This window comes from Lutra lutra, chromosome 13, assembly GCF_902655055.1.
Source record: "Lutra lutra chromosome 13, mLutLut1.2, whole genome shotgun sequence".
NCBI classification, from domain to species: Eukaryota; Metazoa; Chordata; class Mammalia; order Carnivora; family Mustelidae; genus Lutra; species Lutra lutra.
In genome coordinates, this window is record NC_062290.1 from 63528891 (window position 1) to 63600979 (window position 72089).

Genomic DNA, 72089 nt, shown 5'->3' on the forward strand with positions numbered 1-72089 from the left:
CCTTGGATCCTGATCGCCAGCCCCATTGGATGGCTCCTGCTTAGGAAAGTCAAACAGGAGAGACCCAAAGAAAGCAGACACTGTAGGGAAAAGGAGATAGGGGGAGGGGAGGGAGGGAGGCTGAGAGCGGCTCTTGCTGTGTCCTTCCAATATGTTTCCGTTATCGAAGATTTCCTGAACATGTATCTGTGTCTCGAGGTCAATGAATATAGTGTTTGGCCTGTTTCACGGAGGAAACCTGAGGCCTCACCAAACCGCTGAGTCTGTTGTGCCTGCAGGTTATTTTGGTTATTATGATTTCCAAATTGATTTGATTATTTGTGAGTTAAGGACAGTCCTTTGGGGAGCCAAGTGCTTCTCTTTTACCCCTTATCACAGGGAGCTCTTATTTACTGACTTTCAGAAAATCACCCATAGAATTTTTTTCTTCCAAGTCCTGGATACTCTGTATCATATCACCATATCCTATCCTATCCTATCATATCATAACATGTCATGTCACTTTATTGGTCTTGATTCACAAGGGTGAGGATAGTGCTGAAAGCCCTGATCTAAAATCCAGAAAACATAGGGCCTCCTGGATGGTGGCATTGCCATGGCCTCAGCCTCAGTTATCAGCTCTCTATGGCAAAAATGGAAAGAAATGGTTAGAATGAATTACAAGCCTCTGCATTCACATTTGTCGGTTTTTTTTTTCCTTTCCAAAAATAGAACGCTATTAAAATTCAAAGCAGAGGAGGAGTCATGAGGGTCGCTGAGTTACAAGGCAGGCAAACCCCTTAAGAAAGAAAATAGTAGACTAGTTAATAAATTAATTCAGGAAAGAAAAAAAAAAGGTAACTAAATGAAAGAAGACACCTCCAGATGGTATTATTAGTAATCACTATGATAAGATGGAATAAAATAGAAGCGGACAGGAAGGCTAGAGAAAAGAAATGGTTTCCAAAGAGTGTCTCAGAAATTTAGAAACAGAAAGATTTGTGGATCAACCCCTTTTTATAATCACAAGCTTCAAGGAATTATAAAAAGGACATTAGAAACAATAACCAGCAAACTAGAAATTATTACCAGCCAACAGGAAGAAAAATTAAGTTCACAGAAAAGAGGGAAAAGGCAGCTAGAGCCAAGGAATTCCGTAAGCTGGGCTTTCACACAAGAGAGAGCCCTGAGGGGGCGCCTGGGTGGCTCAGTGGGTTAAAGCCTCTGCTTTCGGCTCAGGTCATGATCCCAGTATCCTGGAATGGAGCCCCGCATGGGGGGGGGGGGGGGTCTCTGCTCAGCAGGGAGCCCGCTTTCCTTCCTCTCTCTCTGCCTGCCTCTCTGCCTACTTGTGATCTCTGTCTACCAAATAAATTAAAAAAAAAATTAAAAAAAAAAAAAGAGAGAGCCCTGAGGACTGGTAGAGGAGGGATGTTCCCCAGGGTACAGGTAAACTTGAAGGAAGTGAAAGAGGAAATAGGAAGAACACAAAGAAAAATTCTTGTAATACGATTCCCAAAGAACTACAGTAGAAACAAGGACGTCCACAAAAAGTAACCCTAGATAATTAGTGGCTGAAAATTCCTGAAGTCCGCGTGGAAAGAAAAGATCTTAACAACATATGGAAGAAGACAAATGCCATCCTGTACAGCTCAATAGAAACAAAATACGCCATAGTTAGCAAAAGCCACTCCTGGAGAAAGCAAGACGTATGGTTCCTGAGTACGTACACACTGGTAATACACCAACCCAAACAAGAACCCAGCCCCAGGGCAGGTTCCCAGCCAAAATACATTGTTGCATTCAGAGATTTTCACACAGCCAGAAAGTCCACAAAAAATAATCAGTCTTGGTGCTGAAAGAAAACGTTCAGAGCTCAGAAAAACTCGTTATTCTCTTATTCCAGGTGGGGTTAAGACGAGGACTGTGCTAGGGAGGGTCATCAACCATTCTGGGTTGGCTGGGATGGGAAAGTTTCTTGAGATGTGGGACTTGGTGTGCTCCAGCCAGGTAGCCAGGAGTAAACCGGGACGGTGGGTTACACCAGCACTAGTTTCTTCCACGTGACCACACAGGGAAGCTGGTTGGGTTCACATCGTCAGTAAAATTAAGACAGAGAATTCTCTAAGCTCTTCCAGTACTGCAGTTTCAAATTTGTTGTTTTCTCCTGCCTTCTAGGAAAATGTTCCTAAAATATTCAGCATTTGGTGGTTCATTCACTCATCCGGTTAAATATTGACTGTGTGCTTTTTCATGCCTTGGGATGGGTGTGTAGTTACAATGACAAACACACCCCTGCCTTCATGGGGCTCGGAGGCAGAGTGGAGGGCAGGGTATGAGAGAAACAAACACAACTATGCATATAATTGGAAATGTGATAGGTGGTCTAAAGGAGACCAACAGAGTGGTATGCTTGAGAATGCCATAGAACATGTAATTTCCACCAAAGGAGGGGAGTTCAAATCAGAAAAGCCAGTCGGAGGAAGTGGTCTGAAAGCACAGACCTGCAGGATGGGAGAAGAGAGGAGCCAGAGGAGGAGTGGGGGGAAATGAGTGTGTGGAGATGGAGGGCAGGATGTTCCAGGCAGAACGTGCAAAGGTCCTGAGGCAGGAAGGAGCCTGGTGGGTTGAAGGACTTGAGAGAAGGCTAATGTCTCTCTTCCATTAAGGGAAAAGAGAAACGCTTTACCCTTCAGCTGGAAGAGCCAGGAGTCCCCAGAGTGATGGTGTTCAGAGTGGTCTAGCAGAGTTGGTGAGAGAGAGAGACAGAGACAGAGACAGAGAGAAAAGGTGGGGGGAGAGATCCAAGAAACAAAGGCTAAAGATCAGTAGATAGTGACTCTTTTTGCCCGAACTCTTCTTATAACATCTAAAGAAATCAATATAACTGCCCCGGGGTCTCTCTGATGAACACACAGTATAAAAAGCTTTGGGACACAGATGCAAGAAGCTCTGAAACAGAGCTGAAAATAAAAAATGACAGAGACTTAGGAGGATGAGTCGTGGAGGATAAAACCCTACTTAATCTGAGATTTGCAAAAACGAGGAGAAAAAAAAATACAAAGGTCGTTTTTAGCTAAGCACCAGAAGAAGGGGGGGGGGGTGTCTTTAAATATGAGCAACATTTTGGCTAGCAGATGGTCTCATGCCAAGACGACCCAGAAATACCTAAATATTGCTTCACGGTCACCTTAAAAGGCCCCCAAAGGAGAGACACCTGAGGGATTGTGACAGAGGAAAGCAGTTTATTCTTTAGCTAATCTTTTTTTTTTTTTTTTAAAGCATAAATGAATCCATAACCTGTTAATTGCTCAGGATAAACCTGTAGGGAGGATTTTTCTATGCTTCTAAACAACATCTTTGGACCTATTGAAGGTTCTAAGTAAAATCCCTGTGAAAATGTTGAAATATGTTTTACAGTTTTGAAGATGAAACAAAAATGGGAGTCCTGTCTGAAACCCTGAATTCCAGAAATTCATGATTACACTGACACGCTGGGAGGATGACCTACCAGAAGGATGGGATTCAGCGATGATGGGAGAAGCCAGCGGACGGAAAAGGGGCCGGAAAAGGCTTCCCTGTGCAAGAGTGTAGGCTGGGGTTGGCGGGGGGGCTGCCCTGGTCTAGAGGGGCACCTAGGGATGGGCGTAGAGGGCGGTGTGGCCTCAGCCTGGGGGACTTCCTCCGCGCAGTCCTCCAGCAACGCTCCTCTCCGCGGGGCTCCTTTGAGCGCTCTCTGCTGGTTCAGGTCCAGGGCTGCGGAGCATGCGCTGCGCCAGGCGCTTGTCCTGTTCCCTTTTGCTTGCGGAAAGTGCCAACAAGGTTCCATAACACAATGATGAGAAGCTTTCTTCCTATGGTCAAGCGAATCTTTGGGCGCGTACATGCCAAGCAGCACAGGGAAACATAGAAAGGAAATGCAAATTCCTAACAGGAAAATTTCAGAAATGATTTTAAGCCCGAGGAAGTCAACACATGGTTTGGACTTTCAAATATATTTGAATGGTGATGTGACCTGAATTTTTATCCTAGTTCTTGCCATAAAATTCCCACTGGGTTTTTGTTTTACACGCTTGGAAGAAATGCCGAAAAGTTTTATATGGCAAGACAGAATAAACAGAAAGCCACTAATGAAGTCAAAGATCAGAGAGGGTGAGTTCAGGCAAATTGTCAGCGTTGATTGAAAAGCAGTGCGGGGGGACGCCTGGGTGGCTCAGTTGGTTGGACGACTGTCTTCGGCTCAGGTCATGATCCCGGGGTTCTGGGATCGAGTCCCACATCGGGCTCCCAGCTCCATGGGGAGTCTGCTTCTCCCTCTGACCTTCTCCTCACTCATGCTCTCTCTCACTGTCTCTCTCTCAAATAAATAAATAAAATCTTAAAAAAAAAAAAAAAAGAAAAGCAGTGCGGGTCACATGGTGCTAACATGAAATAGAGCAGACCACACAGCCTTTGGAGTTAGAAAGACCTGAGTTTGAATCACACGCTGTCCCTTAGTGTCCGGGCTGGGGTTGTCATATGATAAAGGGGTTGCCGATAGTTATTTGAGCAGGATTAAATGAGATGATGAAAGCAAAACATTTAGCACAAGGTCAAGCATATAATAAATACTCAAATTTATTATTATTGCTGTTATTATTATTGCCATAATTTTAGGATGTATGAAATCATGTTGAGAATCCTAGCTATCAACTGATTAAAAAAATCACTTTAATAATAGACCCAACAAGCAACCAGGCCGTTAAATTCACAGGCCTGGTAAATATCTTGAGAAGCCAGCCAATGAAGTCTCATCTAGTCAAATCACCTTTGTAAGCCAAGGGACTATGTCAACATCAAGCCAAAGTGTTAGGGACTGAATGTTTGTGTCCACCCCCCCACCCCATGCATATGTTGAAATCCTAACTCTCTGTGTGATAGTATTGGGAGAAGTTCCACCCTCATGAATGGGAATAGCGCCCTAACAAGAAGAGATGGGGCACAGCTTGCCTCTCTCTCTGCTCCCTGTCAGGTGAGGCTACAATGAGAAGACAGCCATCTACAAACCAGGAAGCGGGTCCTCACCAGATGCCAGATCTGCCGGCACCCTGACGTTGGACTTCCCAGCCTCCAGAACTGTGAGAAGTAAATGCTGTTGAAGCCACCAGGGCTGTGGTAATTTCTTATAGTAGCCTGAACTGACGAAGATACTAAGACAGTGGGAGTCTAAAAAAAATAAGAAGACAACAATACTGGCCCAGTTGCTTAGAGGTGATAAATTTATGCGGTATTTAAGTATGTAAGAAACAGCACTAGATAATATCACCTACTTAGAATATGCAAAGCTAGAATGTCTCTGCCAAAAGGCAGGCAACGACGAGGTTTTAATGAAAAGAACAAATGGGATAAGATGACAACAAGGAAAAAGAAAAAGCTAATAATAGATTAAGAATTAATCTCAAAAAAGATGATGTTCACATAAAAATAAGTTAAAAAATGCACACTATTTTCACAACCAGAGAAATTAAAATAATTTATTAAAAATATTGATAGCATCTAAAAATCCCCCATGCCGGTAGAAGACATGCGTGGAAGTATTGACAAGATTATACTATGTGGAAAGATTTGTTTTAAAGCAATTAAAAAGTAGTAGTAATAAACATGAAAACAATATAGCCAATGAGAACAGCAATCTTGAACATGTGGAAATAGGTCAGAAAGGAACACAGATATACAGAGAGCAGATATAATACAGCACATATACCCATTTCTTTTTCTATTTTGTTTTTTTACACGTGCCCATTTCCTAAGAGGTACTTTGGTTTTGTAGGAATTATGAATCCAGAAATTCAAGACAGAAATATGAAACCAAGAAAATGCATAACATTTGCACCAAGTTGGGTGATGGTCTCTTTAGATACATGACTTAATAAATTGCAAACATTTTGTTTTTTTGTTTGTTTTCTTTTGTTTTGAAGACTATAAGACAATGATGTGGAAATCTCAATATAAAATCTATGTTGAGAGATTCATCTAAAATCTATATTGAGAGATTAAGTCACATTTCCATCTGAAATCGGAAAGCTGTCCAGTGAATGTGGAACAAAGTTTAAACTCCGAAGTTCACTGCTCTTCTCTGGTTAAGAGCAGATGCCCTGAATCAGGCTTGCTGGATTGAAATCTGGCTCTATCACTGATGGGTGCTAGCTGTGAGAACTGGAAAAAGCTACTCTTTAGTCCTTAGTTGATTTCATCTGTGACATGAGGACCATCTTGTGTGATCACAGTGCCTGGTGCATGGTGAGTGCAGAGAACAACCGGTTCACCTGGTTGTTATCACCCGGTCCTCTCCCTGCATGTTCAGTCTTCTCTTCTTGCACCCTTCTTTTATTTTTTTTTTAAAGGTTTTATTTATTTATTTGAGAGGATTGGGGGGGCAGAGGGAGGGAGAGAATCTCAAGGAGACTCCATGCTGAGCACAGAGCCAGACACAGGGCTCAATCCCACAACTGTGAGATCATGACCTGAGCCAAAATCAAGTGTGAGACACTCAACTGACTTAGCCACCCAGGTGCCCCTCTTCCTGTATCCTTCTTCTGGAAGAAGAGCCGTTTCCTGAATACACCCCATCATCTCCTGCCTCTGTCTTTAATCTGATGTTTTTAAAGGAAACACAGGCTTATTAGAATCCCAAATACAGTTAAGCATCAAAACCTGGACTTGAACTCAACTTTGTTGAATAGCTGACTCCTGCTTTATGCCACTTCTACTTCCCATCTTATGCTTACTTCCACTTTGATGGACAAGATTGTATCAGAACAATCCCCATCCAAGAAAAGCTAGGGGAAAATATCTGTTTAAAGTTGTCGATGAACTACCAAGAAACCAGGATTTAAAGTGTCAAGATCCTTGAAAGAAAGAAGACTCATTGAGACGAGCCTGCTATTCTGCATTGCTTTTTCTCTTGAAGCATTTGCTGTTTCATCAGAGGAAGTAGGCTAGCGGACGCCTCGTCCACATTCATGGATTAGGAGACTCAGTATTATCACTTCTCCCCAAATTAGTTTATAGATTATTATAAGCCTAATCAAAATGTCAGCAGATGTGTGTGTGTATGGAAATTAACAAGCTGCTTCCAAAACTTATATGGTGATACAGAGCACAGAAAATACCTAAGAATACCTAAGGCAATCTTGAAGAATGAAATGGGAAGATTTACATTTCCAGCTGAAGCTATGCAATTACAAGAGTGTAATATTGGTAAAAGATATATAAACAAACCAGGGGTATAGAATAGGAAGTCCAGATACAGACCAACACTTTGTCACCTAATTGGTGACAAAGGGGACGCTGGGTACAATAAGAAAAAAAATTATCTTCAATAAATGGCTCTGGGTCAACAGACTATTCATATGAAAAAAATCTGAATCTTGTCACCATGTCACACCTTATGCAAAAATCACCTCCAAGTGGATTATAGCTACAAATGTGATAGTTAAAATTATAAAGGTTCTAGAAGTATGACATAGAAGATTATATTAATGACTTTGGAGTAGACAAAGAGTTCTTTCTTAAAAAAAAGACTTTTATTTATTTATTTGAGAGAGAGCAACAAAGAGCATGAGTGGGGGGAAGGGCAAAGGGAGAAGCAGACTCTCTCCTGAGTAGGGAGCCTGATGTGGAAGTGGGACTCCATCCCAGGACCCTGGGATCATGACCTGAGCCAAAGGCAGCCACTTAACCAACTGAACCACCCAGAGTTCTTAAACATTAGGGTGGAAGCAGCACTAAACAAAAAAGGGAAACATTAGAAAACTGGACTATATGAAAAATAAGAACTTCTGTTCATCCAATATACTATTATGAAAGTGCAAAGCAAACCACCCAATGGGAGAAGACATTTGCAATCCATGTATCGACAAGAAACTCATGTCCATGACATAAAAGCAACACGCATGGGCGGTCAGAAAAACAGACAACCCAATGTTTTAAAAATGCAAGAAACCTTGAACAGAACTTCAAAAAGGAAGATAGGCAAATGGCCCAAAAAGAATATGAAGAAGGGCTCAGCATTGTTAGTCATCATGAAAGCAGAAATTAAAATTGAAGAGAGCTAACACTACACGCTTGGTAGAATGGCTAAATCTAAAAGGCTGATAATATCACATGTTGGAGAGGATGTGGAGCAACTGGACCTCAAACATTGCTCGTAGAGGTGTAAATTGGAGGCTGAGCCATTAAAATTACTAACATTCAGCTCTGACCTGCAAAAACCGTAATTTCTGAGGGTTCAAGCAAATGCAACCATCTCAGAAAACTGCTTATCAGCAATTACTAAAACTGAATATACACATAGCTTGTGACTCCGTGGCAGTTTCCCTCTTAGGTGTAAATCCAACGGAAATGTGTATATGCAGATATCAGAAAACACGATCAGGAATGCTCACAGCAGCATTGTCTGTAGTAGCCAAAACCTGTAAACCACTCTAATATCCATTGTCAGTTGAATAACAACAACAACAGCAACAAAATAGGGAGATTGTGACATTGATTCACTGGACCACTCTTCAACAATGAAAATGAATAAAGTGTAGGTATGGGTGACAACAGAGATGAAGAAAACATACATAATAGTGAGTGAAAGAAACCAGACACAAACGAATGCATATTGTATAAAGTTCAAAAACAGGCAAAACTAATCTATGGTGATGGAAGACAGAATAGTGGTTACCTTTGGGACAGGGGCATTAATTACTGGGAGGGGGAACAGGGAGAGGTTCTGGGGTGCTGGTCATGGTCCACTTCCTGACCTGTGTAGATGTGAAAATTCATCCAACTGTATACACGCTTATGCTTTGTGGCATTTAAAAAATGTGTATATATTTAAATTAGTTAATTACTATTATTTAATTACAAATCAGGGCTGCAGAGAGCCTTGATAAGTCTGTAACCCCAGAACAGTGGGGTGGGGAAGGATGCTGCAGTTGTTGTCAGGGACTCTGGGAGAAAACGGTCCTGTAAGTATCCTGAGCCCCACAGGTCCACTGTAGTAGAGTCAATGTGAAGGTGTGGCGTGTTTAGGCAGAGAGGACTGGAGGAAGCAGTCACTGCCCCTTCCAGCTCCCAATACCTATATTTCCTTTGGAGGGAAGGACCATGTTTCCCTGGCTCCAGTGGGGGACTCACAGCTGCCTGAAAGGCCATGTTATTTCCTAATCTTACTCATGTCCTGCATTCTACCTGCTCATGACAGACACTAAAAACTGAGAACTCTAAAAACGACAGCAACAACAGCAACAACAAAATTGAATACTCTTAAGTTTTGATGCTTTTGAACCCATACATTTTTCTTCTTCACCCAAAACTTTGCTTTTGAAAATGATATTCCTGATTCTCACAGTTTCAAGACCCTAACTTGGAAGTTAACATTTAAACCAACATCTTTGTTCGTACTCCAGTTCTAACAATCCTTGTTCTTCTCAGGGTAATGGCTCTCCGGTTGAAAAGGACAAATCTGATGGACAAGGATGTGGGGGAAATCAAAGCACATAAAGATGTTTTAAAATGTTGTGTTGGGGGGCTCCTGGGTGGCTCAGTGGGTTAAGCCTCTGCCTTCAGCTCAGTTATGGTTTCAGTGTCCTGGGATCAAGCCCTGCATTGGGCTCTCTGCTTGGTGGGGTGCCTGGTTCCTCCTCTCTCTCTGCTTGCCTCTCTACCTACTTGTGATATCTCTCCCTCTGTCAAATAAATAAAATAAAATAAAACAAAAATGTTGTGTTGGCACATTAACTTTCATTTTCATTCAATAATAAGCAATGATAAGATAAAATAAAAAAGAAATCTTTTAAACAGTTAGTTTGGAATGCCAGCAAGGCAACATCAATGGTGACATCGAGGTGCATGGAGTCCACAACAAGGAGGATGATTCTCTGGTTTGCTGTTGTTCTGTGGACAGATTTTGGGCTCACACTTTAAGTGGGTCATTTGTAATCTGGAGCATGTTCAGGTACAGAGACAGAATAGATGGTTACTATGATAGTCTGTTCAGGCTGCTGTAATAAAAATACCATTGCCTGGGTGACTTAAACAACAAATATTTATTTCCCATAGTTCTGGAAGCTGGGAAGTCCAAGATCAAGATCCTGGCATATTTGGCGTCTGGTGAGGACCAGTTTCCTACTTTGTACATGGCCATCTTCTCATATGGTGGAAGGGGCAGGGAGCTCTCTGGGGTCTCTTTAATTGTGACAGCAATCCTACTCATGAGCATCCATTCTCATGACCTAATCACCTCCTAGACCACATTTCCAAATACCATTGCATTGGAAGTTATGATTTCAACATATGAATTTTCGTGGGACACAAACTTTCAGTCCATGACAGGTGTTGACACCACTATGTGGGGGGTATGGTTGAAAAAGCTGTGTATTTTAGCAAAACAAACAACCCAAACCCAACACAATCCAAAACCTCAGGGGAGCAAATCCTATGACTTCAAATATCTAAAAAGTTTCCCCTTCTCAATATTTTTAATTACACTTGCACATGTGTTTTAGGTTATATTATCTCATGTACATTTTTGCGTAAGGATGGATGGTAATACATTTCCAAGCAAATACAATTCAGTTCTTAATGTTGATTAGATTGACCTGTTCAACATACTCCTTTAAGTTAAAAATATGTATTTTTCATTTTCAAATAAAATTTCAAATCAAGTAAAAGCAGAGGCTCATTTTATGAAGGTGACTATACGTGTATTGCCGAAGAACAGATTACAAAAGCTTGTTTGCTTCTTTAAATGACTTTCCATAATAGCTGTCTTCTGCCCAGCACAGCATAGAAAACACATCCTTAAAATTTAATATATAGAACTGGAGACCATTTACTGTTTGTATTTGCTTCAATCAACTTTGGAAAATAAAATACCCACTCTGAATTTTTTTTTTTTATGAAGTTGCAAAGTGAATTGAGATAAACAAAATAACAATAAAAGTCCATGAAAATGTGCATTTATATAATAAAAATAAAACCTTTATCTAACTGAATCATGGAAAAAACGATTATGGTTCTTTTGTATGGAATCATCTCCCTTTTACAGAAAGAGATGTGTATTGGCTACTTGCATGTTTCTGGCTACTGTTTTCGCTCATGAAATTGGGTATAGATCAAATTCTCTGAGTGAGCACATATTCAAGGATCAAAGAATACTAGGAGTGGTACCAACTTTGACGTATGCTCAGTTGAAGTGATTAAAGCTTAAAACGTCTTTGGCTTCACAGGCTTTGCACAAGAATGTTACATGGGTCTCCATTTAACTACTTAAATAGCATCCACCCTGATGCCCAATTATTTGAGGCAGAATTTCTGATCAGTACTTTAGTAGATCACTCAAAAATACCCATAACCCTTATTTAGAAAATTCTCATGTTGGAGAGAAGGAAGACACACAATGCTTTTAAGACGTCATCTGAACATAAATAAAATCTTGGCATTTGACATTTTTATCATTATTCAATACAGATGTCCCAGTTCCATCCTGCCTGTCCCATTTGGTCTCATCCCATCCCAACCCCCTCCACTTTGTTCCGTTTATTGTATTAATGATCCCTGGCCTTCTACCTCGAACGTCAACATTTCATCATGGAGTGTCCTTTTTTGATAGGGAGTTATGGTCAGGGTGGTAGCGGTGGTGGCAGCCAATGTTTCTGACACTATTTCATCATAAGTAGTGTTCCTTCTTCTGGAAACAGTTACATGGCTTTTCATTCAAACTTCGGTCTATTTTACCTATTTCATCTCAGGTAAGAAGGAGAGTCTCATTTAGGGAAGACACATTTTTTCTTGTCAAAACTCATTCACTCTCACAGCCACACATTTTAAAGCTTAGTCTTTTATTTTAGAGACATACAATTCTGAGATCGGAGAATCTCTGGTATCTTGTAGCAGTGGCTTGAGAAAGAGGCCTTGAGTGTGATGTTCTTTCCTTCATTCATCTATACATCAGTATACAAGTATTTATTGTGTATCAGACACAGTGCTTAGATGTGGGGGAAATGGTGGTAGGACATAAGACCTCTGACCTCTTCACCATCCTTCGGGTGCTGATAGCATTTCCTTCCCTTTCATCCTTTTTTGTTTTATTTTCAGCTCATTTGTAGTTTCCCACAATTATCAGCTCTTAACAAATGAGTAGTGGCCCAGATTCCAACTCTGTGCAAAGCACATACATTGGGTGAGACTAGCCATATGCCTCAATTGGCACATGCTCCCCCCCCTTTTTTTTAAAGAAAGGATTTGTTATGTCTTTAATAAAGATTTAAAAAATAGATGCAGTTTTTATTCTACCACACAATGGAAATACTTCTACAGTTCATTAGGGAAAATTAACACAGGCCATTTGACACTGAGTACGGGCATAGGGATGCCAGATGAAATATAGTATTTGGGACATGTTTATTTTATTGATTGATTGATTGATTGATTTTATTCATTTATCTGACAGACAGAGATCACAAGTAGGCAGAGAAGCAGGCGGAGGTGCGGGGGAGGGAAGCAGGCTCCCCACTGAGCAGGGAGCCCTACGTGGGGTTAGATCCCGGGACCCTGGGATCATGACCTGAGTCGAAGGCAGAGGCTTTAACCTACTGAGCCACCCAGGTGCCCCTGGGACATGTTTATTAAAAATGTGTTCCTTATTTGAAATTTACATTTAACTGGGATTTTCTTTTTTTCTAAATCTGGCTATCTTATTTGGGCATCATAATTTTTATAAGGCGAATGAGTTCCTTAGTTCGACTTTCAGTATAATCCAGTCCAAACACTGTCAAATAGAATTGCACTTAAGAAAGGGTTGGAAATCATTTAGTATCTAAGAGAATTCTGTTCTGACCTTACCAAAAAGTCACCAAGATTATGTCAAGATTAGCAAACTCTAACAAGAGTCCTTAAATGGAGAGTAACACAAGCATTAGAGATGAAGCAAAATGTCCAAGAACCAGGGGGCATTCTGAGGTCCTTCCTACACGTGATGCTAGAACGAAATGCAGAGACGTGACGCTACTCTACGAAGGGCATGATAGTGCTTCAGGTGAATCACTGGGTTCACAGCATAAACACTCCTTTACATAATGTTTATCTCAGAGACTAGAACAGTTCCAAAAGAACTTCTCTCACTTGCCAAGAAAGATCTATTTTTAAAAACCCTTATTATAAAAAAAAACCCCTATTTAAATATCATGGCAATAATCCCTGAGGAAAGGTGTAGTATTATAAAGAAAATTATAAGATAAAAAGGTTTAGGAAGGAACTCTTAGGGAAAATTCTCTCTTCCCAGCAGAGACTTTCTGAACTCACATACCCAAATAACTCCAAATAGATTTGCTACTCTGTATTTTTAAGTCATTTGTACATGAATATTTTATAGTGATTTTAAAGAACAGATGTTCTCGTATTTTCCCCTCTTGCAAATTTTGAAAATAATCTTTTAAAATGTCTTCAATATTCCAAAGTGCTTAACCTTTGCTCTGAGGTAATTATAGGTAAACATCTTGTTACCCAGTAGGTGGGTTTTTCAAGGATTTCCTAAATCACCTAGGAGTTGTGTTCGAATGTTTCTGGCACCTGGTAGAGTCTACCAAAGAGGGAGGATGAGGATCAACACAAATGCCCAGTAATGTCACAGACAATAGTTGATTTTCCTTTCATAACTTCCTCACGACCCAGCTGCTCACCAGAAATAAAAGGGAGAGGAATTGAAATCAGTCATTGAGGAAATAGTTGAAGAATCCGGGGGTGACTAGGTTGCAAAAGACAGAAGACACGGGAGATTCTGTCCAAGCTCTAAAATGCGATCAAGAGGAAGAAGGGATTGGTTTGGCTGCGTGTGGCCCTGGAGGCCATAGCCAGGAGACTTGTGAGAAACGGGGAAGGTAGATTTTTATCTCTGCTGTTGAAGACCTTCCAGTGATGAAAGCTTCCACTTCTCTGCTCTAGTATGAAATGTTAGCAGGACGTCTTGATGAATGTTGTCTTTTCAACTCTATGATTTGGGGATTCAAAAAAGTTAGTAATAATGAAGCCAGAATGTGCTATTTCAGATCTGTACATTGGGGAATCCTACCGGAATCGGAATCTTAACTCGAGCTAAGGGACCCTGGTAAGTAAGTAAGCAGCAGTAAGCTGTTTAGAATCTCTGTCTACTGCAAAGCATGGTGAGACGAACAGTGTATGAATAATGCCTGGCATATACCAGGCACTCGCCCAGGCGTGCCTGGGTGGCTCAGTCGGTTAAGTGCCTGCCTTCAGCTTGGGTCATGAGCTCAGGGTCCTGGGATGGAGCCCCGAATCGGGATCTCTGCTCAGCAGGAAGCCTGCTTCTCCCTCTCCCTCTGCCTGCTGCTCTGCCTACTTGTGCTCTCTCTCCACCTCTCTTAAATAAATAAAGTCTAAAAAAAAAAAAAAAAAGGCCAACCCCCTAAATAGCTACATAAATAACATGGTGTCCCCTGGGCGGGCTTTTTCTGAGGTCTGGCCTTTTTTGATGAACTCACAAGCACCTGTGGGAGAAATGAGTGGATGATTCCCAAAGGTTAGTGGGGGATGAAGAGGTAAGGATTCTGACTCCTGGTGGAGTCCTCAAAAGGAGCTTTCAGATTTCATCACCTTTCACACCCTGGGTGGATGTCTGAAGCATCATGACCTCCTTTTGAAGGGCCATTATGGCCTGCAGGGCACTGGGCAAGTAAGACTTTTCTGCAGGAAAAAGCCACACTAGACAGATGGTGGGGGACACTGGATGGATGGTGGGGGGCACTGGATGGATGGTGGGGAATTAGTTCCAGTGTCCAAGCAAGAGAGCCTAGGGTGGGTCTTATGGGTTCAACAAGAGTATCTAAATGTATAAACCCCTGGAGATTTCATACAATCTAGGGGAGGGAGGTATCCATGAAGGTAAGATCCTGGACCTTCTGCTTTTGGTGGAATGGGCCATGAAACAGATCTAATTTAATCGGCAGAATAAATAAACGTGCCCTTCCTTGCGTCCCTAGTGAGTGGATCGTCCCTGCTTCTCCCTGGCACTTTCCCACGTCCTCCATGCCTTCTCCACTCAGGCTGGGGTCTCTCAGAACACCCTCGTCAGACTGCAGGCGTCTACCTTGGGGCTACATTGGTGCACTATTTTTCCCGTTGTGTTCTCAGTATTAGAGAGGGTTAGGAAAACATCAGGGAGGAAATGTCTTGGTTATAATACCAACCATTTATCCTTACATCGTTTAAAAATGTAAACTGAATAAAGCACTTTGCCTGCTGTCTTTTTGAAATGCAGGGGTCAGAATCTGTAAGGTTCTTTCTCGTTCAAAAGTCCTGCATTCTTTCATTGAGTTGGGGAGTTCTCTTTGGTCATATTCACGGTCACAGTGATAAAAACAGAACCGCTGTGATATATTGGGGTTTTTCCATTTGTGTGGCTGCCATTCCCATGTCAACACTGACTGTGGGGAAGAGGGCATGTTGGCCTGGGAGAGACACAGGCTCCACTCTCATACTCAGAAGCACCTCTGGAGAGGTTGGTTTCTAACCTCAAAGTGCTTTAAGATGTAAGTTCAAGGTTACCCCTTACCTCTCAATTTGCCCCTTCTTGGAAGATTTATTCAAAGCCAAACATTAAAACATTTTGATTTAAGAAGTAATTATCAACAACGTAATCACTCTAAAAATACTCCTTTGGTCCCTTCCATTTTCTACTGAGATCCTTAGTGTCTTTCTGCATCAAACAGAGATATTTGCTTGTGAGATTAATCGAGACAAGGTGTAAATGGTGCCCCTCGCCCTTGCTGTGAATAGAGGTTCTTGAATACAGTCAATGGTGGTCTTAGTAGAAACTATTGGTCTTCTATTTGGGATCCTACAACTGCTTTTGTTTTGTTTACACCAGTGAGAGGTCAGGACTCCATTCTCGCTCCTATTGCTCTGCAAGGATCCTGAAAGCATAATTTGGGGGAACCCGATTTCCCAGCTGTGAACACAATGAATCCAGGGAAATTGTCAACCCAGTGATCCATTTCTTTGGAACGCTACTTGCCTGATTTTCCATATTGAATGACATTGCATCAGCAGGATAAACATCCAGGCAAGGTTGAATCTTCTTTTCTTTCTCCTTGGATCAGGACTCCGGGAGAACAGGTGTAGGAAGCAGGTGGGAACTCTGGTGAGCAGGCTGCTTCCTCCATGCTTACGCTGCTCAGCAGCTCCTCGGGGATGTGGGTGGAAGGAGTGACCGGGCTCTTCGGCTGACGAGGGGTTCACCTCTGTAATACATAGCGGATCTGCACAGAAGGGGCCTGGTGTGGGGTGCCCCAGAGTGGTTCTCCCAGGAGCCCTTTCCCTCAAGACCAGGAAGAGGTGGTTTCCATGGCAGTGGTTATGAGAGTTTTGAGGGAGAATCCCATCACTCTGGAGGTTTGTTTAGAGATTTGGGGCACAAGGCTTGGCCGCGAAGGAAGAGAACTAATTACATCTCTGACAAGTGCCGTTTGCTCTCCTGGCTGGAGGGAAAGCGGAGAGGCCTCAAAGAATATCTCTTTGACCTGTTTTAGAGAACTGAAGAGTTTCCAGGTTGTCTGAGAAAAATGACAGAAAAGAAAGTAAAAAATGAAGATACTTCCAAAGAGAGGACCAGACATCAAAGTTGAGAGGGAGGCAAGTGGAAGCAGGTGGCATTTTAAAATTGACGTATGTATTCTTCACCTTACCCCATAGTAGGCTTGAAGGCATTTGCAATACATACAATACAGAAGGATAAGAACTCGATGAAGGGATTTGGGCTTAAAAAGACCTTTTGGTTTTGATTTGTATTTCCCTGATGCCGAGTGATGTGGAGCATTTTTTCATGTGTCTGTTGGCCATCTGGATGTCTTCTTTGCAGAAATGTCTGTTCATGTCCTCTGCCCATTTCTTGATTGGGTTATTTGTTCTTTGGGTGTTGAGTTTATTAAGCTCTTTATAGATTTTGGATACTAGTCCTTTATCTGATATGTCGTTTGCAATATACCCTAAAGATACAAATGTGGTGCTCCGAAGGGGCACGTGCACCCGAATGTTTATAGCAGCAATGTCTACAATAGCCAAACTATGGAAAGAACCTAGATGTCCACCAACAGATGAATGGATAAGGAAGATGTGGTATATATATATATATATATATATATATATATATATATATACTATGCAGCCATCAAAAGAAATGAAATCTTGCCAATTGTGATGTCATGGATGGAACTAGAGGGTATTATGCTTAGTGAAATAAGTCAATCAGAGGAAGACAACTATCATATGATCTCTGATATCAACTATCATATGAGGAAGTGGAGATGCAACATGGGGGCGCTGGGGGTAGGAAAAGAAAAAATGAAAGAAGATGGGATTGGGAGGGAGACAAACCATAAAAGACCCAATCTCAAAAAACAGACTGAGGGTTGCTGGGGGGAAGGGGGGTCAGGAGAGGGTGGTGGGGTTATGGACATTGGGGAGTGTATGTGCTATGGTGAGTGCTGTGAAATGTGTAAACCTGGCGATTCATAGACCTGTACCCCTGGGGATAAAAATACACTATATGTTTATAAAAAAAAAAAAAAAGACCTTTTGGAATTCTAGTTAAAGTGGAAGACACTTTAGCATTTTTAGTTCCCCTCCCTGACTAGACACCCACAGAAAATGAGTTGTTTTTTTTTTTTTTAAAAAAAGGAAGGAGGAAAAAAACCATCATCTTATACAAAAAACAAGGAAAGAGCCACAAATTGTGAAGTCTAACTACCAAATACTGTGAAATCTGGAGGAAAAACGAGAAAGGATTAGAGACCACCTCAGGGCTTGACCAAGAAAGAGACTTCCTAAATGTGAAGATTCCCACCCTGAAAGGAGGCTTTGATTAGAATGGCACGGCCTAGACTGGGTGGGTCACCAGATTAATAGGAACGTCTCTGTCAAGGACCATCTGCCTCCCTGAGAACAACAGCAAAATTTGGGGCCAAAGGCGGAAATCACAGGCTCCATTATATCCATGGTCCGAGACTCACTGCTGGTCTGGGGCAACTCGCTGACGTGCCGGGGTGGGGAAGAGGTTGAGGAGACCGCGTTTGCTATTTGCCAGAGAGCCTAGGACTTAAAGGGCTTTGCTGGGAATAGCATGGACCAAAAATCCGAAGGGAGAGAAGCATCCAAGTGCAAAGAGAATCCTAGATTTGTTGAAGGGGCGGGGGGGGGGGGTTTAAGACAAGAAACGAAACCAGGTTTCAGACCTCCCCTGCTCATTTCCCTGGGCCTTCCCGGAAGGGAACTCCAATAAACAGCCAATCTCAAGAAAAGTCAGAAAGGAACGCAAAAGAATCTGCAGATAACTTACATATAGATCCTGCAAAGAAAGAAGACATATGACTAATAAGAAAGGCAATAGCATAAGAGACATCTTCTGTTGGAAATATCCAAGATTATTCACTCTGGTGTGTCTGGTGATGCCAAATTAAAGTATTATTTCTGTTGTGAAAAAAATAGACTTGGTCGTGGACTTGAGTTAGCCAAGTAAATATTTTCTTGGCAGTGTACAACATCAGTGCAAAATGCCTATTTATGCATAGACTATAATTATAGCATTCAATTAACATTCTTAAGTGATTCTTATTTCTGGCCTGGTGGTGGTTGGGACTCGGGAGATAGGAGTTCTGCCTGGCATCTTTGCCTGGAAACCACTGACTGATACTTGAGTTTGGAGATTTGATGTGGACATGGTAGCAGAGAAGATAGAGTGGAAGTATGAGCTATGCCAAGTTCACATCTCAACGTGTTGCTACTTGTCCAATCTTTGGAGTGAAATATGTCTTACTAAGGTTAAAAAAAAAAAAGAAGAGGCCCAGTTTCCAATCCAATAGACACTTTTAAATATTAGTTTACTTGACTTATTTCTGGGGTATGAAGGGTTTTGACCATCCTTTTCTTTTCCAGAGGGTTAGAAAGGCAAGCATAGAAGGAAAGGTATACGCAGAGACTATAGTACGTTTTTCCTATACGCAGGAGGGCAGTGAGTATAAAGTGCTTGTTATGAGCAAGAAGGCTACCCTGCCTCTCTCAAACTTTGTGGTGACACGGCAAGGCGAGGATCCTATTTTTCACCAGCTTCTGGCCCCAGGAAGTGGCAGAGTGAAAGCTTGAATCTTCTTTGGGATTCAGCGCATTTACAACTTGGAATGGTGTTTGCCCAGTGGGTGCTCAGGACAGTGAGATGAATTCAGTAGGTCCCTATCTTCCACGAGTCACAATCTTTTGTGGGATGCAGAGTAAACTGAGCTATGCTATGACAAATGGCAGGACAGCTCCTAAAGGCAGAGAAGGGGGGAAGTCTGTGTGTGACCCGGGAAGGGGCCTCCTTGGGAAAGGTGACACTGAGCTAGACTTCAGGGTTAATGAGGTCATTGTTAATCGAAGGGGAAGGCAGTTCTGAATGAAGGGAAGTATATGAGGAGGAGACGAGTGCATGGAGCAGTGAGAGGAAATCCTGGGAGAATGGAAGAGACTGGGCAAAACACCTACAGTCCCGCACACCTCTAAGGGGCACACTTCCAGGTCTGTAAGGAAAGTTTGCTGAGAGGTGCCTGAGGTCCCTGAGCAGAAGAGTGGGCAGGACTTTGAAAGGTTCTACAGTTTTCCTGTGTGCTCTGGCAGGGATCCCCATGGGGGTGGTTCAGAGAAGAGGTAGGGATTGCTACTCTTAATGGTGGAAGAAACTCCTTACTGAGGGAGGCATGGCATGGCTTTGTGCTTGAATCCAAGGTAGCACATTGATGATGGGACTTTCCTGGTCTCCACAAACAGGACTGAGAAGCAGAAGTCACACTAGTATTGATACTCACTGAGTCTCAGTTTCACCACCTGTATCCAGGGACATGTAATAATTCCTCCATCATTCTTATCTGTGTAACCGAGTCTGCCACATACAGTATACGCTTTGCAAGTTTAAAGGCAGTCATTATTTTTCAGACTGATTTCTGTTCCAAATCCAACACTTCTTCCCCTAGTCAACAATGGCCTCTTGTGGAAAAGCAAACAAGCAGAGAAGGACACAGATTTACACTTCGCTTGTAGAACATCTTGAAATTGCCAATTTCATTCTTTCTCATGCCATCTCATTCCAAGGTTTTACACACGTTCCTTCAGTCTGAAACATTCTTTCTTGTTATTTCTCCAACTGACTTATTCTTCAACACTCAGCTCGGCTGTCACCTCTGCCCCTGCCTCTGGTCTACGTGTCCCTCCTATGACACCCTTCTCTCATGGTGTACCTTCAACCCAGATTACAACCATCTGGACATCTGTCTTCCTCGACGGACTATGAGCCTTGGCGGACAGGAGTTGTTTTATTTCTCATTACCTAGCCCCTAGTTACATAGTAATCCTGACTAAATGTTTGTTGAAAGATTGTCTTGAAGTAGCATCCATAAAATACTGGAGGAAAAAGTATTTTTTAACCACTTGGCATTGAGTTATTGCATACGAGAGAGAGAGAGAAGTTCTAAAATTAGATAAACCCTCATGATTCATTAATTTAAACAATTTTTCCCTTGAGGACTCCTCTGTCTGGCATTGTTCCAGGCTCTGGGATACAAAGGTGAGGAAGAGAGTCAGTTTCAGCCCCCACACCGACTGAATCTGCTGTCAGATCTCTACATCAGGTGTTCAGAGGGTGAAGATGCGGATGTTTCATGGGGACTGTACGGTGCTGGGATTGTCTTCTCATACCTGACACCTACCTGTAGCAGTCCTCTGATGCTGGTATTATAAACAGCTGGTCTAGTGGTCAGATAAGGAAGCTTGCGCTATTGGATTTGGGGCCCCCACAGTAGGTGTAGAAATAGATGTAGACAAAGCAACAGCCATCCAGGAAGCAAGAGACCAGGTTCTTGTGTGAAGTTCGCCATCAAAGGTTGCGTGACCTTGGGCAACTTGCTCCCTCTCCTTTGAGAGAGAGCTTCCAAATTTTTGTTAGGTTTCTGCTTACACACAAAAAAGAGTGGGATGAGATAATCTCTAAGGTTCCTTTCAGAAAGCTTGGATCTCTGACAGCTTGAAGCAGGCTCTGAAATCCATCAGCAGGAGCACTTTGATTGGGAAGATACCCCACAGCCCACAAATTGGGTCTTCCCTCTTCCCAGCTGTGTGACTGGCGTCTCACCAATGTGGTTGCAGCATCTGGTTTGGAGAACCAGCACACTGACTCCCAACAGTCAGAACCTTACTGCCCATGGGTTAAAGACATCTTAATGTCTAAATGAAAGTCTGTGAACTAGATCAACCAAGTGACCTCAGAATGGAGGTAGTGGAATTTTGAGCACAGGGAGGTGAGTCTGTTTGTTTTTCTAATTCTAATTAGAGAAAGGAAAAGAGTCAGGAGTCTTTAGTGATTCACATCTTAATAGCCTGGTTATAATTTATTAATCCCTTTCATCAAATTTTCAGCATTCTTTCCCCAGGAGTCTAAGACTGACTCAAATGTATTTATTGTTTCTAGGTGGGGTGTCATTAAATATTTGGCATCTCTTAAAGCAGGTTGGGAAACTGGATTATATATTATGTGAAGGCACAATTTCTGAAGGGAAAGGCATGAACTGATGAAACATTTTTTAGGCAGAATGAGTGATATATGCAGATACACACATGTTTATTTTTTAAAATATTAATGACTTCATATTTATCTCCACTACTTACAATGCAGGTTTGGCATTTCACTTTTTTCTCTGTACTTTCCTTTCACCAACAAATTCAGTGGTTTTCCTTAAAGTGAAATATCAGCTGAATAGTAAATGTGTCGTGCTTTTAAAAAAATTGATAAATGTGTATGTTGTAAAACGATTACCATGATAAAGTTAGTTAATAAGTCCATCATCTTGGGTAGTTACGATTTGTGTGTGTGTGTGCATGTATGTGTGTGTGTGTGTGTGTGTGTGTGGTGAGAACTAACACTCACCAAATTTAATACTCAGTAAATTTCAAGTATGCCATACAGTGTTGCTACCTCTAGTCACCATGCTGTATATTAGGTCCTCAGAACTTGTTTGTCTTTTAACTGAAAGTTTGTACCTGTTGACCAACACTTGCCAATTTCCCACACCCCCCAGCCCCTGGTGTTTACCATTCTACTTTCTGATTCTATGAGTTCACCTTTTTTAGATTCCACATATAAGTGAGGTCATACAGTATTTGTCTTTGTCTGACTTATCTCACTTAGCATAATGCCCTCAGGTATCATCCACATTGTCACAAATGGTAGGATTTCCTTGTTTTTTAGTGAATGAATAGTATTCCATTATATGTGCATATGTATACTGACACATAGATACAACATATATACCACATATATGCATATCTGCATATCTATGCATGCATACACACGTCCCTATGTATCATATATACATCTATCTCTCTACATACCTACATCTACATTTGTATGTATATCTATGTCCGTCTATAGACCTATACATCTCTATGTACATTATCTATCTAGATGTGTGTGTACGTGTGTGTATGTGTATATCTCACATCTCCTTTATCCATTCCTCTGCTAATAGACACTTAGGTTGTTTCCACATTTTGGCTATTGTAAATGATGCTGTGATGAACATGAGAGTGTAGCTAATCTCTTCAAGATAGTGAGTTTTGTTTCTTTTCTATATATTCCCAGAAGTGGGATTACTGGATCATGATAGTTCTATTTTTAATTTCTACAGGAATCTCCATACTGTTTCCCACAGTGGCCATTCCAGTTCACGTAACCACCAACAGTATAAAAGGGCTCTCTCTTCTTCACTTTCTTGTTAACACTTATCTCTTATCTTTTCGATAATAGCCATTCTATCAGGTCTGAGGTGATGTCTCATTGTGGTTTTGATGTTCATTTCTCTGATGGTTAGCGATATTGAACATCTTCTTGTACCTGTTGCCATTTGGATGTCTTTTTGGAGAAATATCCCTTCAGTTCCTTTGCCCACTAAAAAAATAGGATTATTTGGGTTTTTGTCTTGTTTTGTTTTGCTATTGAGTTGTATGAATTCCTTATATATTTTGGAAATTAACCTCTTATCAGATATAGGATTTAGAAATCTTTTCTCCCATTCTGTGGGGTTACCCTTTCATTCTGTTGATTTTTCCATTGCTCTGCAGAAGCTTTTTAGTTTCATGTAGTCTCACTTGTTTTTGTTGCTTTTGTTGCTTGTCCTTTGGGGATCACATCTTAAAAAATCTTTGCCAAGACCATTGTCAAGGAATTTTTTCCATTTGCTTTTTTTCTAAGAGGGTTTTTTTTTTTTAAGATTTTATTTATTTATTTGACAGACAGAGATCACAAGTAGGCAGAGAGGCAGGCAGAGAAAGAGGAGGAAGCAGGCTCCCTGCTGAGCAGAGAGCTGGATGCGGGGCTCTATCCCAGGACCCTGGGATCACGACCTGAGCTGAAGGTAGAGGCTTTAACCCACTGAGCCACCCCGGCGCCCCTTTTTCTAAGAGTTTTATGGTTTCTTACATTTAAGTCTTTAATTCATTTTGAGTTGAATTTTGTGAGTGGTCTAAGAAAGGGATCCAATTTCATTCCTTTGCATGTGAATACCCAGTTAGACCAATAGCATTTACGGAAGAGAGTATTCTTTCCCTACTGTGTATTTTTGGTGCTCTTGTCAAATATTAATTGGCCATATATGTGTGGGTTTACTTCAGGTCATACAGTATTGGTGTGTGTCTGCTTTTAGGCCGGTACCATACTATTTTGATTACTGTAGCTTTGTAATGTAATTAAAATCAGAAAATGTGATACCTCCAGTTTTATTTTTCTTTCTTAAGATTATTTTAGCTATTTTGGGCCTTTTGTTGTTCCACATGAATTTTAGGATTACTTTTTCTGTTTCTATGAAAAATGCCATTGAAATATTGATAGGCATTGCTTTGAATCTATAGATCACTTTGGGTAGTATGGACATTTTAGCAATGTTAATTCTCCCAATCCATGAGCATGGCATATCTTTCCATTCGTTTGTGTCTTTTTCACTTATTTTTTCCATAATTGTCTAATAGATTTCAGTTTATAGATCATTTACTTCTGTGGCTTAGTTTATTCATAAGTATTTACCTACTACAAATTTCTCCTTTGTGGTTACCATGAGACTTACATAAAATATCTTACAGTTGTAACATCCTGTTTTAACTTAATAACAACTTAATTTCAATTGCATACAAAAGCTATACTTCTATTTCTCTTGGTCTTCAGTTACTCCTCTGTCTCCCTTACATTTTAGGTTCTTGGTGTTACAATTTACCTCTTATTTACATTGTGTATCCAATAACAAATTATTGTAGTTGTACTTATTTTTAATACATTTACATTGTGGTTTGAAAGTCTGAAAGTGATTTATGTATCTCCATTACAATATTAGAGAATTCTGACTTCATTTATATATTTACCTTCACTGATAAAAATATTAAAAAATGAAAATAAAAAGGGGGGGGCACCTGGGTAGCTCAGTCGGTTAGGCAGCCTGCCTTTGGCTCAGGTCATGATCCCACGGTCCTGGGATCGAGTCCTGCATCAGGCTCCCAGCTCAGCAGGGAGTCTGCTTCTCTCTCCTCCCCTCTCTCCACTCATGCTTTATCTCTCTCTCTCTCTAATAAATAAATAAAACCTTTAAAAATATTAAAAAATGCATTCATATATTGTGTCTTTTCATTTTCCAACCTGAAGAATTCCCTTTTGCTTGTCTTATAAGACTGGTCTGGTGATGATGAACTCCCTTAGCTTCTGTTTGTCATATTTTTCTCATTCCGTTCTTTTCATTTCCAATGCACCAAGATATGTGGCAACATTATTAAGGGTCTATCATTACCACCAACCACAGAAAAGGACCTCAGGAGTCAATTTAAAAATCTGTAAATTGGAGCCTGGCTTGGTGAAATGACTCAAAACCATAATTCTAAAGATGGAAAGGGACCTAACAGATATATCTGCTTTTGAGACTGTAAACTCTTCTATAACATTTCCACTAAAGGTTGACTGTTCTTGCTAGTTGCCCTCCAGAGACAGAGAGCTGACAATCTCCAGAGGTAACCTTTCTGTCATGGAGAGCTTGACCATTTGGAAGTTCCTCTTCAGTCAGCTGAAATATTCCTCCCTCTATCTTCTCTGTGGTCTTCAGTCTGTCCTGAAAACATACCTTGCCCTTAGTGAACAATGACAGAGCTGGATGCTGGGTGAATCTAGAGTTGGAAGAATCCTAAGACTGGGCAGCCAAGCCTGACACAAATTCTAGCAACCCCAGGCACATATACCCCATTTGGGATAGTTCTCTGGAAAGAGTGAAACACGAACTATTCATGTGGCTTGTCCTGACTAGGAAAAAGAATCCTTTCACATGGTCTAATTTGGCTTATTAGAATTCTATAACAGGTTTTAGTACTGAAGTCTTAGCCAATGATGTCTTATTTTGGTAATTTTGAGCATATATGTCTCCTTTAGATTCCTTGTGAGGAAGAAAGCGATTGAGAATTTAGACAGAATCTAGAGTGTATCTGGTTCTACTGAAAATCCCATTTCATATCATTTCTCAAATTTATGATTTCTGATAAGGTGAATATTGACACTGTGTACCCATTGGCTCACATAAATTAGTCTTTTAATTCACACAATGTATCCGTAGGCTCACACTACACATTCTCAGACTCCTTTTCTGGCTGCCTGATGCCTCATTGACCCCTCTCCTGGAGTCATCGATGCCTTTGGGCCTTCCACTTTTGAGTTTCTCCCTTTCTTATAAAAATAGGCACCCTTTAAAATCTTTGAGCCAGGGGACGCCGGGGTGGCTCAGTTGGCTAAGCAGCTGCCTTTGGCTCAGGTCATGATCCCAGCGTCCTGGGATCGAGTCCCACATCGGGCTCCTTGCTTGGCGGGGAGCCTGCTTCTCCCTCTGCCTCTGCCTGCTATTCTGTCTGCCTGTGCTCGCTCGCTCTCCTCTCTCTCTCTGACAAATAAATAAAATCTTAAAAAAAAATAAAATAAAATCTTTGAGCCAACATTTATTTACACAGTTTAGGGCCTGACCAGCACCCCCAGATTTCTTGTCTATCAGAGTTATCCATAGAGAATAGGGGCTTCAGCATCTTTATTGGCATATCTTGAAAGTATACACAGTCATAACATGGCCTTTTTACTTTCCTACCAAAAGGCAACTTTTAAACCTAACTGATCCAAATCTATAAATCCCATATGTACAGTTGTTCTTAATAATGTAAACCACTTCCTTCTCAAAAGCTCTCTCATCCACACTGTCCCATTGTAATGGCACGATGACTACTTTCACAGAAGGAGCTAGGACACATACCTCCTGTTCAGCTTCTAGCCATCCTGAGAACAGCTTGCCAGAGGACCTCAAGGTTTCCCAAATGGTTGGATACACCATATCTGGAGTCTGTGAACGTCTCACATCCAGCTCATTGATGAGCAAGTATTTTGTGGGGAAGCTCACCCTGGGCCTCTAGAATATTTTTTATAAAGAAAGAAATAATGAAAACCTCTCAAAGTACAAATCCTAGGAAGTGAGGTGACTGACATAAAACTTCCCATTATGTTTGAAACCATTCATTTGAACAATAAGGTTTAGGATGGAATTTGTGTTGAATTTCTTACTAATGGGTCCATGGAGGAGATATGTACTGCCTGCTGTTGTCCAGATATTTTCTCAAGAGAACTACCTGTCACCACAGTACATATTACTTTGGCCAAAAATAAAATCAGATGAGGAAAAATTTGGTCTTCAAGTGACATTAGTCATTATTATAATAATAATAGTAATAGCTCACTATAGAAGAGCTAGTTGAGTTGTAGGCACTTTATATACATTATCCTTGATCCATACATCTCCAGGAAAATGTGTGTTATTGGTAGTAGTGATAAGATGGCAAAATGTTTGGCTGAGACCTCAAGTCGCTGACTCCTTGACCAGTCGCCTGCCTTGTCTGACACCAGTCCTCCTAGCTCCATGGGCAAGGTACACATGGACAAAGACATCTAGAGGAAAACTGTTTATAACTATAGAAAAATCTGTAGCACTGAGGCTTCCACCTTGGAGAGAAAGGCTATACCAGGTCTGAATTATAAGGACCAACTCTGTGCTCCTGGATGGATGAAGGCCTACATGAGAGACCATCTTAGCTCATCCTGAGAGCTATCATTCCCATGAACAGAACCTAGGAAGGACACACCCAAGAGAAAAATCACGAAGGGAAATAGAGTAATTTCCTAAGATCTAGTGCAATAGCCTTTAATCTCCCACCCTCCCCACCCTTACAAGAGTAAGGTAGAAGAGAGCAGTCTGATAAGCTAAGGGAGTGCTTCTTACCCAACTAGTTTAACAGAACTAATCAGTCCAAAAAAGAAAATGGATCCACTAGGGTATGCCACAAGGAAAGAAGAATTTTAAAAATTCTTTCTTCCTCCTATTGAAAGCTCATCTTGTTAGTACAGAAATGGCAAAGTACTGAGATGAGTACAGATACTCTCAGCTCCTGAACCACAGCCAACATCCCAAATCAATGATGGCCCTCATTCTTGCCAAACCTAAAATTTTTCTCAACATGATGCCCTAAACAGCTCTATTAGATGACTGGAATTGGCAAGTGTTTAAAATCCTTTTGCCATCATTATCTTAACACCCCAGCAGAGCACTGCCTATCACCCATGTCAGAAAACTCCTGCTTATGGGTAGAGTATGTGGGAGGTGCTTTAGCTTTTCTCCTTAGAAGCTGGAATCTGTAGCCAACATATCCCCATATTCTGATCTATTTTCTGATTCAAGGATGTGGCCTTGGCCCACAAAGATTGAGAGTATCAGAAAAGTCTCGCTCATGGGATGCCTGGGTGGCTCATACAGTTAAGCGTTTGCCTTCAGCTCAAGTCATGATCCCAGGGTTCTGGGATCGAGTCCCACATTGAGTTCCTTGCTCAGCAGGGAGCCTGATTCTCTCTCTGCCTGCCACTCCCCTTGCTTATACTCTTGTTTTCTCTCCTGCCCTCTTTCTCTGGCAAATAAATAAATAAAACCTTTGATAAAAAAGAAAGAAAGAAAGAAAGCAAAGTCTTGCTCGACTCTTCATGAGGCCTCTTCTCCAATCCTTGCCTCTTTTCTTATGTTTAGACCTAGAGTCAATGAATGAGCAGCTATTTTCCTCATGGTTACCTGAAACTTAGGTCACCTAAGTCTCACCTGTTCTAACTACCATCTAGAAATATGCTTAGCCACTTCATATAACCAAATTCACCGGACAGGTTTATACAATGTGCACCAGAAAATGAAGTAACTCCCATAAAAATAAAAGGAACATACAAACATCCTGGATAAATACTAAAGCAGACAGGAAGTCAGGACAGCAGGCATAAAGTAGGACTTGGTTCAGTGAATCTGGATGTAAGGCCAGCTTAGTCAATAGTATCTGTAAAAAGTGTACAGTAATAGTCCCATACCCACAGAATGTAGGAATCACAAGCATATCTTCGGATCAATGTGACTTCACATTTATACCTCAGCCTAATATCTAGACATGATGCAGATTAAGTAACTCTCTGGTTGCATTTTCTTACTTCCCAAACAAAAAATACCCTGGGATCTTGAAAAAAATTTATAGTATATGAAACCTCTTCCCCATAGGGAAAACAGGGATCCCCCAGAAATGGAGATGAGATGAAGCGAATCCTGGCCATTTTAGAGGTGGGCTCTAGGGAGGAGTTTTAAAATTCCATTTAACTCCAGGTCTTTATCTTCTGGAAACTGGCATATGTGTTTGGCATTTGGCTTTGGGATTAGTCTGTATTTCTAGATGCTGCAAGTGAGTCTTTGGGCAATAATTTGTCTTGTTGACCCTTTGGAACTTCGGAGAAGTGGAACACATTAGAGAGTTAGTATTGAATGGAGGCGCTTGCAGGGCATGTGAAAGTTGGTGCCGTAGATAATGCCATTTATAGCTACCAAAGAAGAGACCAAATTTCCAACCTGGTTCCTTCAGCTCCCATGGCTCCTACTGCTGGGACCAAGCAGAATAAGAAGAAAGAAGGAGCACGTACACTCCTATGTTTTCTGCAGCCTTATTTATGATAGCCAAATTGTGGAAGCAACCCAAGTGTCCATCAATAGATGAATGGAAAAAGAAGATGTGGTGTATATACACAATGGAATATTACTCAGCCATAAAAAAGAATGAAATCTTGCCATGTGCAACAACATGGATGGAGCTAGAGAGTATAATGCTAAGTGAAATAAGTCAGTCAGAGAAAGACAAACACCATATGATTTCACTCATATGTGGAATTTAAGAAAAAAAATATGAGCAAAAGAAAAAAAAAAAGAGAGGCAAACCAAGAAATAGACTTTTATCTACAGAGAACAAACTGTTGGCTACCAGAGGAGAGGTGGGTGGGGGGATGGGGGAAATAGGTGATGGGGATTAAGAGTATGCTTATCATGACGTGCACTGAGTCATGTACAGAATTGTTGAATCACTATATGCTACACCTGAAACTAATATAACACTATCTGTTAACTATACTGGAATTAAAATAAAAAATTTAATTTAAAAAAACCTTACTGAAATATAAAAGATGCAAAAGGAGCTTCTGACATAATCTGAGAATTTGAGAAACTTTTTCTCTGTGGCAAAGGGGGTACTGATGAAAATAGAAGCGTTTATACTCTAAGAACTTGACAGTGTGGTGGCAAATGTGGGTGTTTCTATTGCAGTGACGGCTCGTTGCTCTTGGATGTCTGTTATGTAGTCTTCAGCTTGTTTGCCTTGTGGTATGAGAGAATACAGCTTTTCATCATAGCATGGAGAATGTGCGACAGCATGAAGGAGGCACTTGTAAAGCCCTTGGGAGCATGAACTCCCATCTCAGTGGTCTCATGAAGGAACGAGAGGGACGTGAGAGTAGTGGAAAGGATAATTTTCCTTCTAGCTGGGTACACCTCTGCCTCTGGTGGGTCTGGTCACTGAGCCCTCTGGACTAACTGAGATAAAACAAAAAGGATGGCCTCTAGGGGGCGCAGTAGGTCTCACTTCTGGTGGACATCAAGTCAAGGGCATGCTTGGATCATGGTTCTGGATGAGAAGCAGGTTGAAAAATTCTGGTATCTGAGTAGCAGATTCTGCTTAGACTCCCCTCCCTTTGCATCTTCTGTTTTGAGAATTCTACTTTGGGCCTTATCTTCTAAATAAAGAGTGGCTAGGAAGCCAGCCACCATTTGCACTTGAAACGCCAGTGGAAACTGAAGTGTGGCATGTGTAGTTAAAAACAAAAACAAAAACAAAAAACGCATAGGTAGGTGAATTATGCAGCCTGCCCTAAACTTCAAGGAGTGTCTAACTTGTCCTCCTCCAGAATTAGGGCAGACCAAAGTGTACCTTATGGGGCAGTTAGCCTGCTTCTGACCAAGGATTTAAGCCAGGTGGAGTTTCAGGCTCATGTATCATCCACTCCAAAATATCAAGACATTTATTAGGGTTTGGGCCATGGTTTATTTTTTTTTATTTTTTTTTTTAAAGATTTTATTTATTTATTTGACAGAGAGAGATCACAAGTAGGCAGAGAGGCAGGCAGAGAGAGAGGGAAGCAGGCTCCCTGCTGAGCAGATAGCCCGATGTGGGGCTCGATCCCAGGACCCTGGGGTCATGACCTGAGCCGAAAGCAGAGGCTTTAACCCACTGAGCCACCCAGGTGCCCCTGGGCCATGGTTTATAATGAAAAGGGTGGGCATCTGCCTACTGTGAAGGACCTCACGGATTCAAGAAAGCAGCTACATTAGATCCAGGGGTCCAGCGGAGCCTGAATGGCTTAGCTGGTTGAGTGTCCAGCTCTTGATTTTGGCTCCGGTCATGATCTCGTGGGATATGGGATGAAACCCATACAAGAGGCTCCATGCTCAGCGGGGTGCCTGCTGAAGGATTCTCTCTCCCTCTCCCTCTGTCCCTGTGTGCTCTCTCTCTCAAAGAAGTAAAATAAATCTTTAAAAAAATCTTAAAACAAGCAAACAAACAAACAAAGGCTCCAGAGGTCCTATCCTGGTTTCTTACAGAAACAACTGACTATTATCATCTCTAGTGTACAGATGAGGCCTTATGGCTTAGAAGTAGCAGAAGCAGGCTTGACCCTTCCCGCCAACTCTTTCTCCCACTGCACCCCTGGTATAAGAGTCAGGACACACGCATTTCAGCCCCCCTCCACCACCTTCCGAGGGACAAGAGGAAATCTCGTGCTCTCTCTGCTTTCTGAGTCTTAGTTCCCTCATCTGATAAATGTATGGCTCACACTAGGCCTTCTTCAGATCTGACATTTAATGATTTGATACATTATTACAGCTCTTACTGTTTTGGTTGGGAGACTTGGCATTTTAATCTTCTTTAAAAAAAAAAAAAGGCATCAAATCAGGAATTCAAGTCTGTAGCCAATAAAATTTCCGCCCCCATATGAGAAACGATCCCCAGAATCCCAAGGAAACCGAGGTCCAGGATTTCCCCTGGGGGAGGATTCTGCATGTGCATAACTTATTTTGCCTTGTAAAAAACAAAACTCTTGTGACGTCCTTCCCCCCAGTAAAGTCAATGACTTTCAACTTCCCTTCCCTTTCCTAGTCTTCTCTGAGTCTGAGGCAAATTAAAGCAGGAGCATTTAATCTTCTCCCCAGATGTTTTGATCACAGAAGGGCCACATATGTGCACACATTCCTGGATATTTTTAGATATTTGCAGGCTCCAAAGTTCGAATCTGCTCTCCCACTCTGCGCTTTGCGGCCACTCTGAGTCGCTCTCCCCAGAGCAGCTGGGGCAAGGCTGCTGGGACGGGGCCTGGCCCACGGAGGCTCCCGGAGCCGCTCCGCTCGGCCACGCTCCCAGAAGCTGTGCTGAGTGATCCTTGCAGTCTGGAAGGCTGCAGGCCCTGAGGCTTCTCCAGTCACCAAGAATAACCAAACCACTGCCATTTAAGAATTGTAGGTTCCACGGACTCCCCCCTGGAGTGGTCTGGCTACAAGTCCCCTGAAAACATCCCAAAAACCCAATAAAGAGGAAGCGAGGTAGAGCAGGTAGAAGGTCAGGAGATGGGGCTCTGGTTGGTTATAGGACCAATTACTTTTTTTTTTACTGGGCCTTAGTTTCTCTATCTGCAGAATGGGATGCATCATACACGTTGCATAGAGGTCTGCAAATGATGGTCTGCAGGTTGGCTGCCTGTTTTTATAAATATGGTTATATTGGGACAAAGTCAGTCCCATCTGTTTGTGTATTATCTGTGGTCTAGCTGACTGGTTGCAACGGAAACCACATGGCCCACACATCTGAAATAGTTACTCTCTGGCCCTTTAAGAAATAGCTTGCTGACCCCTGATGAAGCAGGCTGCGGTCACCACTCCAGGGATATGCCAAAGTCATCCCACTGCCAGCAGCTGGGACTCACCTTTCTCTGGGGGAATGGGCAATGGAAGTTAATGTCCCTAGGAGCAGCCATCAGCCAACAACAGTTGGAAGTTGGGGGTAGCTATCCCTGCTTCCTGACCTTGAAGGTGGGAAAATCCTGTGATGTGTTTCATACTGTCTCCTAGATGTCCCCAGTAGGATTGCATCCCAGATACCCACACTGGTAGCCTTCTCATCACCATAACCCATATCAGCTTCCTTCCTTTCCTGGTCCCTTCTCCACTCTTCTACTGGTGCTGCCTGGGTTCCATTCCCCCAGAACCTCTAGCACTCAAAAATTTTTTTTTAATTTAATTTTATTTTTTCAGTGTTCCAAGATTCATTGTTTATGCACCACACCCAGTGCTCCATGCAATATGTGCCTTCTTCAATACCCACCACCAGGCTCACCCATCCCCCCAAGTCCCCCCCACAAAACCCTCAATTTGTTTCTCACAGTCCACAGTCTCTCATGCTTCGTCTCCCTCTCTGATTTCCCCCAATTCACTTTTCCTCTCCTTCTCTTAATGTCCTCCATATTATTCCTTATGCTCCACAGGTAAGTGAAACCGTATGATAATTGACTCTCTCTGCTTGACTTATTCCACTCAGCATAATCTCCAGTACCGTCCATATTGATACAAAAGTTAGGTATTCATCCTCTCTGAAGGTTGTGTAATATTCCATTGTATATATGGACCATATCTTCTTTATCCACTCCTCTGTTGACGGGCATCTTGGCTCTTTAAGTTTGGTGATTGTAGCACTCCAATCTTTGACTCAGTGTTGACTTCTCAGGGTGTGCATCCTAAGTCAGGACATAAGTCCTATCCACCTTCTTATTTTTTTTTTTTCTCCCTTGGCTGGCATCCTACCTCGACTTCTGAGCCTAGATGAAATGCCACAAGGCAGGCTGTGGGCTGTGTTTTCCCAATGATCACCATAGTGCTGGATGACTCACCCTGGAGTGTAAGGGGAGTTTGTTCTCCCTGGGGTGGACCTTGACCATAGGAGGAGAACTGACAGGCACAGGTCCCCTACCTTCCTCTTCCTTGGGCTTCTGTCAAGTGTGGCTTCTCTCTGCAGGCCTTCCAGGGAAATTCTGTGTTCTGAGAAAGCATGCCTGCCAAAAGACCTACTGTGTTTCTTTGGTGTCTTGTTGAGTATGTGGGTGGTAGATAACCCACACATCTTCCGTTGTGTCACTTCCTAGTTTTTTCCTGTTTGTGCTTCCCAAGTAAAGTCTCAGTACTATAATCCTTGCCTCAGGCTCTGTTTTCCAGAAGCCCTGAGCCAAGGCATGGTATTGATTTAAATAGCTCTAAGGACTCTTTCAGTTCTGAAACACTAGACTTGTACTAAATTCCATTCTTTACATACCTAGAGATTTTAAAAAATTGCGTATCTACTGTAGTCTATACAAAGCACAATTTAATTTCCATAGAGACTAGTTTCTGACATATGCCAGGGATCTTGATGGTTACAATTCCAATCAGACCAACAGAAGATGTTATAATAATAATAATTATGAATAATGTTTTTAAAGTTCTATATGCTAGTTTTTAAGTATTTGATCCTCATTTAAACCGTATTGGGTTCTGGGGCGCCTGGGTGGCTCAGTGGGTTAAAGCCTCTGCCTTTGGCTCAGGTCATGGTCTCAGGGTCTTGGGATCGAACCCCACATCGGGCTCTCTGCTCAGTGGGGAGCCTGCTTCCTCTTCTCTCTCTCTGCCTGCCTCTCTGACTACTTGTGATCTGTCTGTTATATAAATAAATAAAAATCTATAAACCGTATTGGGTTCTATTATTACCCTTCTTTTTCACAAGAAGAAAATGAAGTTCAGAGAGGGTAAGCTACCTTATCCTAAGTTGCAGAGTAAGTGGCCAAGCCAGGATGGGAAACCAGAACTCACAGATTCCAAAGACTCTGTTCAAAATTGTGTGCTTTACTATGTCTACGCTAAACAAATAGAATACCCTTTCGAAGCTTTTTCTTTGCACAGACATTTCATCAGGGAAGATACATGGATGGTAAAGAAGCACATGAACAGAAGCTCAACATTGTTAGTCATTAGGAAAATTAAAACCATAGTAGCTACCACTACACCCCCACTAGAATGGCTTAATTAAAAAGATGGACCATACAGAGTGTTGGTGAGGATGCAGAGGAAGAGGATTCCTATAGGCTGGCAGCAGGAAGATAGAGGGGCACAACTAATTTGGAAAAGAGTTTGGCTGCTTCTTAAAAAATGAAACATAAATTGACCATATGACTGAGCCAGTCTACTCCTAGGTATTTACCCAAGAAAAATGAAGACGTATGCTCACACAGAGACTTGTCTGCGAATGTTCATGGTTGCTTTGTTTGTAATAGCCCCAAACTGAAAACAACCCAAATGTCCATGGGCAGGTGAGTGTATAAACAATGTGTGGTACTCCACCCATAAAATGGAATACCACTCAGTAATAAAAAGGAATGGACTTTTGACACATGCAACAACATGGACAAATCTCAAAATAACTATGAAAGAAGCCAGAGGGGGGCGCCTGGGTGGCTCAGTAGGTTAAGAGTCTGCCTTTGGCTCAGGTCATGATCCCAGGGTCCCAGGATCGAATTCCGCATTGGGTTCCCCACTCATCCAGGAGGCTGCTTTTCCTTCTGCCTGCTGCTCCCCTTGCTTGGGTGCGCTCTCTCTCTCTCCATCAAATAAATAAATAAAATCTTAAAAAAAAAGAAAACAAGAAGCCAGATAAAAATGAGTACATACTGTGTGATCCCATTTACATAAGTTCTAGAAAGTGTAGTAATAGCAACAGAAAGTAGGTCTGTGGCTGCCTGTGTGTGTGGGCAAGAAATCTTTTAGGGGCAGTGGAGACGTTCGTGGTCTCAGTTATGATGGTTTCATGGGAGTATACATATGTCAACTCTCATCACATCGTATGTTTTAAATATATGCCATTTATTGTAGGTCAATTATATCGCCAAGCTGCAAAGAAGAAAAACAAATTCTATGGATAACTGAACACACAAGACGTGGCTTTGGAGAAATGCTTTTTTTAGATTGGCTTTTGGGTTTGTCCACAGAAATCAAACCAGTGGTGACGGAATGAGCTGATTGATCTTGTCTCGACTAACTCAACATGGTGCAGCCCAAAGAGAGAGGGTGGGATGCAGTACCCAGCTGTTTGGTGACATACCCTTTACCTCCTTGTGCCTCGACATCCTCACCTATAAAGTGGGAATGTCTTCAGTTGCCCTGCATTCTCCACGAAAGTGATTTGAGGAAAAGTAAGTGACCTTGCTTTCAAGTGTGAGTGGCCAAACTTCCTAATCCAGATACCATGCCCCTGCCAAGCACTTGGGGGCAATGCTAGGCCTGGTTGCCATTGGCCCTGATTGCCACAGCCCCCACCTTGGGAATCAACCCCATCCTCTCCCTTTTAGTCTCTCAGGACGAGTACTTCTCTGTGACTTTGTTCCCAGACCCTGTTCGGCTGGTCCCTTAGGACTCATTTCATGCCCCTGTTTCCCAGCTGCTTTTGATGGCTCAGTAGAACCTCATATCTCCCTCTGCACATTCTTCAGCACCCCCATCCATCTTCTGCCACTGAGGGACAATAGGCTGGACCTGCCCACCCACCAAAGCTCAAGGAGAGAGGGGCTCCCATTGTTCAAGTCCTCCCCAGACCCTGGGGAGACAGACCTACCATCTAGGGATCTCACAGGCTGGTGGGAGAAACAGACACACAGGCCTACTGTGTCAGCACCTGTTCTATGTACAGGTGTGATGCTCTATGCAAGGTGTCCCATGTCGCTCCAGGGACAGCAGGGTGGGGGTGGGGTGGTGCAGGGTAGCAAGAGGAGGGGGGTCTCAGATGAGGGAAAGGCCCAGCTGGGCCCAGAAGGATGGGTGAGGACTTTTCAGACGGAAGACAGCATTTCAGACACTGGACGTGAAATCCCCTTCCTCAAGGGAAAGGTCTTGGGGTAGTAGGACGCTGTGAATAGTTTGGTGTCACCAAAACCCAGCAGGAGGTGAGGCTAAAGGGTAAACCAGGGCCAGATCAGGGAAGGAAGGCTTGCCATGTGTGCCAAGAGGTTTGGGTCCAAATCTGTGGGAACTGGGCAAGTGCTGAAGGACACTGAGCCTGAGAGGGACCGTCACAACTTACTCCAGTGGAGCAGAAGGGTTCCTTTGGGGGACCTGCTCAGATCCCCCCTGGGAGGGCTCCTTCTCTTTATCGCAGGGTTTAAACTGAGGCACTATTGACACTGGGGGTTAGATAAGCCTCCATTAGCGGCGGCTGCTCTGCCTCTCCTTCTAGGACATTCAGTGACAGCCTCTCTGGCCTCCCAACTTGGCCCTGGGGTGGCAAACTGCTCTCTATCGAGAACCACGGCTCTAAAGTTTTTTCCTTATTTGTTTGTTTACTTTCAAGTCTGTATCCAGATGGCCTTGCCTATATTTGCCCTCTTGTTTCCTTCTGCCCTTCCACGAGGTATGCAGCTGGATGGCGCTCTTGGCTCCTTGCACGGCCTCGTTTCGGGGGTCCAAGCTCCTCATTCATGGGGGCTCTGGCTGGGGCTGCTGCAGGACCCAGCTGCCAACAGCTCCTCCGCTTCTGCCTCAGGCCAGCAGGGCACCAGCTTCTCAGTGGGGCACTCCATGTGGTGTCGAGGAGACTCCTGGATGGGGTCCCACCTTGAGGTCGGCGAGGACCAGAACAGTCCAAGCCTGTTGGCCCTGAAACCTCTGTCTCTCAGTCCCTCTATCTGCCAAGATTCCAGCCTGGAGGGACGAGGGAAGCCTGCCAGGGAGAGGGCACCAGGCTGGGGACAGAGGGCAGGTGGTGGCAGCTGGAGGCCATGTGACCGCTGGGGGCTATGTGTGTCACAGGGCAGAGCTGGGCCTCTGGCTCATTCCTGTACTCAATCCGAGAAGGCCTCACATGACTTCTCTGTGGGAGCCTGTGTGTCCGGGTGGGAGGGGGGGTGGGAGGGAGGGGGAAGTGATTTTAGGATCCACGCTGGAAATACAAAATACGTTTGTGAATCACAAGCAGATACTCATCATATGACCCCCTCACCCCCCATCTTGCCAATGCAGAAATCAGGTTAAGGGCCCAAAAAAATGCATCCCATGGCCTACGCAGAGCAAGGAACAGAGAGGGGCACTAGGATTAGAGAAAGAGGTGAGGGAGAGAGCAACACGCCAGCCACAGTGTCAGCAAAAGCAGAACACAAGCAGGCCCCCAACTCTGGATCTTTCCATGTTGCTCACTCGTACGTTAATCTCACAACAGCCCCCCACTCCCCAGGGAGAAAACCAAGACCAGAGGATTCCTCTACACTCCCTTTTCTTCCTCTCTCAGGGTTTCTAGAGCATCCTCTGGTTTGGGTTTTGCTTTTGTACACCCACCATTCCCCCTTTTCTCACCATGGCCCCCAAAGTTACACTGCGGGCAGGTCCTTCTCACTTATCCTCGACAGGATAAGGAGGGCTCCCGGAGTCACCATGCCTGTGCCTCCCTGCGGCTGGGTTACAGGATCCCAGGCAGGAGGGGTCAGAACTGCAGGAGACCAGAGTCAGGCAAGTTCTAGAGACAGAGCCAGAATGCCCTGGAGGCTTCTCTCCCCTTACCTCACCCCCCCCCCCCCAGGAATGAGAGGAAAGCCCCAGGGTTCCTCCGGTAGCCCCACCTCCCAGCCCTCCGCCTGCCAGGAGCTTTATTTAGTGGCGCTGAAACCCTGGGGCTTGGATCAGGACTCCTAAGCCCATGTCCTCACCATCAGAGAGGACAAAATCTTGTGAGCAGGCTCTGCTCCCTCTGGAAAGACAGCCACCTCTCTCGTGCTTGTGGCGTGTTTCTCCTCTAGGGTTATTACTTTCAAAATAACATGTAGTATCTTTAATCTGATTACATAAGCCAGGCATGTTCAGTACAGAATATTGGGGAAACCCAGAAACATAGAAAGGAGATGAAAATCCCCCACCCCTCACCAGTCAGAGACGGCCTCTGCAACAATGTTGGTGCATCGCTTTCTCACCTGTTTTTGAGTCCCGGGTATGCATACAACTACACGAAGTAACACCAGAGTAATAGATCAGATAAATTGTTTCGAAAAATTACTCAGGCATGACATACATAGGAAAAGGCACAAATCTTAAGCGTAGAGCTCAATACATTTCTACATATTATTGTACCCATGAAACCATCACTCAGATCGAGATAGGGAACATCTCCAGATCCCAGAAGACTCACTCCTGCCCTTTCCCGGTCAATAATTATCCTCAGCTTCTGAGATGTAGCTGGTTTCTGACTTCTAACCTTCCAGATTAGATTCGCCTCTTCTTGAGTTCCCCAGAAATGGGTTCACCCGGTACCCACGCTCTTGTGTCTGGCTTGGCTCACCCCATCGGCGACACCTATCCCAAGGCCTGGCCAGGCAGAGACGCCCAGCACTGGCCCCTGAAATGTGTTCTGGGTGCCTATGAAGTCGTTGCACGAGTGAGTGAATGCGTGAGCAAAGAGGCTTTGGTTATGGGCTGGTCTCCTGTGGGTTTTGGTCACCATCTGGTGGTCCGTGTGCAGAGAGGGGAGAGCAGTCAGGTAGCTGGAGGAATTACCCTGGTGGGATTTGATAAGCCTGAGCTAACGGGGTGGCTGTGGGGAGGACGGGGGGCGGAGGGAGTAGGTTGCACACGCTTGTCTGCCTGGCACTTCTGTGGGCTGGGCTGGTGTCCTGTGAGCAGCAGACCAGGAGTATTTTTAGAAACCCCATCAGAGCAGCCACTTGACATGGTGGCTGCCTCACTGTCACAGTGTCCCATGGCTCGGTGCAGAGGGCCCACCCCGGGTGAAAGCCCTGTGTTATGAGTCACATAGCTTAGTAGTGTGTTACAGCCCCCAGTTGGGAATCACGCTCACCAGTGGCGTGGGGTGATGAAGGAGACCATGACGAGGGGCTCCAGATGTCCTTAAAGAGCCCTGCCCTGGAAATTGCAAACTCTTGCCTCATGAAGAAATGGGGCAAAAAACCCCAAGAAAGAGATGTGATCCTGACCATGGCGGTGCTCCCGCCAGTGTAGCCCCCTTTATGATTCTAGGACCTCAACATTAGAAAGGACCCATCTCCCACCCCATGCCCCATCGGGGGCTTGGAAATCCCCCCCCACCCTGCCTTTGACATTCTTTCCAACCCAAGCTCAGCTCCCTTTGCCCTTTCCTGCGATCTCCACTCTGGTCCCAGCCGCATCACGCTCAGCAGCCTGTGCCGGCCACCTCCTTCCTCCTGGCCCCTGTGTCCTGTTGTCTGCTCTGCAGCCAGGGGTCAGGCGCTCTCCACGGCTGGGGCACTGATGCAGTGGCTGGATGCCACAGGAGAAGGAGCAACATGAAACATGAGGGGGGAGGTATGGATCCATGGTCAGCAAGAGAGAGCTGCTGGGCCAGGCGGGTGGAAGGAGGACTCACCCCAAGGGGCCGCTGGGGTTCACAGGCTGATGGGACAGGACAGGGTGGGTGGGGCTGACATGACACAGGTGGCCTGAGACCAGGCGGGATTTGAACATGTTATGAAGCTTCATCGTCCTTGGTTACTTTCCTTGGGCTTGTGAGAGGGGGGGCGGGGGGAGACCAGGCTAGCCACTGCTGCTGCTGCTGTTTCTTCTTTTTCTTCTTCTTTTTTTTTTACTGGGGAGATGGCAATGGCTTTAGGAATGTAGGAAGTCAGTTTTCCATGAGCTTTTGAACTATTGGGGTAGAAGATTGTTATGTTTTCAACTTAGAAACCAGAGACGAGCAGGCCTTGAACAAGATGTTAGAATCAACAGTGTTGATGACGGAGAGTTTGCCCAGCGCCTGACCTGGCATGGTTTGCTATGCTGTCCCCACGAACGGCAACATTTCCCATCAGCAGTATTTGGGGGCTCTCCTTGGAGAGGACAACCCCTCAGCTGACTGGTGTCCTCGGCTGAGTGATTTAGCGGTCAGGTGTGCTCGGCAGAGGCGGAGCAGGGTTATGACAAGGCATCCGTGCCCATCTGCCAGTTCAGATGAAGGGCCAGATCACAGGGTCAGTAATGCCTCCTGGCCAGAGCACACGAGCCGAGCAGCTGTCCCCGCCGTGCTGGCCAGGAGAGGTCCTCTTACCAAGGCGGCCAGGTCACCACGGGGAGCGTGAGTCCCCTATGGTCAGAGGCGTGAGCCCCCTGTGGCAGGGCTATGGTCGGAGAGAGTCAGGGAGCCTGTTCTTGGCTCCTCACCCGGCTGTGAATCCAGGAAGCTGGAAAGGAGGCCCTTGGGCCAGGGTGGAGGGTAGCCGGGCACGCTCAGTGGCCAGAGGGGTGGGTTCTCAACGCACAAGCGGACAGCTGGGAGGAGAGATGGAGCTGAGCGTGCGGCAGTTAAATGATCCGTAGATGGCAGAGCCTCTCCGAGCTTCGTTTTCCTTGTTTGTAGAATGAGTAAAATGAGATGAGGGGTGCAAATTCCCCATAAATGGAATGATCATGTAGGAACCTAAGGCATTATTTGCCCCAGAAATTTCCGCATTTAATATTTTTAATCATCAAGTTGGAGGAAGACATGGGAGGCAGGCTCATCAGATGGGTACAGAAAACAAAGCTGGGGACGGTGGCTGAGACAGGTAAGGGGGACCTTGAATGGCAGGATCGGTGTTATCCTGGTTTCTCTCCCCGAACACCCCCTCCGTGTGATCCTCGCAAAACAGAAGAACGTGGTGCCCCTAATGGAGCTCCACGCTTCCTGATGTGGCCACCGCCTCTCTCTAGATTGGGGTTTCCCAATCTCGGCTCTATTGCCATCGTGAACTCCATCATTGTTTGTTGTGGGGGCTGCCCTGAGCATCGTTTAGCCATATCTCTGGCCTTTGCCCACTAGATCCCACTCATGCCACCCTTCTCCTCCCCACCCCACCCCAGCCAAACATCCCTGGGGGACAAAGTCACCCGTGGTTGAAACCACTGCATTACCCTCATCTTTTGCACGTCCCCGCATACATCATATGTGGCTCTGGTCACGCCAAAGTACACGTGGCTCCTTAAATAAAGCTTTTCCACATCCTTCCCACACCTTTGCAGACACAGATCCCTCCCTCCATCAGCCCTTCCCACTCGTGCCTTTGGAGCTTCATAAAATCCGGCTCATCTCTGAGAACTCATCTTAAACATCCCTTCTTTGAGGACACTGTCCCTGAGGCTCCGGGGCAGCTTGTGGACTCAGAACAGACTTCTCCTGGAGCCCTGGCTGCATGGATGGTCTTCTTCTTCTTCTTCTTTTTTTTTTTTGCTCGAGATTGTCTCTCCCATTGGACTTTAAACTTTTTGAGGGCAAATCCTGGATCTCATTTCTTTTTGCTCCCCAGTGCCTGGTACAGGGCCCTGCATCGTGTGGGACTCCAGCAAATCCTAGTAGAGTAATATCATTTAATGAATTGCTCTTTGCTGGTTGCAGGATGTAGACTGCTCCAGCCCAAATGAGAAGTTTCTGGATCTAAATAAGCAGAGTCTAGTATCGCATCCTTAAGCAGGACATGACAGTCGATCTCATCTCTTATGCAGAGAAGAACCAATTTATTATTATCTTAATCTCTGGGATGCTAGAGAGGTTTTGGGGGGGGCCTGCCTCCTGTGACTCTGTCCTTGAGAAAACCCTGGCGAGGCGGCAGGAGGTAGCACTTTCTTTTTGAAAGATGCTGAGGATATACGCATCCCCAGCCAAACTTTTCTCCTTGCTTCCCTCCAAAGCTGGGGACTCCATCTCATCTTTCTTAAATGCAAATTCGATCCCTCCGGTCCCAGAGCTAAGCCCCGCCCTGCGGCTCCCAGCACCCTGGGCTATGGGACTTTCTCCAGCTCTCCCCTCTGCATTGTCAAAATGGGAACAGACTGCGCAGAAGGAACGCGTTTGGTGCTGAGACCAGAGCCAGGGCAATGAGCGGCAGATCCAGACAATCTGCTCCGCTCCTCCCAAGGAGAGAGGAAAGGTTTTTATTCCTTGCTGACAACCGAGTCAGCGATAGGAAAATCTCTGAGTGACCAAAGCTCTGCAAAGCAAGAGACGCTCCCCCTACGTTGGTGCGCCTTGAAAAGCCTTGAAAATTAAAGAGCTCGTGTCTTTAAATGTCCAGGCTGCCCGTGTGTGTGTGTGTGTGTGTGTGTGTGTGTGTGTGTGTGTGTGTGTGTGTTGGGGGCGGGGGAGGGTAGTGCGGGGTGATGGATATGTACCAAAAGAAAAGTCCCGGACTCTCAGATATAAAAAGACATCGAGTCCAACCTCCACCCAGGAGGGGGCTGCTTGGAGGATCTGTCCTCTCCAGCTTGGACCCCTTCCATGACAGGGACCTCTCACAACCACAGCATATGTTAACTAGCTCTAATAGAAAGCTTTGGGTCACTCTGATGGTTTAGCCTTTTGTTCTAAGGCCAATTCTTTGTTCCATTTGGAGATGGTCCAATGCTTCTTCCCCAGGAAAGATTTTCAGATTTTCACCCAAATCTATTCTTCTGGCGAAACAGACCCAGTTCTGTCAGCTGTTCTCCCCGTGGCACGGTTTTGTCGCTTCTCTTTCCTGACCACCCTTTTCTTGTTACCACGACAGGTCACACAATACCCCAGTTTTCCGCAGTCCTCAGAGAATGTTCTTTGGGATGACAAGCTTTTCAGAGAGCTGAGGAGGAACCTCTTGAAGAACCAACTTTAGTGAAATGCATGACAGATTTTGCGCCTACAGGATATAGTCCCTCTTAGAATGAGCCCAGCTCTGCCAGCTCCCTGTCCGATGTTTCTCACCCCCTCTGACTATATCTTTTGCCACTTCCTCCCCGTGCCTCCCTATGCCTCTTCGCACCCCTGCTTCCAACAGGACTAGGGCATCCTGGGCCGTCTCTGGATGTGCTAGGGCCGAGGAGAGGCGGCCACAAGGAGGCAGACACACAGGCTAGGAGAAACCCCTTCCAGGGGCTGAGCAGTTCAGATGAGGAGGGGGGTGGTGCCTGCTGGGAGCAAGCTCTCCGCCTGGAAGGTGTTAGGCAGAGCCACTCAGCAGGGGTATTCCTGAAGGGCCTCTACTCACAGGTGTGTTAAGGTTTGGACTAGGGGCCCCACAGTCTCCTCCAGCCCCGTGATCTGTGTTTGTGCACGAAGAATCTGCAGTGGGGTTGAATGTGAAATGAGGGCTCCTGGGTATCCCTGTGACAGTTGTGGGAGATGGACAGAAAGCCAATCCCTTCAGTCAAACAGGCTGTGGCTGAGCCAGGCCCTTCAAGAAAAGGGACCAGCAACAGTGCAGTGACAGGCAAAAAGAGGACTTAAGGGACAGGGGTTTGAATGTCCATAGGTCAGTCATCTTTCTTGCTCTCTTGCTGGGTTTGGGGAGCAATAGTTTCTTAACTAGTCCAGGAGCACGCACTGTTCTGAAAAGTACGGGTGGCACCTAGGACATTGTCCTGGAATGATTTGCCAAATTCCTGGACACCAGAGAGGCCACTGGGCTTGTCGTAAATGTGGGGTGGCAGTGGTTTTCGTAGGATATTGGAATTCAAGTCTAAGAGGGACCTTCACACGCTCTTCCAGCATGACCTCCCATGCTCTCATCCAGCCTCTGCACCAATACCCCAGTGTTTGGTTAAAGGAGGTGATGGATAGAACTTAGCTGCCCCTGGTGGGTAGGTAAATATCTTTCTTCCCTTTGATGATGGGGAGCTCACTACCTTATGAGACAACTCTCTCCATCCTTGGATGGCTTTGACCTAAACTCTCTCTAGCTGGGTGCACCATAGGACATCTTCTTCCTAATCCTTTGTTCTCTGGGGAATCAGAAGTTATTTATTAACTACTGCTTATGATAAATACTAATAACAACTACTCAGTAAGTACCACCCTGTGCCAGACATGAAGTTAAGTACTTAATAAACTAAACACAGATGTCAGGCTCATGAAAACTCCAGATCTCCTCAGGTCTTAGTCAGGAAGTTCCCCAGAGGCCGTTCGATCTAGCCTTCATGTTCCCGAGTGTGACATCTTAAACCAGCAGCAGTGGCTCTCTCGTGGGTGGGTGAAAACAGTCTCCCTAAAAGAGGCCATGGTTATAAAGATTTGGGACATCTCTGTGTTCCTCTGAGGTTTTCAAGAAGACAGTCCTGTAGGAATGTAGTTAAGGTCTGTGGCTTCCCAAGGGGCCAGCCAGAGAGCCTCCTTGGAACGGCCTGTCCATCTAATGCCAAGAGACGGGGCCAAAGAGAGGTATTCTCCAGTGAAAGTGGGAGGCCTTCCCTAGCATGAAGATGACGGTGGAAAGAGGTAATGAGGCTGTCAAGTCAGGTTCCCTAGAAGGAGAGCCTGAGATGAGGTCCCTATGGTTTGTTGAGGGAGTCCCTTTAGGAAAAACCGGCAAGGGGGGGAGGCGGGGAAGCAGGAGCATGAGAAGGAAGGGGATGAACACAGATGTGGTGAGGGTAGGGCTCCCACATAAAATAGAGCACATCCAGTTACATTGGAGTTTCAGATAAACAACAAGTAATTTTTTTTTACTACAAGTATGTTCTAAATAGGGACTGGGATGTACTTACACTAAAAATATATGCTTTATCTGAAAAGCTAATTTAACCGGATATCCTGGATTTTTAGTTCTTAAATCTGACTACCCCACGGGGATGGGTGGGCACCCTAAGTTGTGGTCTCAGGTAAAGCCTGACCTGGGCCCGATCCTTGGGGAGGGAGCCAAAGCAGGACTGACTCTGGAGCCTAAAGCACCCTACAGAGTTATTTCTTTGAGGGGAGGGACAAGCCCTTTTGCATCCCCCTGGGGTCACTTAGCCATAGCCCTGTAGGGCTTGGTTGGGAGTAGGTGGAGGAGAAAGTCTAACCTCCTAGAGAAGTGTTGACCTGAGGGCGATTTGTCCAGGAAAAGGGGCAGCTATGAGTCATTAACAGGCAAATGGGGGCGTGGCTAGGTCCAGGAAAAGGGGCAGCTGTGAATCATTAACAGGCAAATGGGGGGGTGGGTAGGCCCCCCGAAGAGGACCAGCTCGGGTACCACAGATCCTATTACATTAACTAGGGCCTTTCAGCAGCCTGTGCTGCATGCTTCAGGAGAAGGGGAAAGAAGGAAGCCTGACTCTAGGTCTGTTCATCAACTGAGCTGCGCCTGGGTTCTAGGCTGGGCGGACGGACACATCCTGTGACCGGCCTGGGACGTGCTGCCGTGTTCCCAGGAGAGGCTGAGAGCCCAGAGAAGGGGCTCGAGTTTGTCCTAACTGGGAGGGAGTACCAGAACAGATTTCGAAGAGGGAATAATGTCTGCCACAGACCTTGAGAATAGGTGGGAATTTGGCAATGGTCCAGGGTAGGCAGGTCAGATGGTGGGCAGGGTGTGGCCAAAGGCTCGAAGGTCAGAGTCACGAGGCAAGGCGAAGAGGTATAGCCCCATGAAGGCGTCTTAACCTCAAGTCCACCAAGAAGCCGCTATTGGGGATTTTAATTCCTTTCCCGCAAACCCTTCCTTAAGTTGGGTGAACACAAGGCACCTTGTCAGGTCGCAGATCCCGGGCAGGGTTTGTCCGAGCTGACAAGACATCTGGTCCATGCAAAGGGCTGGATGATTTATGCTCTGACCCAAGCTAATGCTTTGGAGAAGTGCTGGCGGCTCTACTGACCTGGGGATGCCCGGGCACCTGGGGAACGTCCCAGCTCCTGGCGGGGGAGGCCCTGCCACCCTGCCCTGGCCCTGATCCAGGGGAAGACAAGCTTCCTTCTCGCCTTTCCAGCATATCCTGAAACCAGAAGCCCCATGACACTGGCTTCTCTGTAGCTGCTCTGGGATTTCGGCACTGGCTGAGGCAGGACACTCACACTGCTGAGAAGCCTGAGAAACTGCTGGCACAAAGGTCCACAGGGAGGGTCAGCTGGGGAGAGCGATGGGACCCATCCCAGATCAGTGTCCCCATTTCTGGGCTGAACTTGGCCCACCACTGATCGAGCTCAGCACTTGAGCCTTTCACCCGGCCCTGCAATCTTTTTTTAAGCCCTCTTCAGGCAGAAACAGGACTTTAAACTCCCTATTTCAACCACTTAGTTGCTGTGTGACCTTGAACATATCACTTGGCTTTGCCGAGCCCTCTTTCACATCTCTACTGAAGTTAAAAACATCAACATTAGCAACGCATGGTCTTGTAGCATTTGCCGGCTTTCGAAGCAACGCACTCACATAAAGCCTCTTATTCAAACTTCTCGGCAAATTGTGAAAAGTGTGAGTAGGTAAGGTGGTGTTCGTATCTCCATTTGGAGGCAGAAGAAATTAAATATAAGCAACATGACTTGCCCTAATGTTACAGCGGCTGTGCTTCTGGGCTTGGGTCTCCCGAGTGCAAGATACCACATAGATAATAATCTCTTATCAGAGTCTCCAGGAAATGCCTGAGCCAGAGTAAGCAATTTTAAAGTCTTGACGATGGGGAGAGACCCAGGGAGCATTTGGTTTCCGGGAGTTTTCTGACACCAGGGAAGCTGGACTAAGGAGGGCGCGTATCTTACAATTGGCTCTGTATTCTGTTCCACTACGGTCTGATGTGAATTCAAATCTCAATAGTCTTTGCGCTTAGAAAGACAATAAAAAAATATTTTACCCTGAAGCCATAATCCATATGGATTGTTGGAGGAAGAAAATAAGATTTGACAACATGGGGTTTCTCCGGGATCCTTGAGGATCCACAAAGGCTTTCCATGGGCCCATGGGCCAGGGTCTGTGTAGTTTCCAATGTGTTTGCATTTCTGATGACTCACGATCGAAGAAGGAGGGTTCTGAGGTGGGAAAGGCCTCTTCTAGCTGAGGGAGAGGGTGAGCAGGAGAGCAGAACCAGAAGCAGAAAGTAATAAGAACAGCTTTAGTGAAGACTCTTTATTTTATTTATTTATTTTGGAGAGGGGAGAAGGAAGCCGCAGGGATGAGATTCGTGTCCAGCAGGCAGTTTGTGGCTAGACATGCAGATGTACATCCTAGCTCAGCCACTTCCCAGCGAATTAAATTCAGAGCAGTTGCCAGATCTTTCTGGGCTCCAGGCTCCTCACCTGGAACCTGGATGCAGGCAGGACCAGCCTCTGACATTGTCAGGGTCCAGGGGGCTGGGGGGTGGGGGGGTGGAGCGGGACCGCAGAAGGCACTTAGTACGTGTTAATTCCATTGATTCCGTCCCCCTCTTCCCACAAGTGGATCATGCATCTAGAAAGTATGAAATCCTCTTTCATCAAAATAAACAAAAATTCTGTCTTCTTAGAAAAATCTGATAAAATTAACTTGTAAGCTGAAACAATGTTCTGCATAAATGATGAAATCTTGGCTTATTTTCTTCTGACCTTGCTGGCTCCCTCCCCCCAAACACACACACACACACACACACACACACACACATACGCACGGAACTGGAATGTCACAGAGAATCTGGAAGGCATGCACGATGAAGCCCCGGGGACTGGGGTCCGCGCTTGTCCGCCACCAGCAAGCACTGAAAAAAATTCACAGGCCCAGCACTCGGCCCCACTGGCCACTCTGGTCCATGAGGATGGGACCCTGGGTGTCCCCAGAGACACTCTGGAGACACAGCCTGCCAGAGACCTCTCGTTCTGATTTCCTCTGGGGGAAAGAAAGGAAGGAAATTGGACAGAGGAAGGAGAAAGAGAGAAGAAGTGAAAGCAAAACGATGGAGGGAAGGAGGCAAGGAAAGAAACCTGGTACAAGTGTGAAATCAAAATAATAGACCCAGGATGGTGAGATGCATGTGAACAGAGTGTGACGCGGGCAGCCCCCACAAATAGACCTTCTGTTAAAAATAGCCTTTGTCTAAATGTGGAAAGGGTGTAAATATAGTAGCGGTTTCGGCTTACTATGGAGCCGCCCCAGCTCCAAGTAACAGAGGCTTATTATAGGACGCGTGCGTCAGCAGCGGGAGAGGAGGGAGGGCGGGCAGACATCCCCTGGGCTGTGGGTACAGTACCCACCACAGCGAGGGGTCAGCCAGCCGGCATCTCCCCGTCGGGAGCAGGATGGCCCCAGTGTGCCGAAATGTTCTCACAGGACTCTGCTGGGCAGAAAACTCGGGCCAAGCCGGGGAGGGAAGGAAGGAAGGAAGGACTCACAGTGCTGAAAAGGATCTGGGGAGATTGTCTTGGGAATGGCACTCACTTTCATCCGGAGTTTCACCAGGCAGTGCGTTCACCGTCCAGCAGGCTGCCCACTCCTGGAACCTACAGGAAGTTTGCGAAGGAGCCCCCTGGGATAACCAGACTGTGGATGAACCAGTTTCCACAGACCTGAGCACAGGGGACAACCCCCCTGGAAACCTGTGGAAAGTGCCAGAAAGGACTCTGATTCCAGTCTTTAAGAAAAAAGCTTTGGGTTGTAGCTCTATGTCTCGGGCATCACTTCATAGGGGTGTGGGGCCTGGTGGCTCAGTGGCTGAGCCCAACAACTGGGGGTGATAGAGGGGGCTGCTTCCCTGGTCTGAAACATGACCAAGGGGATAGAGCTCTTCTGTCAGAAGCTCGTTGCTCTCCATTCTTTTGACACAGGTGGTCAAGGGTTGACAGCCCACGTGGGTGCTAAGACCTGGGGCACATCTCCCATCCCACCCCGCAGGGCCCCTTGTTGTCTTCCTGGTCTGTCATCCTTTAACCCAGGCCATGCCTCCTCCCTGCTCAGCTCATCTGTGCATGGATCACAGGTACACACAGACAGTCCAACACACAAACCCACACACCCACATGCATGTATAAACACACCAGTGTTCAGTCAGAAGTCTGAGGCCCATTTCCAGCCACAGCCCTCGCAGCCCTGGCCTCATCCCTGCTCTGGCCCCTCGCTCTCCCCGGGGCCCTCCATCTGCCCTGTTCTAGCACTCTGGAAGATTTTCATCTCGAAACTTGAACTTGCTTCTTGGACCTAAGGTGGCCCTGGTTCTTCTAGGCGGGGATCATCAATTTCTTCTCAGACATGTTCGGGGCTGGCTGTCCAAGTGTGGCCCCCATGTTCTGCCAGGCCGGGGTGACTACCCCACTGATTTAGCTCTTGCCCCAGGACGGATGCCCTCATGATTGCACACCTATACCACTACTAGGGACTGGTCCCATCCTGCCAGCTTCCCCCTACATCATCCTGACCACCCTGGAGACCATCCCCAAAATGCAGGCCCAGTGGTGTCTCAAAATGCTGGCAATGGCTGCTTGTGAACTTCAGTACAAAGTTCAAACCTTGAAAGGCTCTGATGTGCCGCCCATCTGCTTTTCCAGCTATGTCTCTTGCTGCCCTATACTATGCATTCGATCCACAGGCCCTGGAGATGAGCTCTGTCCACTGGGCCTAGTCCCCATTCATGTCTCTGTCAGGGACAGCCTGGTTTCTCAGGCTGACACGCATTTCCAAATCTGTGCCCGTTAAAATCCTGCCACCACCCTTTGAGTCCCCAGCTCCGGAAGGCCATCTATCTCTTCTGAGAAGCCTTCCAGGATCTCTCTTCCCACAACCATCACCTCCTTTTTCATCCTACTCCAAATCCTAAGTCACTTTTTTATATTTAAGTGGAAAATGAATCAGGAGGCCCAGTAGCCTGTCTGTCTAGGTGAGGTACCCTCCCATGTTCTCCAATAGAGACTTTATGTCCCTCTCTCCAAATGCTTATCCCTTGTATGTTGGATTTGCCTGTTTCAGCATTGGCCTCCCCACATTGGACTATGACTCTCTTAGGGCAGAGTCTGGATGGCCTTGTTCAGGCCTTACCCCCAGTGCCTCCTGCGGATTCTGGTTTCATTGCCCAGAACTGCAGGGCTCTCTGCTTCTGCTGTGGACAGAATGTTTGCGTCCCCCCACCACACCCAATTCAAATGTTGAAACCCTAACCCCTAATGTGTTTCTATTTGGAGCCTTTGAGGAGTAATGAAATCATGAGGGTAGAGCCCATAAGATGGGACCAGGGCCCTTCTGAGAAGAAGCAGGAGAGAACTCCCTCTCTGTGTTAACAGCTCAAAGTCTCCAGACATCTCTGGTTACCAGGACACTTTGGGGCACACAATGGTTTCCTTCCTCAAAATCCTTTTTAAAAAAGGATCTGAATGGCAGTCAAGACTGGCAGAATTTGGGCTTTCATTGTGAACCAAAGAAGGAAATGGGAAGAAAGCAGATATGCTGCTCGGCCAGCTGGGGCTTCTCCAGTTAAGTCTACCTACGGTGGCCCCAAGCAGTCCCCTGGGCTCGGCAGGGCCTGCAGGCTCGCAGAAAACAGCAGAACTAACAAACAAACAGCCTGGAACTCCAGGTGTTTGGGCAGATCGGATCTTCAGCCTGGAGAAGATTAACGCTGTGGAAAGAGCCCGGCTCTGGTCTCTCTTCTACCCCTTTGCTAGCAGAGTAAGTTCGTCCAGACCTCCTGACGTCTCAGAGGCTCGGTTCTTCATCTGTAAGCCGGGGATCAGTTTGACAAGAGCCAGAATCAAACGTGGTCGTTTAGGGCGATCTCAAGCCCAGTAGGTGCGCTCAGTAGATGGTCCTCGAGGCTGATTATAAACAGTCTCTCTAGACAAGTCTTTCATACTACCAGGAAATAAGCAAAGACAATGATTCAGAAAAGTGAAGGGTTAGGGTAGATCCCCCAATCGGACAAAACAAACTCTGCAAGCCAGGCTGGAAAACTTGCCATGATAGCCTCCTCTTTGTGGGAAGGACAAGAAAAGAGTTCTCTTGTAGGATTATAGAAGAATCAGAGTCTCAAATGTCTTAAATGCTCCAAAATTTGTGCCGTGGCCTATTACACAGAAATTCTCGCAGCTAAGACCCAGTATAAGTTTCCAGACGACATATACTAACAGAATCATACTGGGAGGGGGACTAGCATTTGGAACTATGTCCCTATGTCAGTCATTGTTCTCTAATCAACCTAGACCTCTCCATGTACATAGCCCTTCTTTGTCTTAATTTTTCTTATACATGCACACATATGTGTTTTCATGCAACAAACAGTCCGATCAGTAGGTAGGGGTGCGGGTGTAGTGGAGAGGACAGAAGCTCAGGTTTTGAAGAGAAACATTCCCAGATCACTCCATGGCTCTGTTTTGTCTTATCCAAGTGGTGCATTGGAGAAAACATCTATGCTGAAAAGAAGACGATACCTGGACACGTATCTACTTACCCACTGCAAAGAGAGTTGTAAAGATGAGAGACACTGAGTGTAAAATGCTTAGCATAGTGCTAACCGTATCGCTGTATAAATTCACACACACATACACGTAAGTATAAATGCTTATCCACAGATGCAAACACAGCCATTCAGATGCACGTGCGGTGACACAGAAACATGCACAGCTACACATGTGTGCGTGCCAGCATGGACAGAGACATGCGGCTTTGCTCCATGATCTAATCGAGAGGTGGGAAATGCTGTTTCTCCTAGAGTAGGGGTCCTAACACATCACTGAGCCTGAGTTCCTGTGACATTCTGGATGTGGAGACTGTGGGGATGTGGTTTCAGGCTCTTGGAGCACAGGGGTGGGCCTGAGGCCAAGCCGCTGCTGTGGGTGGCCGAGTGAAAGGTGCCAGAATCGGGAAGGGATGGAGACTATGCACATACAACTGGCAGATGTGGAGCCAGACTGACCAAAGGCCCCGGATGCTGCACACTCCTGTGTGTGCTGAGGGCACACTTCCTAGGGACCGCTCCTGGCCAGCTGGTGACAGACTATGGCAAGGATGCTAGGTTACAAGAGTCAAGGCCTTCTCTGACAGGTGACTGTGGCTGGAAGACTTGCCCTTGGCCTTGCCGAGCTTTCCTGGAGCTCACAGAAGTCCAAGACGCTTCTGCCCATCTTTCCTTCCCTCCCTTCTTGCATTTGGGTCAGACTTGCGGGCGCTGCGCTGGCTCTCCCAGCCTCTCCCTGCCTCTCCCAGGTCTCTCCCCAGCTGCTCTCAGGTGTTTCCCAAGCAAAACCCTCGTGTTTTGGGTTCTATCTTGGTGTGTTCTTCCAACACCACAGGGGAGTGTGGGGTCCCCGGTCATGGGGAGCCTCAGATTCAGAAGTCCCAGGAGCCCAGAAGGGGGGGCAAGGACTCATTTCCCTGATCGTGCCTGCTGCATCTCATTTAACAACCCCACGGCCAGGCAGTGCTTCTCAGCATCCCTGGAAGGTTAGGACACTGAGGTCTGGGAATTTCTGTGACTTGCCCGAGGTCATAGGATCAGAAAGCAGCATAGTCTGGTTGGGAACCGAGGCTTCCTGACCCCCGAATCTCTACTTTTTCTTTTTCTCTGTGTTGCTCATTGAGCATCCTCCTGAGAGCTCCCACAAGCTGGGGCTGGTATCATACCCTCAACTTCCCCCATGATGAGCCACGGTGAGTTCACCACCCCCAAACGAGAAGTTGAGACTCAGAGAGGTGAGGTCAGCTGCCCGGGTCACTGGGTTAGCACGTGACGGGGCAGGAATTAAAACCCAGTCTCCTGCCTCCCAGCCCAGGACCACACATCATTTGTCCCCCCTCCAAACCCCTTTGGTCCCCGTGAAAAACCTGGCAGTTGCCCACTCTGCTAGTCACTCCCCACAAACTCTCATCTCCCCTCTCTTCCTAGAAGCCCAAGTCCCCGGGTGATGAACAGCTTGGCTATCCCAGGTACACAGCAGCCTGGGGTCCAGCCCTGGCGTGTGCCGGGGAAAAGCTCCTTCTTCCACCATTGGAAACCCACCCGCTGAGCCTTCCTCCTTCTTGCTTAAAAGTGCTCCAGAGTTTCTGTGCTCACAATGCATCGCTTTGGAAGTCTGCCCTCCCAGGGTTGCCATGGTGACTATTTTGGTACTGCATGCTAGAAAAAGCCGAGGCACCTGCTGGTCACACCACCAAAACTTGTCTCTCTGAAAAATCAGCAGATGGCATTTGTCAGAAATTCCTTCTTCTCGATTAATTTGGGAAAAAGGAGAGTGTGTGGTAGTGCTGATATCCTTTAACCTGGACTGGCCATGTCGGTGCTTCGGGGAAGATGTCAAGTTGCTGGGCACAAACCCCAGGCGTTTCCTCTGAAGTGGTGGGTCATTTAGCTTTTCCAGGGAGGCTGAGAAGTTCTGTGATTTTAATTCCAGTAGAAGAAAACAAGAGGAAGACCATGATGTCGTCTCCTTCCTATTAAGCAGGGTTGGGATTTCACAGCTAGTTCTGAAAAGGCCCATACTTCACGTCTAGTAACTTCCACAGATTCTCAGACCTGACTCAGCCTGGGTCCAGCTCTTCATTAGCATGAAGGGAAAGAATTCTGAGTTTAATCAACTCCCAGCTCTGCCACCTACTGATTGTGTGACCTTAGCCCAGTCTCGCAACACACCTCAGCCTCAGTTTCCCCATCTAAAACAGTGATGACAATAGTGTTTATCTCACCAGACTGTAATGAGGATTATATGAGATAGTTACCATCATCATCATCAGTGTTATTCAGTAGAATTAAATTTAGGCACGGAGGGACTGACCCATCTTTATGTTCATGTGGTTTTTACCCGGAAGGATCTCATGGACATCAACCAATGAAGTGCACCGTCTGAGCAGTGATAGAATAGTTAAAGCAACATTGAAAAAATCCACCAAAACTTCTGGGTGCCCATGGTATAATGTGTCTCTAACTTGTTATCTTGTTCTGCTTTTCTAGGAACTTACTGCTACCATTTCTCACATCCTGGCTTTCACACACCCTTTTCAGTTTGCGATACGATTTGTTCCCAGTGTAACTCTGACTGTAGGTGTGAGCCGGTTCCCTAGGCATACATTGACTACCACCTCCTAATTTTGGACTAGGTACTTTTCTTTTTCTAGAGTCTTCCGTAGAATTGGTTATGGAGTTTTCCACCCTTCTTTCATCTTGGTTCTCTGGGGAGAGGAGCCTCTGGTTTGCACCTGCAATGTGGTTCTATAACAAGGCCTGGTAAATCTGGCCTCTCCCCTCGTGGCCTGGACAGACCCTGCTGATCAACCACCGCCCTGTTCCCACTGAGCCCTGAGGCACCTGGGCAGCTTCCTGAGGATGGTGGTGAGGACGGCCCTGCTGATTCATGGGAGTTTGCGCAGCAAAGCAGGAAGGATGCTAATCCCAGTTCTGCCTTTAAGTAGCTGTGTGAACTTGGGTGGATCATTTCCTTCTCTGAGGCTCAGTTTCCATATCTGAAATGAGAAAGGGAAAGAAGGAAGGAAGGAAAGAAGGAAGGGAAGGAAGGTAGGAGAAAAGGAAGGAAGGAATGAATAATCTTTAATTCCTTCTAGTTCTGAAAGTGTCCCTCCCCTCAGCATCACCCCACCCCCACCACTTAGGCACAGTCTCCCACCAGGTGGGCTTCCCACACCCAAGGCAGGATCTGATCTGTTTCTCTCCTGGGGCCTGTCCAAATGATCAGATTTTATCAAACATCCTGGGGTGGTTGAGTGCTAAATAAAACATTCTCAGATGCTCAGAATGATCAAATCCCAGCATTTCTGAGCTGAAAGTCACCCCAGAGCACAGTAAACGGAATCTTCCCTGTTAAAGATGAGGAAACTAGAACAGGAGAGGTTCCGTGACTTCCCTGTGGTGACCTTCCAGCAAGTTAACAAGTTGATCTGGTCTCCCTCTGGGGAGCCAGGGGCTCTGAGATTGGGGGTGGGGGTCAGACACGTGACCTGGACCAGTCATGTGACCTGGACTCCACCCCTCAGTGGTGTCTGTGGAGAACTCAGCTCAGAAGTGGAGCAGGAGGTAGAAAGGCTGCCCAGAGCTTTCCCTGTGACCAGAGGGACAGGGGAGACATGCGGCGTTGGTGCTGTCAGAGCCCGAGGATCTGGTGTGCGGTGCTCTCCATGTTCAGTGGAAGCTGTGGTGTCCCTGACCCGGGGGGCTACTAGTGGGAGGGGGACGTGGTGTCTTCTAGTGGGTAATCTCACTTCATGGTTTGGGAGACATTTTCCTGGCTGGCGACCTATATCTGTGAACTATCTAATATTCTTTTTTTTAATTTCTTTTTTTTAAATTAATTAATTTATTTTTTATTTTTTAAATTTATTTTCAGCGTAACAGTATTCATTGTTTTTGCACCACACCCAGATGAACTATCTAATATATTTTTTTTAAGATTTTATTTATTTATTTGACAGAGAGAGATCACAAGCAGGCAGAGAGGCAGGTAGAGAGAGAGGGAAGCAGGCTCCCTGCTGAGCAGAGAGCCCGATGCGGGGCTCGATCCCAGGAACCTGAGATCATGACCTGAGCCGAAGGCAGCGGCTTAACCCACTGAGCCACCCAGGCGCCCCTGAACTATCTAATATTCTTTAATAAATTCTCTTTTTACTGAAACGAGCTACGGTGGTTTCTGTTGTTGATACCAAGGGACCTGACTGGCACACCAACCCTTGAAAGGAAAGGAAATTCTAAATATAAATGCCACTTCACAGACACTTGTTAATCCTCTCTTCTCCGCCCTCCTGCCTTTCCTCTGTCATGCCTGTCAAACTCATCAAGGCAGTGCATCATGGAAGTATTGTGGGACCTGCAAAAAGGGATATGTTGGATCTAATACTCCCACAAAATGACACTGATGGTTTGAAAATGCTTACACAGAGGCACGGCTCCTCAGTGGGGAGAGGGAAGAATCGCAAGGATTTGCGAAGGCTGCCCAGGGTGGGGTCAGGGAGGGCACAGATGTCCCTGTAACTCCTCACTTCCCATCTGCCCTTCCTAGAATTTAAAATACTAGCAAGGATAACATAGGAGCATTTTCCATGGCTTCATGTGTCAGTTTGAATTAAGAGTTGCTTCCTAGCTTGACCGTCCTGTTCTTCCCCCAGATCCCTCCTTGGAAAGGCTTGCCCGTTGCAGTAAGAGCCACCTACAAGTCCGCTTGCTCAGAAGGACCTTTCATGCAATGACAAAGCAATCGCAGAGGATCCTACCAAACAAAAAAGCGCAGGAGGGAGAGCAGCATAGCAAAGGGGAGGTTGCAAACACCCAGCGTGAATCCTCCTTACCCAAACTCCATGGCAATGGTTCATACACTCTTTGGGCCAGGAATCGTGACAGACAGGGGGTGGTAGTGTATGGAGCATGGACTCAGGTCTGAGTTCAAGAAACCCCCTTGACACCCATCAGACGGATAACCTTGGGCTCCTTGGGCCAACCCACCAACCTCTCTGAGCCTTGATTTCCTTTATTCTATGTGTTTACTGTCTCCACTGCATTTTCACTATTTGTGGGAGTTGTGGTCTGTAAAATCACGGGGAATACCACATTAACAAACAGTGTCCTGTGACTCCTGGGGAAACAGGGCTGGGTTCCAGGGAGCCTCTGGTCACTGCGCTTCTCTGTCTGCCATAAAACATGACCTCGTTTAGGTGTTTCTGCTTAAAGACACCTAACGTAATGTTACTGTTGACTCATTAACATTGAACTCCTGGCCAATAGCTCCAGAATCCCTGGCTGAATGAAGCTTGTCTAACACATGATTTCTCCAGAAAACACATCACAACTTCTTGTGTACTATGCTTAAGGACATTTCTTAAAAAAAAGATTTTATTTATTTATTTGACAGAGAGAGTGCACAAGCACGTGGAGCAGGAGAGGGATGTGGGGCTTGATCCCAGGACCCCGGGATCATGACCTGAGCCAGAGGAAGATGCTTAACTGACTGAGCACCCCAGGCGCCCCAGCTTGGGGACATTCTAAACAGCAAAATCACTAACAACAATAACAACAACAAAAGCACAAAAATGTGAAAAATATGGCACTAAATAGACCACGAAAGGACGCCTGCTTGCAGTATGAGAACAGAAACAAGAAGGCAGGGCTTCACCTTGTTTGACCTTATCTGAGAATGGGTACAGTGGGCACCCCAAATTATTCACCTCTCTGCCCATGTCCACAAATGACAAGAAAGTTCCCCAAGTATTAATCTGGGGGGTTACAAGTAAATGCTAATGAGCAGGCAAATTTGCATACATGGAATCTGTGAATGATAAGAACTGACTATACTATATGTCAATTTACATATTGTCATTTCACTTCATGTAGTTTTTGTCAGGACCAAATGCACAGGAGGATGCACCGTAAGCCATGAGGCACAATACGAGTGAATGTGATGGTTCTGTAACACACAGGCCTGGTGGATTCTGGCTCTTTCTTCAAGCATCATTTCAGGCATCTCCTCTTCCAGCAAGTCTTGTATTAAAGGCAAGGACCAAGTACAAGTTAGAATGGGTTCCTGGGTCACTTGGGTGGGCAGGAGGGAAAAGAAGGTCAAGCGGAAAATTCATTTGCCTCCTTCATCTCTTACTTTGTCCAGGAACCCAGATGCAAGGGAATACATAGCCAAGTGGCAAAGTCAGGATTTGCATCCAGGTCTCTGACTCCAGAGTTATAAGCCTTAACCTCTAGAATTTACTGTAACAAATTTAGTCTCATAATCATTAAACCAAAGCACATCCCCTAAAGATTCCTGGAGAGAACTCCTGGACCTTTCAGGATACATCCCTGTTGCACCTCCCACCCCAATACCTCCATCAGAGAAACATGGATTTATCAGAGTCCCTCTGAAGTGTGCTAAAGGCTGTGAGCCTCCTTTTTTTGCCCCTTCACGCCACCACCCCAGCGGTGATGTGGTGCCTCCAAGATGACGACAGCTTGGGATGACAACCTCCTGCCGTGGGATCGTGTGATCTGGGAATGAGCTGGTTCCATGAAGGATTAAGGATGGACATGCGGGCTAGGAACCAGCTAAGCAACCGCAGAAAATACTGAAGAGGCTTCTGCGGTGCGGACACCCCCTGATGGCCTCATCGCAGCCCATTTTCCCTTTGCTGCCTGCAAGGTTATGGGGATATAGGTGCCCTGGACAAAGGCCACATTTCCCGCAACTAGTAACCTAAGAAACTCATTCATTCCACAGATATTTACCCAACAGCAACTGTAGTCCAAGACTTGTATAAATGGTAGGACGTGCTGACACTAGTATTAAGCTGTGGATATCCTATATACCTAAGGAGAGATAGTCAGGCCCAGTGGTGGAGAATCTGTATTCTGTGCCTCAGTATCCCCATGTGTAGAATGGAAAAATCTTAGTGCTTTCCTTATGAGTTGACATGAAACTAAATAGGTTAATACATGTAAAGTCTGGGACCAGTGCCTACCAGGTAATAAGCCCTCATTCAATATTAGCTGTTATTAATTTAAGTGACCAACCCTATGACTGAGAAAGAAAGAGAGGAGAGAGAAGAGAGCAAGAGAGAGGAGAGCTGTGCCAGTAACTATATAAGCCATTTCTTTCTTTCTTTTTTTCTTTAAGATTTTATTTATTTATCTGACAGAGAGAGAGAGAGAGAGAGATCACAAGTAGGCAGAGAGGCAGTCAGAAGGGGAGGGGCAAGTAGGCTCCCGGCTAAGCAGGGAGCCCGATGTGGGGCTTGATCCCAGGACCCTGAGATCATGACCTGAGCCAAAGGTGGAGGCTTAGCCCACTGAGCCACCAGGTGCCCCATATTAAGCCATTTCTTTCAGAGTGCATATGCTTCTGATGCAAGGTGGGATTTTGAAGTACCATATTGCTTAGGTGTGAACTTCAACTTATGAACTCACCTCAGAAATTAGCCCCTACTTAAGAGTAACCCCCCTATCAGTAGTAGTGGTGGCAGTAACAGCAGTATTTGCTGAGCCAAGACATGTGTTGCTCATGTTATTGAGTCCAATTCACACAATAATCAGTCCTATTATTGTTCCCATTTTCGGACGAGGAAATTAGAGAGCAGTAAAGCGATGGGTCCCAAGTTACGGCTGACACGTGGCCAAGTGAGGAGGTGAACTCAGTTTTTCTAAGTGCAAATGTTACGCCTTAGCCGATGAACTGTACTGTCCTTGAGGAGCTCACAGGCTTGGGGGTGGGGGGCAGCTGGCAGTTTGAAGGAAATAATCATAGGAGGTTGGGAAAGTGCTGGAAGAGGTGGCCTGGTGAGTCAGCTCATCACAAACCTGTTCTCTCCCCTCCACTCTCTTGTTGGTACCTAGATGGCAGGGACCAGATCTTACCCATCTTGGTTCGCCTTGCACTAGTGAGGTGCTCGGTAAATATTTGCTGGTTTAGTTCGGTTTGAATGAGCTATAATGACTCTTTCAGATGGCTAATGATTTCTCTAGTGTGGATTACAAGCCCTAAGGGTATGTTATTGTTTCTGAAGTTGGAGCCAGAAATGACAGTCTCTGTTTAAGGACGTAAGAATGCTCAAAATAAGAATGATGTTTGTTGCAGGCAAATTGCTAGATGTGGGTTTATTTGGTTTCTGGGTCACTTACAACTGGCTACCTTGGTCTCTTGTACATTCCAAAAAGCGCCTGGCTGTTCTGTTTCTATGAGTCATGAATTGAAAATGCAAAATTAAGAAAGCAGATCTTTTCTTTGCAATGGAAACCCCACACGCTGCATTTCATCTGTAATAGCTCCCTCTGTGTCAATCTGACCTCTCCCCCGACTCTAGGTTCCTCCTGCCACTCAGCGGAAGGGAGATCACCACCATTCATTCCATCTTAGGGAAGTTCTAAGCCCCAGGAAGGGTCTTCTTACTAAGCAAAAGCTGCCTGCTTAGAGCTTTCTCCCACTCATCCGGTGTCCCCGGCCCAGGACCACGAGAAGTGCCATCAGCTTCCTTTGCCTCAAGACAGTCTCTTGCGGTAGCTGTCAAGACATATGCAGGTTGTGCACAATAAAGAAGCATCAGTGGGGAGCTGCGTGAGTGGGGACATAGAGAGGCGAGCCTTTTTCTCCTTGTCCGTGTCCTGATGTACAGATTAGAGTCACGCGACGAGAAGCAGACCCTGGAGAAGAGGCCATTGGAGAAAGCCTTGAGAAAGGACATTGGCCGAGGGTGAGGAGATTTGGGGTTGAAGCACATCTTTCTAATCATCACGATGTAGGGGGCCAACACGTCTGCTCCCCGGGAGGAGACTCAAATGTCAAAGTGGCACGTCGCCTCTGCGTGCTGGGTGACCAAGAAACCCCAGTCTAACATCCAGAAAGCCATGAAAACCTGTTTACATTTTTACTGAGGTCTCCTTAAAGGGCAAAATGGAGAGGTAGCATTGAGTGAATCGCAGCAAAATTCTTCTTCACCAGTGTATCTCCCCAAAGTTGGCCCTGCATTGCTAGCTGTACGCTTTCTTTCATCTGGAAGCTCCTTTCTTCCTTTCCTCTCTTCCCAAACCTGTAAACCAAATTCTCTGATGCAGAGGAAGGGCAGCAGAAGAAAACCAAACTCCTGATTCCCGGTATCGTTTCTTGCTCCCGCCTTTGATTGAGTTGTTCGCGCTTACTCCATTCTTCCAAGAGTTTTTTTTAAAAAAAGTTTTCAAAGGCACCTCAGGTGCATGTTTCAGTGGGAAGAGACTGGGCTGGAAGAACAGTGTCCGCTCCTCTGGGCCACTTAGCACTTTTGTCTCCTCCTACCTCTCAGTTCACTGCAAGAGCCTGCAGGGGCTTGGGCCGGGGAGTGGAGGTGGGGTGGGGAGCAAACATAGCTGGGCCTAGGTTCCAGTTTGTCTCTGCCATTTGCTGCCTTTGTGATCTCGGGCAAGTCATTTAACCTCCCTCGAGCCTCACTTTCATCATCTGCAAAACAGGATGACATGTCTACCAAAGCTTTGGGAAGATTTAACGTAGAACATCTAGAATGGGCCTGTAAACAATACACTCCTTCCATAGCAAGTGACATCTAGTCAGCAGCACTGTGCTGGGGCCTAGGGGAAGTGCTCACATGTCCCCGACTGAGTCTGTTTCCTGGAAAAATTCATGGGGTAAAGGGGAGAAAAGACAGGGACAGCAAGCCAGGTAACAGAAAGTAGAGCATGCTGGGGGGCCCGTACAGGGCCGTGAGAGAGGAGGGCAGGCAGACCCCAGAAGGGCCCCAGGAAGGTGGAGTGTGATGGACCATGGCAGGATGGTCAGGTTTGGCCATAAAGGGAAACAGAGGAAAGGAAGGTGTGGTGCCTTACTGGGAGTGACAACTGGAACGCTGAATGCATAGGCGGGAGGGCTGGTCAGCGGATGGAAGCTGCGTAGTTGTCTGAGCAGGGACTGTCTTTCCCGTGTCGGTGCTAGAGCTGCCAACAGGCCCTCCAAATGAACTTTTGTACAGGCTCACAAGCAAAAACCAGTCCAGAAATCTTTAATGCTGACTCCCACTATCCCAACACCAAGTAGGGAGAGAGAATTGAGAGAGAGAAAAGGATTGCAAGGCAGAAGGGGTTACTGTTTCTCGCTACTCCAGGCAGGTTTGGGGTGAACGACTCCAGGGGAAGATGGACACCTTCTGACGGCCTGTGGTCCCCAAGGAGACAAAGTCCTTCTGTGTCCTCTCCCCTGCCCAGAAGCAGGAGCTGGTGTGGGTTTCATCAGCCCCAGCCTCTCTGATGGATGGTCATTAGCTCTTCTCCTTTCTGAGTCTGGCTGGACGTAGCTCTAACTTTTGTTCAGAGTCATCGGACACTCAGCCCTGGACTGCTTCATCAAGTGTGACCCTGAGTTCTTTACCAATGTGTAACTATAACCTGTCACACTTTTACTATTTCAAGCATAGCATTGGCTCTGCATATAATCTGCTGATGGCATTTGTCATCTTTGTATTTAAAGCCTACCTTAAATAGGGACGGAGTTGTCAGTTTAGGGACTCTAGGTCCCTGCAGAAGCATTTTCCCCAGGACTCTTACCAAGACGTTTGAATGCCCGGTTCAGCCAGCTGAAGGGCTTTCTGTAGGTTCAAGAGAACTTCTGTGAAATGTGGGGTGGGAACTAGAAGGCCCAGGGAGAGGACAGCAGTGGCAGAAAGACCACTGGAGAGAGGCCTGGGCCATAACATAATGACTCCAAGGGAAGGCAAGGAGCTGGACCATGCAGAAGAGGGGATAGACTCAAGAAATAAAAAGTCAAGGGCAGACCGTGACTCTTAAGTGAGCCAGGTGCCAGGCACAGGTAAAGGAAGAGGTGGGCTACCTCTTCCCGGTCAGTGAGCTAAGGGAGTTCCATTCCAGTGCACTGTGTTTTCTCTGTGCAAGAAAAGAGCTCGTTCTCTGGAGGTAGGATGCTGGGGTGGAGGTGGGGAAAAGAGCCCGGGAGGCACGGTCAGGGAGGATGAAGGCCACAGGGGCGGGCGCAGGGATTCAGAGCTCTAGCAGGAGCGACTTTCCCTCTTCACGCCCTCCACTCCCCAGGTCTCCCCAGAAAAGACAAGTGCTAAGTGCGATTACCAACTGGACCACGGGGGAGGAGCCTGCTTGCCCCGGAGTCTTCAGGAGGCACAACCAACTGAAGAGATCACGGCCCTCTGAAAACTGGCGAGTCGGCCTCAGGGGGTTGTTGGAAGATGATGGATGTGACATGGCCAGGGAAGGAGCAGCATGTGCTCAATGTCAGTTCACTATTTCCTTCATTTCCCCCATTTTTAAAGGCATTTCCAACTTTAGAACGAGCTGGAAAAGATCATGTGGTCACAGCCTCCCATTTGCCGCAGGGAAAAGAGGCAAGTACACAGTGGAATGGTGGGTGCCTCAACAGAACGGGCAGGGTCATATGGGAACTAGTGAAGGACACTTAATCCTGCTCCGGGTGGGGGCGGACTCCCCAGGAGGCTCCCCACTTCACCCCCAGGCCCTGGCTTTTTGTAGCCCCCCTCCCCGCCGACATGTGTAGGCACACACCCACGCTGGCTTCCAGCCCTGGCTGCCCCTGGGAATGGTCTTACAGGGTGGAAAGCTCTTAGGATACTTCACTAGGACTAGAATATCATTGTGGAAAATCTCCCCAGGCTCCAACCGCTGACTCATCCCTTGAGCCTTGTCCAGGAAATCAGTCTCCAAGATTGCACAAACTCACATGCAGAACAGCTATCAATATGTTCGCATTTGTATCCATGTCAATCTCCTTCCCTTATTCCTTGATATAATGAGTTATCTAATTATGGTGACATCTGTTGAGGAGGAATCTAGCTTCCCTCTCCCTGCTCGGAATCCAGTGCGGGGCTCTTTGGGGGGAGATCACATGCTTCAGGGTTTGTGGGGGAGAGGCAGAACCCCAACAGGGACCATCCGTGGTTGCTACATGACTCTGGCTATCCCTGGCACTGAGCCCCTCCCTCCCCCCAGCAGTGGGGATGGCTTGGGGATGGGCAGCCCTTCCCAGTGAGTTGACAGAGCCATAGGCTCCCTGCCTGCACGCCTCCATACCCCAGCCCAGGCTGACTGAGAAGTCAGTAGGGAAGGCAGAAGCACGGAGGCTGGTTGCTTCACTTTTGTCTAATAATTCACATGTTTGCTTTATTTTAACCCAGAAATGAGTTTACACTGATTAACCATCACGTGACCTGGAAATTAATGTATCTACAACTCTTCCTCTCTGGTGTCAGCATTCCTCAAAGCCAGATTTTAAGTCCTGGCCAACATTCATTCATTCATTCATTCATTCAACAAATATTTGTTGAGCACCTATTAGACGTTAGGGGGCCTGAGATAAATAAGCATACTCTTCAGAGAAGATAACATTTAGTGATGCAAATGATAGACACGTAGGAAGATGATGCCTGAGACTTGAAGAGGGTGCTAAGAGAGACTTAGAAGAAGGGGCCACCCGGTCCAGGGCTCCCCCTTTGCCATCACCCCAAGGTGTCTTTAGAAACCACAGAGTCCTCATCTCTCATGCTGAGCCCCCGTGAGTCTCTCATGTTGAGACTTAAAACAGCACAGCCCAACATGCCAAACCACAGTTTCAGCAGGGTCAATGACATCCCATTGAACTTGGATTCATTTTGTTGGTGCTTCTCATTGTTCTTTTTTCTCAGGAGAATTTGGAGCAGTTTTGATTCATGTTTTCAAGCTTCCTGTGTCTTCGGGGTAAATGTGACTGCTGTACATACTTCAGACAGAATTTCTTTTCCTGATATGTTAGTCCTAATTAAAGTGAGGGAACAGAGGGTCCACTTCTCACACAGCCCTCACTAGGTTTGATAAGATCTTCTTCTATGCCCTAGCACTCAGTGTCCTTTGGAAGCATTTTTTTCAATTAAAAAAAAATTCTTCCACTCATTTTTCTAGGAAATTCCTAATGGTGTAGTCACTAAAGAGCAAAACTCTTGAGAATCTAATGATCCCAATAATAGAACTGGAGAGCTAGGTAGGACTTCGAGATCATGTAATCAATTCTCTTCATTTTGTGGATGGGGAAATCAAGGCACAGAGTGGAATTTGGAGAGCTTTTATGGCAGGCTTTGCCCCTTGCTCCTTCTGTACTCAGATTCTTAGGTTCTTGCCATTACCCACATAGTTTGTTTTTACCTTGGAAAATCAAAGTATCTCTGAATATAAGTAATATTTTTTTACAGCATCATGGTTAAATTATATTCTACGTGTTATACTTACTCACTCATTTGATCATTATTGATTAAGTCTATAAATATACTGAGCACATACTATGTGAATGCATTTTGCTACTCACTGAGGAAGACCCAAAAATGAATAAGACACAGTCTTTACCCTCAAAGGCTCAAATCTATTATGGGAGATAAGACAAAGACACAAATAACTTTAATACAATAGCAATAATAATAATAATAATAATAGCCATTGCTTTTCCAGAGTTCGTTGTACTTCAGGCACCGTTCTTAGCCTATCACAAATATTAGCTCATTAAATCCTTACAGTGACCTTCGGAGAAAGGCATTATTATTATTATCCCCATTTTTATCAATGAGGAAATAGAGGCCCAGGAAGGAAGGAAGAGAACTTGCTTGAGGCCACAGAGCAAGTGGAAGAGCCGCCTCTGGAATCCAGACAAGCTGATTCTAAGATGAAAACCAGTCACTGCAATTAGAGGGGAACGTCTGAGGAAGCATGAAAGCCCCAAGAAGAAAGGTCCCTTCCAGGTGGGGAGAGTGCAGAAGGCTTCACGGAGGGAGGAAGTGGCACGTGAGTGGGGTCATCAGATTTAGCAAGTCAACATTATGGGCCGACTTGGTGTGGAGGTGGACGCAGGAGGTAACTGCATCAGGGCAAGGTGAGGACTTGCAAGAGAAGAACATTCTAGAAGCAGTGGTCCAGGCGCACCTGGGTGGCTCAGTGGGTAAAGCATCTGCCTTCGGCTCAGGTCATGATCTCGGGATTCTAGGATGGAGTCCCGCATCGGGCTCCCTGCTCAGGGGGAGTCTGCTTCTCCCTCTCCCTCTGCCTCTCTCCCAGCTTGTGCTCTCCCTCTCTCTCAAATAAATAAATAAAATCTCAAAATAAATTCTCTCTCTCCCTCTTCCTCTGCGTTCCCCCCAACCCCTCCCCAGGTACACATTCTCTCTCTAACAAAAAGGAGAAAAAAAAAAGCAGTGACCCAACTGGTCTCCTTATCCCGCAGACTCTCCCATTCCTTCCAATCCCCTTATCCACTTCATCTGAAAAAAGGGCTGATCATGTCACTCTCTCCTTCAAACCTCTCCGTGCTTCCCCAGTGCCCTCAGGATTTGTTCTGACTCCTTCACCTGAGATCTGCCCCTCCCTCGTTTATTCACATCTGCTGGCTCCTTCATTCTATTTCTCAACCTTAAGACAGAGGAAACTCCATCACCATAACAACCAACTGCTCAAAAGCCTCGCCAGTTTCCCATTGCCTAATGGTACCAGTTCTCCAGACTGGTTCTCAGGGAAGCCCACGGTCCGGATCCTCACATGAACCCGCCTCTCCAGAAAGAAACAACCCGCTCTAACTGGGTTTTTCAGAATTCAGGAGCACATCCCACTCTTGGCCAACGCCATGCATTGGCCTGTCACATCCCAGAAAAGGAGTCCTTCTTCTATCAGGCTGTACCTAGTCCCTCCGACCCCACCCAGGGCCACCTCCCTGCCTCACAACACTTTTCAGCCTCCGGGGCCCTCTCCGCTCATCTACACCCAGCACTGGCATGGATCCTGGATTCTGGTCCCTGCAGAGCTGCAGCAGGCCCCTTTATTTCCAGAAGGGCGTCTAGGGTGCCATTCCTAGGCCTTTGCTTGCAGAGAGGATGATTTGATTCCGATGTGTTTTTGCTGGCAGCAGCGTGACGCGTAACACATCCAACTCTGTGCGCGATGTGCCTCTCGCGCTGCTCTTACAAGAGGAGTAAACAGTTAGACGAGCAAGTGGCTGTCATTTGTCTCAAAATGTCTCCATTCTGAGAATTGCAGACTGCAGATAAGATCTGTCAATCAACCGTCATGAATATTGTTAAAACTGGCAAAGACACTTTTCGAACTTTTTTTTTTTGGAAGAAGAAGGTCCAAATTCCTTAGCCAGCCTTCTAAAATCAGTTTCCCGGGAGCTCATTAATCAATGAATCGATGAATTCAATAAATATTTATGGACTGTCTACCACATGCCACGCACTTTGGGATGTGCCTCTGAGAGAATTGCCTGAAAGGACATGATCCTCACTCTCCTGGAGCTTTGCACTTTGGTGGGGAGGTAGACAACAAAAGCCTAAGCCAGAGGTCAGCCGACTGTGGCCCGTAGGTCGGTTCCAGCTTGCCGCCAGTTTCTGTAAATAAAGTTTTATTGGAACACAGCCATGCTCATTTATTTATGTACTGTCTACGGCTGCTTTCGCACTCCAACGGCGGAGTTGAGCAGTTGTGATGGAGACCGTATGGCCTGCAAAGCCTAAAATATTTACCATCTGGCCTTTATAGACAAGTTTGCCAACCTATGGCCTAGAAAAATAAGTATATAGTATGTCAGGTGACAGTTCATATCATGAAGGAAAATGAACAGGTGTGAAGATAGAAATATCAGAAAGGAGTGTCCACGGATGCACACTCCGGCGACGAGGCCATTGGGGAAAGACCCGAATAAAGGTAGAGAGCAAACCACAGAAACAGGTAACCAGCTGAGTCAAGGACTCGGAGTGGAAACACAAGAGCAAAGGTCATGCCACCGATGCATGCTGGGCACATGCCAAACATCGGGATGGCTGTGGGGTTGAAGCTGGGTGAGCAAGGGGAAGAGAAACGTGTAGGATCGGAGCCAGGGTGAAGGGCCAGACCACAAAGATGGATGCCGGTTTTATCTGAGACACGGGAAGCCATTGTAAGATGGGAACAGAAAATGGTTTTGGGTTTTGAGGGATCCCTTTGACTGTTGTGTCAGAGAAAAGGGGACAGAATTTCAGGTCAAGGGTGGGAGCAAAGAGGCCGGTGAAGAGGCTACTATAAGACCAAGTCAGAGATACTGGTGTCTTGGATCAGGTCCATGGTGGGGGAGGGGAGAGGGTTGCTGAGGGGGTGACGGTAGTCTGATGTAGAGTGCAGTTCGAAGGATCCCCTGATGGTTTGATGGAGGGTAAGAAAGACTCCACAATTTTGGGCCTGAGCAGCCCTCAGAGTGGAAGTTACGTGATAGGAAACGTCAAGGGAGACCAGACTGGGAGCAGGGAGTGACTGGACATGATGATTTCTGCTTTGAATGTGTTCTGTGGAGGGTTTATTAAGTGACACCGTGAAATAGGCAGCACCAGCCATGCCTGCTCTCGGCTTGCCTACTCGCGACCTCCTGCCATGCAGGCCTCTGCCCCTGGAGCAGGCCGCACAGCCACCCTACCTCAAGTAGGCCTCCCCCGTTATTCTCTACCTCAGCCCCTGTGTCCTCCCGGTGGACAGTTTTCCATGTTTTAATTATTTTATTCACCTCTTTGTTTACTTGTCTTTTTAAAAAATCTTTTTAATTTTTTTTTTAAGATTTTATTTATTTATTTGACAGAGAAAGAGATCATAAGCAGGCAGAGAGGCAGGCAGAGAGGGGGGGGGTAGCAGACTCCCTACTGAGCAGGGAGCCCGATGCAGGGCTCGATCCCAGGATCCTGAGATCATGACCCGAGCTGAAGGCAGAGGCTTAACCCACTGAGCCACCCAGGCGCCCCTGTTTACTTGTCTTTTGACAGACCCCTGGTCTTTCCCATGCCCCACAAAATGGAAAACCATAGACAACACGTAAATAGGCAAGAAGTCTGAGTCTGCCTTGTTTGTCAGGATATCCCCGGGGCCTAGCAGAGTCTCAGCCATGTAACGTTCAGCTATCAAAGCCTTTGCTTCGGCTGAAGCCCTGTGCGGATGGGCAGGCCGTGCATTCATTTATTCATCACGCAGATAAAAAAGCAGGTGTGCCTCCAGCTGGGTCGTAACAGAGGGGCCCGTGTTGTGGTCCCTGACCTGAGGACCATCGTTCTTGTCACACAGGATGCCGCCCACGCTTCAGCTATCAGAGCGTCAGCATGTCCAAGGGGTTGGATTTTCTTGGGGGCAGCTAAATGTCAAAAGGAAGGGGGAAAGAAAAGGATACCCACATAAGATTGGCAACATCTCATTCTGCTAAATAAAGATATGAGAAAAACAGCTCCTCCCTTAGACTGTGCTGCCAGAGCAAATAGCTTCCCGAGCCTCGCAGCTTGGGTCAGGGCAAGTGATGTTACCGACACCCTGTGTGCCCCCGGAGGTCGGCAGGGTCCTGGTGACGGGGGTGCCAGGCGGACAGAGGCTGTGCCTTGACTCCTGTTTCCGTGGGTGGGATTATCCGACTCTCCAACTCTCAGAAATTCTGCCCATGAGGAACGAGCACTTTCCACTTCTGTTTCATTTGTAAAAACAAGGCACTTGTCTAGACGTCACTGAAATGGGGGCCAAGAGGTTGAATCCTGCCACATGCCTGGAAGGTGAGAGGTCAGAGGAGTTCTGGCCAGCCGGATGGCTCCCCCAGCTGCCGTGGATGGTGGCCATCGTTTCATAGAAGGAATGGCACGTTAGCACCTGAGACGTAAGAAGGACGTCACATCAGAATAAAAACAGAACTTCAGGTTGTGTGAATTAGCTTTATACCAACCTTGCTGTTTGTCCTTATCTTTCTCACCTTCGCTGTGGACCGGAGGACAACGGTGGTAGATTGGTGCTGGTCCCCAGGCCAGCTGGTCAGTCTGCAGCCTGATCCCTTGGAGGGGATCCTGCTTCCTTGACCGTACACCAGTTCTTTTACCTGGTCCTCCTTGACCGGCAAACGCATTCTCCCCTCACTCTCTGTGTCCCAATCTCTCTCTCTCTCTCTTTCTTTTTTAAAAGACTTTATTTATTTACTTGACAGAGAGAGAGATCACAAGTAGGCAGAAAGGCAGGGAGAGAGAGAGAGGGGTAAGTAGACTCCCCGCTGAGCAGAGAGCCCGATGCGGGGCTCGATTCCAGGACCCTGGGATCATGACCTGAGCCGAAGGCAGAGGCTTAACCCGCTGAGCCACCCAGGCGCCCCAATCTCTCTGTCTTTCAAGCAGGCTCTTGTCATCCCCAAACAGGCTGTGTCCCTCTAGCATCCCTGCACCCAGGGCCCTTGGAGCCCAGAGCCCTCTCTGTACTGCTTGTACATCACTATGTTAAGGGGTTCTAACTACAGCTGAGCAGACATGCTGTTCCCATCCGTACTCATTCACAGACACATCAGGCAGGATAAGGGCAAAGGTTCAACACTCAGAGTTTCCTTTCGCTGAAGGAGATGGGCCAGACACTAGCAGGAACAGGTGGCCTAGGTACTATTTAGAAACCCTCAGAACTACAATTTCCCACTGAGAAGCATATCTCCTGGAAGGCACAGATGAGAGAAGGCTGCAGAGTCAGCCGCCGGTACCTGGGAGCCTGTGGGCTTTGGACCACCAAGACTTCTCTGAGGTTCCTGGGCTCTAATCTTCCAGCGGTCACTGGGAGAACTGTTTTTCCTTCCCTGGGCACTCTTCTCACGACATGAACACCACTTCTGTCTCCTTGCTGGGGGTCCGTTTGAAGTCCAACAAGACAGAGGCAGAAGGGAGAACCCCTGACCTGTTCCAATGCTGCCACGACTCCAGAAAAACGAAACCAAACTACTTGGCCAGAGTAGAGCCCAGATTTGAATAAATCAATAATATAAAGAGTTTTATTAAATAGATCCAATTTGGACAATGCACATTTACCAAAGCTTAAAATAATAATAATAATAATAATAATAATAATAATAATAATATTAATAATAGCCTAAATTGTCCAGCACTGTGTAGTTTGTTTGAAAAAAACTTTCACATTTACTCTCTCACTTGATCCTCATCATGAGTATGCAGGGGTGGACTAGTATAAAGCTCAGAGAGGGTAGGTGGTTTATTCAAGATCACACAGCTGATCTATCACTTCAGATGCTTTCTGTAGCAAATACTGGAGAACTGGCTTTAGCAATTAAAGGGGGATTTATTCTAGTCTAGAGTAAAGCAGGCTTCAAGTTTGATTGACTTAGCAGCTCAAGTCCATCATTAAGGAAGTATACCCTTCTACCTCTCTGCCATCCCCAGGCTGTCTTTTTCATCAGGCTAGTGATAAGACAGCCACAGGAGTGCCAGACCTGTCATCCAGACATCATTGCGGCAGAAGAAGAAAAGGGAAGCCATCATGTGCTGGGCCTCTCTGAATGGTTGGAAAAAAGGCCCCTAGCCCTTGCCCCCCAGCGATGCCTTGCAACTCACAAGTCATTTCTGAACCACTTACTTGGGTGGAAAAGGAAGTTATGCTCAGACCAGTCAGGCATGGCTTGGGAACTGGAAAGGGTCAACTTCATTTGAGGCATATGACTGTGTGGGTTGTATCCACGTTGACCTGTAAAAGGCAGAGTTGGCATTTGAATTTTGCTCTTTCCTCTGGATCACAGATGTGACTTGACTCTCTCTCTTTTTCTGCTCCAGGGGAGTACCCTATTATAAAATAACAACCATGCGGTAGCTATCTCTGAAGTAGCAAACTCCCAGAGTATTTTCAAAATAAGAGCTGAAATACAGCTTTTTAAAGGATCATTTTTATTCTTCTTCTACCTCTGCCCCAAGTCAGCAGGCAAGTTGCCTCAAGTCCAGGCGTGGGGGACAGAGTGGTGCCGGCGGATTCCAGCCGGAAGGAACCACTTGCCTTTGACAAATGAGCAGCTCAAGTTCTAGGGAAGAGGCCTGAAACTTGGAAGTCAGAGGGAGGATGGCCACATCCTACTCCAGTCCTGGCCAGCATGGAGGAGAACTGGGAGGAGGAAGCAGGGCTGTGTGCAAAGATCTACTTCCAACAGCCCTGAGGAAGTGGGGAGGCCACTCAGGAACATCTCGGTTCCCAACCTACCATCATGGCAACGTTTGCTCGGTTTCTGATGGCAGATACTTGTTGAACATCTTCTCTCTTTTGCTACTCACTATATCCCTGTGGGATGGGAAATACCACCCACCATTCTACAGATGAGGGACCAGAGTCTCAGAGATCTCCCTTCTTGGGGGAGGTCACAGTTAGTATGGTAGGCTGAACAACAGTCCACCCAAACATCCACCTCCTAATATCCCAAACCTGTGGATATGTTACTTTACCTGGCAAAAGGGGCGTGGCAGATGGGATTAAGTTAAGGATCTTGCAATGGGGAAGTCGTCCTGGGTTATCTGGGATGGCTCAAGGTATCCACATGGTGCTTATAAGATGAAGGCAAGATGAAGGCAGGAAAGCCCGGATAGAGAGAGAAAAAATGTGACAATGGAA